Source organism: Oncorhynchus clarkii, chromosome 5 (genome assembly GCF_045791955.1).
Source record: "Oncorhynchus clarkii lewisi isolate Uvic-CL-2024 chromosome 5, UVic_Ocla_1.0, whole genome shotgun sequence".
Lineage (NCBI taxonomy): Eukaryota > Metazoa > Chordata > Actinopteri > Salmoniformes > Salmonidae > Oncorhynchus > Oncorhynchus clarkii.
Window position 1 is genome coordinate 81132629 of NC_092151.1, and position 56410 is coordinate 81189038.

General features: G+C 43.7%; 1 protein-coding gene across 1 annotated transcript; it reads right to left on the reverse strand.

The window, feature by feature from the left end:
- Positions 1 to 207: 207 nt before the first annotated feature.
- Positions 208 to 53567, reverse strand: LOC139409770 (pituitary adenylate cyclase-activating polypeptide type I receptor-like). The gene is made up of 13 exons (XM_071155149.1): positions 53388 to 53567; positions 45895 to 45994; positions 32171 to 32284; positions 29833 to 29942; positions 29551 to 29648; positions 26165 to 26297; positions 25094 to 25247; positions 24922 to 24982; positions 24489 to 24558; positions 24226 to 24317; positions 8964 to 9093; positions 8702 to 8743; positions 208 to 8571 (listed from the first exon to the last, which is right to left on the reverse strand). The coding sequence occupies exons 1-13, from the start codon at positions 53565 to 53567 to the stop codon at positions 7978 to 7980; spliced, it is 1878 nt and encodes a 625-aa protein (XP_071011250.1). The 3' UTR covers positions 208 to 7977.
- Positions 53568 to 56410: the final 2843 nt, after the last annotated feature.

Consider the following 56410-nt stretch of genomic DNA (forward strand, 5'->3'; position numbering starts at 1 on the left):
GCGGTGAAACAGAAGATGAAACATGAGTTTAAAAAGAGCCTGAAGCAGGCAGCGGTGAAACAGAAGAGAAAACATGAGTTTAAAAAGAGCCTGAAGCAGGCAGCGGTGAAACAGAAGATGAAACATGAGTTTAAAAAGAGCCTGAAGCAGGCAGCGGTGAAACAGAAGAGAAAACATGAGTTTAAAAAGAGCCTGAAGCAGGCAGCGGTGAAACAGAAGATGAAACATGAGTTTAAAAAGAGCCTGAAGCAGGCAGCGGTGAAACAGAAGAGAAAACATGAGTTTAAAAAGAGCCTGAAGCAGGCAGCGGTCAGGTCACCAGAATTATGGCAAATTACATTTCAATTCAAACTGAAATTCTTAATTCCATTTGTTTTTCATTAAAAAGCATTGAGAAAATGTTTTGTTTACTTCCGGCATTGACTGAATTGAAATGTAATTGAGCCCAACCCTTCAGACCACAGATACAACAGTTACATTACATTCAGCCATCACTGTACAGTACCTTTGTCCTGGGCTATGTTAGGTAGGCAAATGTGGAACGTTGCAGATAGAAATGTCATGAATAGAGCTGATGTGAGTCCTTACATTACTTAACATTTCAGAGTGACATGTTTGTTCTACATGATGTTCCACAACATGGTGCCCTGCTGAACACAGCCCTGTTGTCTCTTTTCCATCCAAAACAGAGCCAGCTTTCTAAATGTCATCTTGTGATGGTTGGAAACTATAAAAGGTATTGGCTATTTCTTTAGAAATGTAGTATGGCAATTACCCTCATGTCAAAGGACTCTAAAACGTATTAACATTCAAATGAAATTGAATGAACAGGGTGGTTCTGACTAGGCCCGATCATAAATGTTTTAAAATGCCCCTTCTTAATGACAATTGACCAGCAACTCTGTTGTCAAACAGAAAAATATTATTCACAGTTTAGTGGATGGCTTTCTAACCCTATGCCCCTTTCTGGTTAAATAGTTTAAAATAATTATTCTCTATTGAACACCATTGTATTTTCCTTCCTTGGAGCTGCTTTTTCCTTGACATTGCTGACTACATGATCAGAATGCAGTAAAACGGATGTCACACTTAGAATTCCCTCAGGATTCTGTGAACTGTTTAAGAACATGTCTATAAAAGGTTCCATCATCTCCCAGTAAGATTTCATCTGCAGAATAATCAACACAGCTTGGGGAAAAGGATCAAACCATCAAGAGATGCATGCATCAGTCTACAAGAGATTATAGGCAGCAATACAATATGCTTCATATTTGAACAATCACTATCACCAAAATAATACTAAAATGATAACAACCACGGAGCAAAATTCTAATGACTGCTAATATTCACTTTGCACCACGGACGACTCCATCTACGAGATACTGTCTTACACAATGACACGGCAGAATTCAGTTGACCATTTATAAGCCACAATGGTAGACTACACATATTTGTAAACCACAGTCTCCATCCCAAATGCTACCCAATTCCCTATTTAGTGCATAACTTTTTCCCTATGGGCCCTGGTCAAAAGTAGTACACTATTCAAGGATTAGAGAAAAGGGTGCAATTTGGGACACATCTAAACTACTGTACATGTATGTAGATAACTACTTCATTGTTCATTATAACAACAGATTTAATAAACAATATACTGTATTCTCAGAATGATTACATCTCTAATTGACATCACATTGACCGGCGATATAAGGCTGTGTATTGTTTAATATTTCATAACATAAATACTCTTGAAAATGTATATTCATACTCTTAAAATTGGCTCATGACATGCTGAGACTGTCATTATGGTTTTAATAAGGAACTCCTGCTAAACATTCAACTTGGTGTGGGAACCAAAAGCAGATCATCTCTTTCTGATTGTCCAACCTGTTTCACAGTGAAACAGGGACACCTTTTGGCCATCTGTATTCGCACACGCATGGATGGACCCATATTAAAGGCCAGTGTAAAGCATCTCAAGAGTAGGACTGCTAAAGACAGGTCCAGACTGAAGAAAAACACAGCACATTACTGCTTTCTGTCTGCCCTCCTTGCCATTCTTCTTCATCTGAACCAGCCTCTATATGCTTCTTTAATGAACAACGGGAAACTATTCCTAACAGGAAGTTTTGTGTTTCTGATCAGATAGTACTGTTAAAGAGATGTGCTTTTTCAGGTGGGCTGGGGAGTTGTGGAGTCATCAACTGTTCATCAAGCGTTTGACACGCTAACACACTGTTTACAGATATGCATTGTTGCATTATCTATAGTTTATAGTATATAAATAAAATAATATGACAAAACGTTGTTTTTTTTCCGTTTCAGTTTGAGAATAAAGGCAATTATACGTGACCAAACCAAATTGAGAATATATATATATATGTATATATATATACATTTTTTTGTTTTTCTCTCCCGTTTAAAAGCACCGCATTTGCCTGCAGTCACAAACGGTGCACAGTAACTTAATTCAATCAACCAGTGTCCCATTATTTTGATATACAAAAAATATTATGAGTATAAAGGACTGAATGCTGCAAAATAGAACAGAGTCAATCATACCTATTATTGTGTAATGATATAGATAGACCATAGTAGATATTTACTCAAAATAAAAGTGGCTTATTTCAAAAGGTCATCGGTCGTAGGTTATAGGTCGTAGGTTAAAGTTCATAGGTTATGCCCATCTTAAACCAGAAATGAGCTCTAGGTACTTCAAAGGCCTCCAGGTTAATAAAATACTGATTCAGTGTAACATCATAAAAGCACTTTTGTTGACCACATGTTTTTACATACTTTGCAGTTTCGTTTAAAAAATAATGTCTAAAAACAATCTCTCAGATTAACAGAAATACTTGCCGTTTTGTGCATAAAGGCACTTTGGAGACTAAAGTATACTAGGAGAGATTAACATGGGATTAGGATTAACATGGGATTAGAATATAGAATAATAATAGTTAAATCAGACCAAAGGATCAAATCTGTAGTGACATCAGTTGCAAAGCTTTTACTCAGCCTTTGCAAATGTATACGGCCGTGAAACTCAAGTGTGGAGTCTAGTGTTCATCTTTGGAATGAGAGAAATACCCCAAAATAATACTTTTTTAAAAACACAATTCAGGAAGGTGTTTATCAAAACTCAACGTGGTAAAATACTTTCTGTCGGTCTAAGTTATCTATTTAGTTAAATATAGAAATTGAAGCTAGCTGAGAGACTGCTGAAGAAACTAGGGTAAAATCTAGATTGGACTGCATTGCCTTTTCAGCGTCAGGTACAGTAATAATCTCACAAAACAATTGTAAACAGATTCAAAAGAAGAAAGAAAAATACAATTCATGCAGACATTGTAACACAGTTATACATTGAACTCACGATACCCATTCATGAGTAAGTTGTCATTGACATTTTCTGTACTACCGGCTGTTTAAAACTAGTGGCACTATCAATCCTCTCCCGAAATGAACCAAGGCATCTTGTCATCCATCGTAAGCAATGCTAAGATTTAAAGAGGTTTGGTGTGTAATGGTCGTAGTTGGCAAATCTTAGCATTGTTCATCCTTCTAAAATAGATGACCATCTTACCTTAACGCAGGTTTGATTTTTGGCATTTCATTCCTCATTATTGAACTGTAGAAAATATACCTTTCACATAAATACTGGTTTTACCCATGTCATCTGTCTTCCTCAGAAGAACCCCACTGGGCACAGACGTCAATTCAACGTCTATTCCACTTTGGTTCAACATAATTTCATTGAAATTACATGGAAACAACATTGATTCAATGTGTGCCCAGTGGGAAGAATTCCTCTATCTCTAGTAACAGTGGTACATATAGCAAGGAGGAAGTGACATCATCATCTTCCTGTCACTCCACCAATTACAGCTTACACAGGTAAAGGTGACCCGTGCCATTGGCTGACACATAGCTGCTGACGTCATATACGGTCATACAAAGCACTATGATTGCTCTACTTCTGGTGGTGGTTGACTATTATCTTCATATTTTAAGAGACATTGTTTCTACTGTTGGTCCATTAATTATTTATTTTGCCTTGATCCTGGCTTGAGTCTCCAGGCCTGAATAGTATCCCATGATGCAGTGTGTTAGCCTCCATTTTGTGTCCTTTCACTGTTCATTATTTTACAGTAACCTCACATGATCATTCTCCCTCTACCATAGACTTAGATAGACAACACTAGTGCCCAAAAGTATTTTTTAGCATGGGCAGTGCCATTGAGGACTCACCATTTTTAAGTAGTCAACTGGGTGGAACTTCCTATGGGTTAAGAAAGGATCCCATAATTCTATCCAGGTCATCAGGAGGGATCAGCCAATTAATTATTCTTGTGAGCAAACATTCCAGAACTGCAGGTGGCAGTAAATAGGCAACATTTATACCTGTTCAAATAATAGTCCAGACCACAGTATGCACCTTTTTAGTTTGTTTGCCAACTCATAGAAGTAGTAAATTAATAAAGTGACTACTTCAAACTGGACATGGTCTCAATGGTGTTGCCTTTTCTCTCACAGATGCCATAGTGGGACAGATACAAAGATGCAATGTCTATCTAAATCTATGCCCTCTACAAACAGGCACACACTTGCAACCTGATTGGTCAGCTGATAAATATTTACATTAGGTCAGTCTGTCTCGATTGGCCGGTTTGTTGCTTCTCCTGTACAGGACGTGTAAAGCTTATTTCAGAGTCAAACAGACTCAGTGACGCGATAGTCCGGCCACAGACTTAGTAACGTGATAGTCCGGCATCTCGTTGTGACATACAGTAGCTACATGGCTCTGAGACCACAATTCGCATGGGAATGGTCAGCCGAACGCGCACCTTGCCAAAATTCCCAACCAACGTGCTCTGCTGAGAATTCAAAAAGTATGAAAGCCAACGGTCCAATATTCTAGAACACTGCTGTGCGTACACATGCACATTTTGGACTCTGATAGAGGGTTTATGGTTTTGTTACTGCTCCGTAATTGAGTTGCCATAACAACAACAATACCCAGAACAACAAAACACAGTCTTAACTTGAGTCTGCAACAAGCTGAAAGACAGACTGAGGAAAGAGAGGAGGAGGAGTTGTTAAATACGTATTGTCATTCTTCAGACATGATGATATGATTGCAATGACCGGTGGTATTACATGGATGTTCCAGCAGCACTGAAGTGGTCCAGCTCTTCTGCTCTACGTGATAAACGGGGGAGGCTTTTTGACATAACACCATGATGATATGTACAGACCATTAACCATGCTTTTCCTTCATAGCCTTCTGCCTTCCTTATAAAGATCCTTGTCTGATGGTTTCTGAATGGGGATTGACATTCACTGCTAGGCCACTACCACTGACGGTGGTTTGCTCCATGATGGAGACACTGCAGTTTAAAGGTGGATTCACCTACAACTGCTCGTGAACAGGTGCTGCTGGTGAGGTGTTAGGTGTTCTGTTCCTGTCTGGTAGAGTTGGGTTTTAATGTTGGGGTAGGTTAAGTCAGGGTTGGCTGGGATAGTTTACATAGTGATAGGCTGGTTTGGATAGAAATAGGAGTCAGGTTAGTTTAGGTATGGATGAGTTGGATTGCTAGGACTAGGTGTTGGGTTAGGTTGGATAGTGGTGGGTTGGGGTTTGGTTAGGAATAGGAATAGGTGTTGGGTTAGGTTGGATAGTGGTGGGTTGGGATTTGGTTAGGAATAGGATTAGGTGTTGGGTTAGGTTGGATAGGGCTAGGGGTTGGGTTAGTTTGGATAGGGCTAGGATTTGGGTTAGTTTGGATTGTATTGGGTTGGGTTAGTTTGAATAGGGCTAGGGGTTGGGTTAGTTTGGATAGGGCTAGGGGTTGGGTTAGTTTGGAGTGTACCGGGTTGCTTAGTTTGAATAGGGCTAGGGGTTGGGTTAGTTTGGATTGTATTGGATAGGTTGGTTTGGATGGGGCTAGGGGTTGGGTTAGTTTGGATTGTATTGGGTTGGGTTAGTTTGTATAGGGCTAGTGGTTGGGTTAGTTTGGATTGGGCTAGGGGCTGGGTTAGTTTGGATAGGGGTTGGGTTAGTTTGAATAGGGTTAGGGGTTGGGTTAGTTTGGATTGGGCTAGGGGTTGGGTTAGTTTGAATAGGGTTAGGGGTTGGGTTAGTTTGTATTGGGCTAGGGGTTGGGTTAGTTTGGATAGGGCTAGGGGTTGGGTTCGTTTGAATATGGTTAGGGGTTGGGTTAGTTTGGATTGTATTGGGTAGGTTAGTTTGAATAGGGCTAGGGGTTGGGTTAGTTTGGATTGTATTTGGGTAGGTTAGTTTGGATAGGGCTAGGGGTTGGGTTAGTTTGGATTGTATTGGGTTGGTTAGTTTAGATAGGGCTAGGGGTTGGGTTAGTTTGGATAGGGCTAGGGGTTGGGTTAGTTTGGATTGTATTGGGTTGGTTAGTTTGGATAGGGCTAGGGGTTGGGTTAGTTTGGATTGTATTGGGTTGGCTAGTTTAGATAGGGCTAGGGGTTGGGTTAGTTTGGATAGGGCTAGGGGTTGGGTTAGTTTGGATTGTATTGGGTTGGGTTAGTTTGAATATGGCTAGGGGTTGGGTTAGTTTGGAGTGTATCGGGTTGCTTAGTTTGAATAGGGCTAGGGGTTGGGTTAGTTTGGATTGTATTGGATAGGTTGGTTTGAATGTGGCTAGGGGTTGGGTTAGTTTGGATTGTATTGGGTTGGGTTAGTTTGTATAGGGCTAGTGGTTGGGTTAGTTTGGATTGGGCTAGGGGCTGGGTTAGTTTGGATAGGGCTATGGGTTGGGTTAGTTTGAATAGGGTTAGCGGTTGGGTTAGTTTGGGTTGGGTTAGTTTGAATTGTATTGGGTTGGGTTAGTTTGGATAGGGCTAGGGCTTGGGTTAGTTTGGATTTGTATTTGGTTGGTTGGTTTGGATAGGGCTAGGGGTTGGGTTGGTTTGGATAGGGCTAGGGGTTGGGGTTGGGTTAGTTTGGAAAGGGCTAGGGGTTGGGTTAGTTTGGATAGGGCTTGGGTTGGGTTAGTTTGAATTGTATTGGATTAGTTTGGTTAGGGCTAGGGCTTGGGTTAGTTTGGATTTGTATTGGGTTGGTTGATTTAGATTGGGCTAAGGGTTGGGTTAGTTTGGATAGGGCTAGGGGTTGGGTTAGTTTGGATAGGGCTAGGGGTTTGTTAAGTTTGGATTGTATTGGGTTGGTTAGTTTGGTTGGGGTTAGGGGTTGGGTTAGTTTAGATAGGGCTAGGGGTTGAGTTAGTTTGGATAGGTCTAGGGGTTGGGTGAGTTTGTATATGGTTAGGGGTTGGGTTAGTTTGGATTGTATTGGGTAGGTTAGTTTGAATAGGGTTCGGGGTTGGGTTCGTTTAGATTGTATTGGTTAGGTTAGTTTGGATAGGGCTAGGGTTTGGGTTAGTTTGGATAGGGCTAGGTGTTGGGTTAGTTTGTATTGTATTGGGTAGGTTAGTTTGGATGGGGTTGGGTTAGTTTGGATAGGGCTAGGGGTTGGGTTAGTTTGGATTGTATTGGGTAGGTTAGTTTGAATAGGGCTAGGGGTTGGGTTAGTTTGAATAGTGTTAGGGTTTGGGTTAGTTTGGATAGGGTTTAGGGTTGGGTTCGTTTGAATTGTATTTGGTAGGTTTTTTATAGGGCTAGGGGTTGGGTTAGTTTGGATAGGGCTAGGGGTTGGGTTAGTTTGTATTGTATTGGGTACGTTAGTTTGGATAGGGTTAGGGGTTGGGTTAGTTTGGATAGGGCTAGGGTTTGGGTTAGTTTGGATTGTATTGGGTAGGTTAGTTTGAATAGGGCTTGGGGTTGGGTTAGTTTGGATTGTATTGGGTAGGTTAGTTTGAATAGGGCTAGGGGTTGGGTTAGTTTGGATTGTATTAGGTTGGTTAGTTTGGATAGGGCTAGGGATTGGGCTTGTTTAGGTGTGATTGATTCGGCATGGCTTTATTAGGGTTGAGTTGTTGATCCAGTTCGTTATATGAAGGGCTCAGTTGGGCTTTTGGGTGCAGTGCAGTTAGGAGGGTCCGGGATGCGTTCTCCAGAGTCCAGGATCAGGGTTGTGTCAGGGTACGGGTTGGTTGTCTCTGGGTATGGGTTGGTGGTGTCTGGATATGGGTTGGGGAAAGGGTATGGGTTGGTGAGGCTGGTCACTGGTAGTGGTCCGTGGTTGGGTGTGGGTATAGGGGTGAGGTTGGGTGTAGGGGTGAGGTTGGTCATAGTATCAGGTCCAGTGTGGAAGTGGCTGATGGGTCTTGGTGTAGGGGTGATAGAAGTAGTAGTAGTAGTAGTAGTAGTAGTAGTAGTAGTAGTAGTGGTGGTCTCTCCCTGGCTCTGGTCCTGGGCTTCACCGTTGAAGTTCAGGTGGCTTAGGTGGCTGGCGACTCGACCTGTAGGCTGGACATGCGGATCTGAGAGCTGCTCTTGCTGAGGATGGAGAGCTGCGTTCCCCCGTTCACCCCACTGCTGGCCAACGAAGGGTGCCGGTGCTTCAGGTCCACAGCAAAGTACCTGTTCACCGTCCAGCTGCGCCATTTCCTCTTGATCTCCGACTGCACCTTCAGGGAGATACTTCACAAGGTCATTATTAATGGACCTCGCTGGAAAGACTCAGCATGCCTCTCTCTCTCGATCTCCATATAGAGATGCTGTATTTATCAGTGCCTAAAGCAACAAGTGGTTGGTTTAAAAGAGAGCTTACCTCTCCATTCAGAAAGCAGTAGAGGACAGCCACAACGAAGCCCTACATGGACACAAAGAACACAAGCAGAGAAAACTGTCTTTCAGGTATGCACAGGAATGTACATTGTCACACATCAGAAAGCACACACACACACACACACACACACACACACACACACACACACACACACACACACACACACACACACACACACACACACACACACACACACACACACACATACACACATACACACACACACACACACACACACACACACCTGGAAGGAACCTAGGCCTAGCTCAAACACCAGCCTCTCCCTCTTGCTGACGTCTTCGGGTGAGAAGGCGAACACAGTATAGTGGATCCCAAACAGAGGGATCAAGAGCAGGGTGGAACGCGCCAGACGCCTGCCAATCAAACAACACAACACATATTACAGTGGACCAACATACTCATGACATCATCAACAGTGGGTCACTAGATTCAGACATCATCAAAGTGGACCAATATACTCATGCCATCATTAACAGTGGACCAACATTTTCATGACTAGGAATTAACATGGGTAACCGGGATCCCGGGACTGTCCCAGGAACACTCCTCACATTTTCCCCAAAAAGTAAATGATAAGCCTCGGGAAATTACAACATTTTCCCCCAATGTGGCACTAATGCAGGCCCTACAGTTAACCCCCAACAACAACTGCTCCCCAGGTGCCTATGACGTGGACATCAATTAAGGCAGAGGGGTTGGGTTCAGAAGGGTTGGGTTAAATGAGGAACACACATTTCGGTTGACGCCATTCAGTTGTACAACTGACTAGGTGTCCTTTCCCTTTCATGTGCAGCATCAGATTAGCAAAACATTTAATAGCACACTATCCAAACAGGTTATATCATGGAAGCCTTGAGCCTAGATTATGTACTTCACACAAAGTCGTCATAAATTCAAAGCGCACGTATGATTGACACTGCCGGGCTGCACACGCAACCCGAATCTAGTCAATAAACCCTACAGGAAACCCCTACAGTAGACCTACAGGCTAGGCGAGCTGTCATTGTGAATCTTCAGACAGTCACACATTTGATAGGCCTATGCACAATTCACTACATAGACATCTCTGTCACAGACATGACGTTGTTAACAATTCAGAGGCATTAGGGAAAATTCTAGCCTAGGCTATTTTCCTATCCAGTCCCAATCCCACTGAAACCCAAAATCCTGTCTCGCATGACAGTTCCTCATTTTATTCTGTAATCCATAGGTCGCACAATAAAATCATGTCTCTTGCCAATGCATGTCGAAATAGCGATATAACATTTAGGGATGCACGATATATCGGTGAACATATCGGAATTGGCTGATATCATCTAAAAATGCCAACATCGGTATAGGACCGATGTGTAGTTTAACGCCGATGTGAAAAACCCATGTCAAAGCTGACGTGCATACTTATATAAGTAGGGACATGACATAATGACGCCACATAAAATGATGCGCTACACGTGCAACACAGCATTCCTAACCCACAATGTCTGCTGTGTGGATCGAGCAGTCAACAAGTTGAGCAGTCATTTGAAAGAGCAAGAACATTTTAGTTTAGACAAGTCAAAGGCGAAATCCATTAAAGCCAAGATAATGGAATTCATTGCCCTTGACAATCAACTGTTCTCTTTAGTGGGTGATGTTGGTTTCGCGATTGGTCGAGCACCGGTACACACTAACGTTACCAAGTGCGCTATTGTTCAGATGTTGCCCTACTGGAGCTACACATTAATAGCTTCACTGCTATTAGCTTCACGACATTCTATGGAACGCATGACATTGTCACACTCTGACCATTATTTGCGTTTTTTGTTTCTATGTTTTGTTTGGTCAGGGTGTGATATGAGTGGGCATTCTATGTTGCATGTCTAGTTAGTCTGTTTCTATGTGTTTTGGCCTGATATGGTTCTCAATCAGTGGCAGGTGTTTGTCGTTGTCTCTGATTGGGAACCATATTTAGGTAGCCTGTTTTGCATTGTGGTTCGTGGGTTATTGTCTATGTGATGTTGCATGTTTGCACTCAGTTTCTATCGAAGTCACGTTTGTCTGGTTAGTTTGTTTTGTTTGTTTAGTGTACTTCGTGTTTTTTTAATCTATAATTAAAAGTATGTATTCACACCACGCTGCACTTTGGTCTCCTCAATACGACGATCGTGACAGACATTTTATGGAACGCATGACATTCTATGGTCTTTGCGTGTCAAAAAAGATACACATCAAATAACAGTGTTTGACAATAACACTATTTCACGCGTTAAATAAGCTTTTAATTTGACACGTCAAATAACACAGTTCTATTATAGAATGTTGTGTGTTCTGAATTTGCACGTGCAAGCCAAGCGCCACCACTACTATCAGTAGCACTGTCAAAGCTGTACAAAAAAAGTCTGGAAACAAGCAAACACCGAACGATTACAATACAGTGTTGGTAATAAAGCATTATTGGTTCAACTGCAACTTCTGGGGTAGCTAACTAGCTTTAGCTTGGTCCCTAGCTAGCACCAATACAACCAGCCTGAAAACAATGACCAGTAGAAACTGCAGTCATTTTCACTATTCTTAGCAATGATTTAGGAATCCTTGTGGGTAAGTATTAGCTAGGTTGCCACTTGTTTTTCTCCTATTGAAATTGAACTTCAGTTCATGAAAATAAATAGCTAGCCAGCTACTTAACCCTGTTGCCCAAAGCTAACATTATAAGCAGCCAGCTAGCTTCATCTGGCTAGTGAAGCTCGACCTGACCGGGTTATGTGTTGTGAAGCTAGCCACGATAAGGATTAGGCACAATAGTGGAATTTGCGGTTTGCCTTCAAAATAAAATTCCCTCTTTGAAAGTGATGCAGAAGGTTACAATTGGTGGAATCATGCCATATTTAGACTAGATAATGTAAAGCAAAGTTGGAATGTGAAGCAATGAAATGAGGTATCAGTCTACTCGGTGACACCCACAGAACACAACTGTGAAGAGTTTACGCAGATATTAGCATTGTAGCTCTTATTGCAGGTACTGTGACTGTGTGAAATCACCTCCCTAGTCAGCCATTTGTGTGTATTGACATTCATATTGCACTGTACAGCTTTACCTAAGGATTGGGGATCAATGAAATGGGGTAACAGTCTACTCAATACCCAATATAATTTTTTCCCAACGTCCTCCTCAGAGTTATCAGACTCCAAAGCATGTTCAATACACATAGGTTGACAATAAATGTCTCAATTCACAGCTGTTTCAGAGTCCCGCAATAAGCACCACAATGCTAATGTTCTCTGGGTGTCACTGAGTAGACTGATACCCCATGTCATTGATCCACATTCCATAGGTAAAGCTGTACAGTGAAATAAGTATGCCCCCAATGCAATTCTAAAGTATAATACATCCAGTGTGATTTCAACATATTTTTGTCAAAATAACAAATCATTGTCTTTTCTTGATTTTATATAACAACATTCCAACCTCATTTAGCATGATCTATTCAATTATTGCATAATTCTACTTTTTGTATTCATTTGCATCACTGTCAATTACATATTTTATTTTGAAGGCTAACCGCATAGTCTACTATTGTGGCTAATCCTCATTGTGGCTAGCTTCACGTAGATGGGTCCGACCACCATTAATCAAATAAGAACTGTATTATAAATTAGGGTTATTTTAGATGATGACACCTAGCGAGATAGTGAGCTAGCTAACGATAGCTACTGAAACATATTATGTTGTTTTGCTTTGTTTTTGGGGAAGAACATTGTTTGCATCCATGAGCTAGCTAGCTTTTTTTATGACCATCACTGTACGTGCGCAAGACAACTTTACCAGCATCATAGCATACGTATCGATGAATCGTTGTGACATATGAAATACGAGTGTAATCAATGTGTAATAACTACGTAAAACAAATTATGAAAGCGTTAAATTATTATGTGACATGCAGTCATATTCAGGTCCTGATTGGTCAACAAGCTTATTTGACACTTCAAATAGTGTTATTTAACGTGTATCTTTTTTGACACGCAAAGACCCAAACGGCGTTTCATAGAAATCTTGGGTGAGAATGAAATGACTGAGCAAATGAACAAGAAACAGCACAGCAAGTAAGTGAAATAAATAGGTTTTGATTAGGTTTTACTGGTAATGGGGACATACGTAAATGCCCCCCAAAAAACCTTTTGGTGAGTGTGGTGTGTGTGTGTGTGTGTGTGTGTGTGCGTGCGTGCGTGCGTGTGTGTGTGTGTGTGTGTGTGTGTGTGTGTGTGTGTGTGTGTGTGTGTGTGTGTGTGTGTGTGTGTGTAACCTTTATTTAACTAGGCAAGTCAGTTAATTAAGAACAAATTCTTATTTACAAAGACGGCCTACCCCAGCCAAACCTGGACGACGTTGGGACAATTGTGCGCCGCCCTATGGGACTCCCAATCACGGCCGGATGTGATACAGCCTGGATTCGAAACAGGGACTGTAGTGACGCCTCTTGCACCTAGATGCAGTGCCTTAGACTGCTGCGTCCATCTGTGTGAGATAACTATTTAACTGTACTAGAATACTTAAAAAGCCACAACATTTTTAAATAACGGTTATTGGTATCGGGTTATTTGGCAAGGAAAATATTGGATATCGGTATCGGCAAAAACGGTCATATTGGTGCATCACTAATAACATTTCCCCAATTCTCTGCGCTGTCTCGTACTTGCTGCCCATATGAGAGCTGGGCTGCCCATATGAGAGCTTCGCTGTCTCGTACTTGCTGCCCATATGAGAGCTGCGCTGTCTCGTACAAGCTGCCCATTTGAGAGCTGGGCTGTCTCATCCTTGCTGCCCATATGAGAGCTTCGCTGTCTCATACTTGCTGCCCATATGAGAGCTTCGCTGTCTCGTACTTGCTGCCCATATTAGAGCTGGGCTGTCTCATACTTTCTGCCCACATGAGAGCTTCGCTGTCTCGTACTTGCTGCCCATATGAGAGCTTCGCTGTCTCGTACTTGCTGCCCATATGAGAGCTGCGCTGTCTCTTACTTGCTGCCCATATGAGAGCTTCGCTGTGTCATACTTGCTGCCCACATGAGAGCTGCGCTGTCTCATACTTGCTGCCCATATGAGAGCTGGGCTGTCTCTTACAAGCTGCCCATATGAGAGCTGGGCTGTCTCTTACAAGCTGCCCATATGAGAGCTGCGCTGTCTCGTACTTGCTGCCCATATGAGAGCTTCGCTATCTCGTACTTGCTGCCCATCTGAGAGCTTCTCTGTCTCATAATTGCTGCCCATTTGAGAGCTGCGCTGTCTCATAGTTGCTGCCCATATGAGAGCTGCGCTGTTTCTTACTTGCTGCCCATATGAGAGCTTCGCTGCCTCGTACTTGCTGCCCACATGAGAGATGCGCTATCTCGTACTTGCTGCCCACATGAGAGCTTTGCTGTCTCATACTTGCTGCCCACATGAGAGCTGCACTGTCTCATACTTGCTGCCCACATGAAAGCTGCGCTATCTCGTACCTGCTGCCCATATGAGAGCTTCTCTGTCTCGTACTTGCTGCCCACATGAGATTCTCTGTCTCGTACTTGCTGCCCACATGAGAGCTTCACTGCCTCGTACTTGCTGCCCACATGAGGGATGCGCTATCTCGTACTTGCTGCCCACATGAGAGCTTCGCTGTCTCATACTTGCTGCCCACATGAGAGCTGCGCTGTCTCATACTTGCTGCCCACATGAAAGCTGCGCTATCTCATACTTGCTGCCCATATGAGAGCTTCTCTGTCTCGTACTTGCTGCCCACATGAGATTCTCTGTCTCGTACTTGCTGCCCACATGAGAGCTTCTCTGTCTCATACTTGCTGCCCACATGAGAGCTTCTCTGTCTCATACTTGCTGCCCACATTAGAGCTTCACTGTCTCGTACTTGCTGCCCATATGAGAGCTTCTCTGTCTCATACTTTCTGCTCACATGAGAGCTGCGCTATCTCGTACTTGCTGCCCATATGAGAGCTTCTCTGTCTCATACTTGCTGCCCACATGAGAGATGCGCTATCTCGTACTTGCTGCCCATATGAGAGCTTCTCTGTCTCATAATTGCTGCCCACATGAGAGCTGCGCTGTCTCATACTTTCTGCCCATATGAGAGCTGCGCTAACTCGTACTTGCTGCCCATATGAGAGCTTCTCTGTCTCGTACTTGCTGCCCACATGAGAGCTGCGCTGTCTCGTACTTGCTGCCCATTTGAGAGCTTCGCTGCCTCGTACTTGATGCCAATATGAGAGCTTCGCTGTCTCGTACTTGATGCCAATATGAGAGCTTCGCTGTCTCATACTTGATGCCAATATGAGAGCTTAGCTGCCTCGTACTTGCTGCCCATATGAGAGCTTCGCTGCCTCGTACTTGATGCCAATATGAGACCTTCCTTGTCTCGTACTTGCTGCCCATATGAGAGCTGCGCTGTTTCTTACTTGCTGCCCATATGAGAGCTTCTCTGTCTCGTACTTGCTGCCCACATGAGAGCTGCGCTGTCTCGTACTTGCTGCCCATTTGAGAGCTTCGCTGCCTCGTACTTGATGCCAATATGAGAGCTTCGCTGTCTCGTACTTGATGCCAATATGAGAGCTTCGCTGTCTCATACTTGATGCCAATATGAGAGCTTAGCTGCCTCGTACTTGCTGCCCATATGAGAGCTTCGCTGCCTCGTACTTGATGCCAATATGAGACCTTCCTTGTCTCGTACTTGCTGCCCATATGAGAGCTGCGCTGTTTCTTACTTGCTGCCCATATGAGAGCTTCTCTGTCTCGTACTTGCTGCCCACATGAGAGCTGCGCTGTCTCGTACTTGCTGCCCATTTGAGAGCTTCGCTGCCTCGTACTTGATGCCAATATGAGAGCTTCGCTGTCTCGTACTTGATGCCAATATGAGAGCTTCGCTGTCTCATACTTGATGCCAATATGAGAGCTTAGCTGCCTCGTACTTGCTGCCCATATGAGAGCTTCGCTGCCTCGTACTTGATGCCAATATGAGACCTTCCTTGTCTCGTACTTGCTGCCCATATGAGAGCTGCGCTGTTTCTTACTTGCTGCCCATATGAGAGCTTCGCTGCCTCGTACTTGCTGCCCACATGAGAGCTTCGCTGTCTCGTACTTGCTGCCCATATGAGAGCTTCTCTGTCTCATAATTGCTGCCCACATGAGAGCTGCGCTGTCTCATACTTTCTGCCCATATGAGAGCTGCGCTAACTCGTACTTGCTGCCCATATGAGAGCTTCTCTGTCTCGTACTTGCTGCCCACATGAGAGCTGCGCTGTCTCGTACTTGCTGCCCATTTGAGAGCTTCGCTGCCTCGTACTTGATGCCAATATGAGAGCTTCGCTGTCTCGTACTTGATGCCAATATGAGAGCTTCGCTGTCTCATACTTGATGCCAATATGAGAGCTTAGCTGCCTCGTACTTGCTGCCCATATGAGAGCTTCGCAGCCTCGTACTTGATGCCAATATGAGACCTTCCTTGTCTCATACTTGCTGCCCATATGAGAGCTGCGCTGTTTCTTACTTGCTGCCCATATGAGAGCTTCTCTGTCTCGTACTTGCTGCCCACATGAGAGCTGCGCTGTCTCGTACTTGCTGCCCATTTGAGAGCTTCGCTGCCTCGTACTTGATGCCAATATGAGAGCTTCGCTGTCTCGTACTTGATGCCAATATGAGAGCTTCGCTGTCTCATACTTGATGCCAATATGAGAGCTTAGCTGCCTCGTACTTGCTGCCCATATGAGAGCTTCGCTGCCTCGTACTTGATGCCAATATGAGACCTTCCTTGTCTCGTACTTGCTGCCCATATGAGAGCTGCGCTGTTTCTTACTTGCTGCCCATATGAGAGCTTCGCTGCCTCGTACTTGCTGCCCACATGAGAGCTTCGCTGTCTCGTACTTGCTGCCCATATGAGAGCTTCTCTGTCTCATAATTGCTGCCCACATGAGAGCTGCGCTGTCTCATACTTGCTGCCCATATGAGAGCTGCGCTAACTCGTACTTGCTGTCCATATGAGAGCTTCTCTGTCTCATACTTGCTGCCCACGTGAGAGCTTCTCTGTTTCATACTTGCTGCCCACATGAGAGCTTCTCTGTCTCATACTTGCTGCCCACATGAGAGCTTCTCTGTCTCGTACTTGCTGCCCATATGAGAGCTTCTCTGTCTCATACTTTCTGCTCACATGAGAGCTGCGCTATCTCGTACTTGCTGCCCATATGAGAGCTTCTCTGTCTCATAATTGCTGCCCACATGAGAGCTGCGCTGTCTCATACTTGCTGCCCACATGAGAGATGCGCTATCTCGTACTTGCTGCCCATATGAGAGCTTCTCTGTCTCATAATTGCTGCCCACATGAGAGCTGCGCTGTTTCATACTTGCTGCCCATATGAGAGCTGCGCTAACTCGTACTTGCTGCCCATATGAGAGCTTCTCTGTCTCGTACTTGCTGCCCACATGAGAGCTGCGCTGTCTCGTACTTGCTGCCCATTTGAGAGCTGCACTGTCTCGTACTTGCTGCCCATATGAGAGCTTCGCTGTCTCGTACTTGCTGCCCATATGAGAGCTGCACTATCTCGTACTTGCTGCCCATATGAGAGCTGCGCTGTCTCGTACTTGCTGCCCATTTGAGAGCTGCGCTGTCTCGTAGTTGCTGCCCATATGAGAGCTGCGCTGTCTCGTACTTGCTGCCCATATGAGAGCTTCGCTGCCTCGTACTTGATGCCAATATGAGAGCTTCGCTGTCTCGTATTTGATGCCAATATGAGAGCTTCGCTGTCTCGTACTTGATGCCAATATGAGAGCTTCGCTGTCTTGTACTTGCTGCCCATATGAGAGCTTCGCTGCCTCGTACTTGATGCCAATATGAGACCTTCCTTGTCTCGTACTTGCTGCCCATATGAGAGCTGCGCTGTTTCTTACTTGCTGCCCATATGAGAGCTTCGCTGCCTCGTACTTGATGCCCATATGAGAGCTGTGCTGTCTCATACTTGCTGCCCATATGAGAGCTTTGGTAGAGAATATATGATTGATAAACGGTATGAGAGCAGATATGGATATTTTTAAACAGAGTTGGTCCCAATTAAGATATCTTGATATTTCAACTATTTCCACTCTTCAATGCTTGTATTTCTAGCTCCAATAGTGCAATAATATCTAACAATAATAATAAAAAATTATAAAAATACACACAATTCAGAAAAATAAGAAAATAAGTTATATACTGTAGGAGGCGCCATGACTAAAATCCAGTATACACATATAAAGTGGGTGAAACAGTATGTACATTTTATTAAAGTGACCAGTGTTCAATGACTATGTACATAGGGCAGCAGTCTCTAAGGTGCAGGATAGAGTACCGGGTGGTAGCCTGTTAGTAACAGTGACTAAGGTTCAGGGCAGGGTACTGGGCACAGGCCGGCTAGTGGTGACTGTTTAGCAGTCTGATTGGCCTGGAGATAGAAGCTCTTTCTCAGACTCTCGGTCCCAGCTTTGATGCACCTGTACTGTTTCCCCCATTCTAGATGGTAGCGGAATGAACAGGCCATTGCTCAGGTGGCTGAGGTCCTTGATGATATTTTTGGCCTTCCTGTGACACTGGGTGCTGTAGATGTCGTGGAGGGCAGGCAGTGTGCCCCCGGTGATGTGTTGGGCTAACCACACCACCCTCTGGAGAGACCTGCGGTTGCAGATGGTGCAATTCAGGGTCTTTGGGGTCTTTGGGGCGAAGCCGCGCTGTTGCGCCTTCTTCACCATGCTGTCTGTGTGAAGGGACTATTTCAGGTTGTCCTTGATGTGCATGCAGAGGAACTTGAAGCTTTTGACCCTCTCCAATGTTGTCCCGTCGATGTGGATAGGGGCGTGCTCTCTCTGCTGTCTCCTGTAGTCCATGATCAGCTCCTTTGTTTTGTTGACATTGAGGGAAAGGTTATTTTCCTGGCACCACTCCACCAGGGCTCACACCTCCTCCTTGTAGGCTGTCTCATCAATGTTGGTAATCCTTCTTCCAAGATGGCGTAGCAGTGCAGACGTGGTTTGTCGTCCTCTCGTTTACTTTTTGTATTTCTCATCTTTTTTGTATATATTGTATATATTCCAATTTATTTTTCAATCTCTTTTTCCATTTTTAAATCAAATATACCTTCCGGTAACCAGCCTCACACAATGTGACACGGATCCGCAATTTTTTTTAGACCTTGTAGCCAAAACTCATCAGAAGATAGCCAGCTAATTAGCTACTAGCTATTTAGTCGTTGTTAGCCACTGCTAGTGGCCTTTACCCTCTGCTCAGGCACCAGCCGTTTTTTAGTCTGGATAATACCTGCCAGCCTCAGACGGTTTTTCTCCACTACATTGCCAGATTCCTGCCGTAAACCCTGGACCATTGATCATCCCAGATAGCTAGCTGCCACTGAGAGACCCAGCCCCGAAGCTAGCCCTGAGCCAGGCGCATCTCCCAGCTAGCAAACGAAATTACCCTGGCCCGGTCCCTTCGTCGACACGGCACCTCGCCGTACCACCACGACTGGTCCTCAGACGTAATTCCATCAGCTGTGCCTTCAATCGGCCTTTGCCAGACGTACATGCCTTAGATACCTCCTTTGTCCCACCTCATCACATGCAGAGACCTCACCCAGTATAACCAGCGTGTCCAGAGATGCAACCTCTCTTATCATCACTCAGTGCCTGGGCTTACCTCCAATGTACACGCACCCCACCATACCCCTGTCTGCACATTATGACCTGAATCTATTCTACCACGCCCAGAAATTTGCTCCTTTTATTCTCTGTCCAAAACGCACTAGACAACCAGTTTTGCTAGCCTACAGCCGTACCCTCATCCTTCTCCTCCTCTGTTCCTTGGGTGATGTGGAGGATAACCCAGGCCCTGCGTGTCCCCAGGCACTCTCATTTGTTGACTTCTGTAATCGAAAAAGCCTTGGTTTCATGCATGTTAACATCAGAAGCTTCCTCCCTAAGTTTGTTTTACTCACTGCTTTAGCACACTCCGCCAAACCTGATGTCCAAGCCATGTCTGAATCCTGGTTTAGGAAGGCCACCAAAAATTCTGAGATTTCCATACCCAACTACAACATTTTCCATCAAGATATAACTGCCAAAGGGGGAGGAGTTGCAATCTACTGCAGAGAAAGCTTGCAAAGATCAGTCAGACTTTCCAGGTCTATGCCCACACAGTTCAAACTTCTAATTTAAAAAAAATAATCTCTCCAGAAATAAGTCTCTCACTGTTGCCGCCTGTTATAGATCCCCCTCAGCTGCCAGCTATGCCCTGGACACCATATGTGAATTGATTGCCCCACATCTATCTTCAGAGTTCGTTCTGTTAGGTGACCTAAACTGGGATATGCTTAACACCCCAGCAGTCCAACAATCTAAGCTTGATGCCCTCAATCTCACACAAATAATCAAGGAAACCACCAGGTACAACCCTAAATCCGTAAACATGGGCACCCTCATAGATATTATCCTGACCAACTTGCCCTCCAAATACACCTCTGCTGTTTTCAATCAGGATCTCAGCGATCACTGCCTCATTGCCTGCATCCGCTATTGGTACACGGTCAAACGATCACCCCTCATCACTAAAGATTGGAAAGCTGCCGCGGGCACCCCCCTCTTCAAAAGGGGGTGACACTCTAAAGTCTTTGAAAGCCAAGTTAATAAACAGATCACTGACCATTTCGAATCCCACCGTACCTTCTCCGCTGTGCAATCCGGTTTCCGAGCTGGTCACGGGTGCACCTCAGCCACGCTCAAGGTACTAAACAATATCATAACCGCCATCGATAAAAGACAATACTGTGCAGCCGTCTTCAACGACCTGGCCAAGGCTCTCGACTCTGTCAATCACTGTATTCTTATCGACAGACTCAATAGCCTTGGTTTCTCAAATGACTGCCTCGCCTGGTTCACCAACTACTTCGCAGGCAGAGTTTAGTGTGTCAAATCAGAGGGCCTGTTGTCCAGACCTCTGGCAGTCTCTATGGGGGTACCACAGGGTTCAATTCTCGGGCCGACTCTTTTCTCTGTATATATCAACGATGTCGTTCTTGCTGCGGGTGATTCCGTGATCCACCTCTACGCAGACAACACCATTCTGTACATCTGGCCCTTCTTTGGACACTGTGGTAACTAACCTCCAAACGAGCTTCAATGCCATACAACACTCCTTCTGTGGCCTCCAACTGCTCTTAAACGCTAGTAAAACCAAATGCTTGCTTTTCAACCGTTCGCTGCCCACACCCGCCCGCCCGACTGGCATCACTTCTCTGGACGATTCTGACCTAGAATACGTGGACAACTACCAATACCTAGGTGTCTGGCTAGACTGTAAACTCTCCTTCCAGACTCATATCAAACATCTCCAATCCAAAATCAAATGTAGAATCGGCTTTCTATTTCGCAACAAAGCCTCCTTCACTCACGCCGCCAAACTTACCCTCGTAAAACTGACTATCCTACCAATCCTCGACTTCGGCGATGTCATCTACAAAATAGCTTCCAATACTCTACTCAGCAAATTGGATGTAGTCTATCACAGTGCCATCCGTTTTGTTACCAAAGCGCCTTATACCACCCACTACTGCGACCTGTATGCTCTAGTTGGCTGGCCCTCGCTACATATTTGTCGCCAGACCCACTGGCTCCAGGACATCTATAAGTCTATGCTAGGTAAAGCTCTGCCTTATCTCAGCTCACTGGTCACGGTAACAACACCCACCTGTAGCACGCGCTCCAGCAGATATATCTCACTGGTCATCCCCAAAGCCAACACCTCCTTTGGCCGCCTTTCCTTACAGTTCTCTGCTGCCAGTGACTGGAACGAATTGCAAAAATCGCTGAAGCTGGAGGGTTACATTTCCCTCACTAACTGTAAACATCAGCCATCTGAGCAGCTAACCGATCGCTGCAGCTGTACATAGCCCATCTGTAAATAGCCCACCCAATCTACCTACCTCATCCCCATATTGTTTATATTTACTTTGCTGCTCTTTTGCACACCAGTATCACTACTTACACACCATCATCTGCTCATCATCATCTGCTCATCTATCACTCTAGTGTTAATCTGCTAAATTGTAATTACTTTGCTACTATGGCCTATTTATTACCATACCTCCTCATGCCATTTGCACACACTGTATATAGACTTCATTTTTTTCCATTGTGTTATTGACTGTACGCTTGTTTTTTCCATTTGTAACTCGGTGTTGTTGTTTCTGTCACACTGCTTTGCTTTATCTTGGCCAGGTTGCAATTGTAAATGAGAACTTGTCCTCAACTAGCTTACCTGGATAAATAAAGGTGAAAAAAATTAAATCAGGCCTATCTCTGTTGTGTCATCAGGAAACTTGATGATTGAGTTTGAGATGTATGTGGCCACGCAGTCATGGGTGAACAGAGTACAGGAGGGGTCTGAGAACGCACCCCTGTGGGGCCCCTGTGTTGAATATTAGCTTGGCAGCGGTGTTGTTGCCTACCTTCACCACTTGGGGTCGGCCAGTCAGGAAGTCCAGGACCCAGTTGCATAGGGAGGGGTTCAGACCCGTGGCCCTGAGCTTAGTGATGAGCTTGGATGGCACTATGGTGTAGAAGGCTGAACTATTGTCAATAAAAATCATTCTTACATAGGTATTTCTCTTGTCCAGGTGGGATAGGGCAGTGTGCAGTGCAATGGCGATTGTGTCGTCCTTGGATTTGTTGGGGTGGTATGCAAATTGTAGTGTGTCTAGGGTGTCGGTTAAGGTGGAGGTGATATGGTCCTTAACTAGCCTATCAAAGCACTTAATGATTACAGAAGTGAGTAATGATAGTCATTTAGTTCAGTTACTTTCACTTTCTTGAGTTCAGGAACAATGGTTAGGATAAAAGGCTAGGATATGGAGAGATTGAATATATCCGTAAAAACTCCAGCCAACTGGTCTGCACATGCTCTGAGGACGCATCTTGGGATGTCGTCTGGGCCGGCAGCCTTGTGAGAGTTAACATGCTTAAATGACTCATGTCAGCCACGGAGAACGAGAGCGCACAGTCCTCATGAGCATCGTGGGCCCGCGTCGGTGGCTCCATGTTGTTTTCCTTGAAGTGGGCGTAAAAGGTGTTCGTTCAACTTATCTGGGAGCTGGGCATCAGTGTTGTCACGTTCTGACCTTTATTTCCTTTGTTTTGTATTTATTTTGTATGGTCAGGGCGTGAGTTGGGTGGGCAGTCTATGTTTGTTTTTCTATGATTTGGGTATTTCTATGTTTCGGCCTAGTATTGTTCTCAATCAGAGGCAGGTGTCATTAGTTGTCTCTGATTGAGAATCATACTTAGGTAGCCTGGGTTTCACTGTGTGTTTGTGGGTGATTGTTCCTGTCTCTGTGTTTGTACCAGATAGGACTGTTTTGGGTTTTCACGTTTCTTGTTTTTGTAGTCAGTTGTTCATGTGTACCTTTACGTATTAAAAGAACCATGGACACTTACCACGCCGCATATTGGTCCTCTGATCCTTTTCGCCTCTCCTCTTCGGAAGAAGAGATTTACATTTTTTTAACTTTAGTTTATTTAGTAAATATTACATTAACTTTCTTGAACTGCATTGTTGGTTAAGGACTTGTAACTAAGCATTTCACGGTAAGGTCTTCTACACCTGTTGTATTCGGCGCATGTGACATTTTATTTGATACATGGCAGGCTTTCCCTTTATAATCTATGATTGTCTGGAGTCCACGCCACATAAGTCGTTGAATTGTGACTCCACTTTGTCCCTGTACAGTAGTGTTGCCCCTTTTATTGCCATATGGAGGTTATAGCTGGTCTGTTTGTTCACATCCATGTTCCCAGTCACCTTGCCATGGTTAAATACAATGGTTTGCGCTTTCAGTTTTACGTGAATGCTGCCATCTATCCACGGTTTTTGGTTTGTATAAATTCTAATCATCACAGTGGGAACAACATTCTCTATGTTCTTCCTGATGAGTGTATACTGTATGTCAATACTATTCTCAGAGCCAACCCGGAACATTTCCCAGTGGAGGTTGTGTACTCTGGTCCACCCCTATCATATGTATAAACTGTATTTTTTACCATCTATTGCACCTTGCCTTTGCCGCTTGGCCATCGCTCATCCATATACTTACATGTACATATACTCATTCACCCCTTTAGATTTGTGTGTATTAGGTAGTTGTTGGGTAATTTTTAGATTACTTGTTAGATATTACTGTTCTGTCGGAACTAGAAGCACAAGCATTTCGCTACACTCGCATTAACATCTGCTAACCATGTGTATTTGACCAATAAAATGTGATTTGATTTGATAATATACTCATGATATCATCAACAGTGGACCAACATACTCATGACATAATCAATAGAGGACCAACATACAGAACCAACTGGTAGATAGAATAGCCAAAAACATATGACATGATGAACAATTGAAAGAGCCACTAATGTAGTAGATACAATTTCACACACAAGCATACTTCTTGTGACTTACAGGTAAATACTGGATTCGTTCCCACCGATGTCTGGTGACTGCAGTTTCTGGACAAGGATGATTATGATGCCGATGAAGAGGACAAAGTTGATCTGTAGAAAAATAAGATGTGTATTTACAGGACAAATGCCTATATTCACTCATCTGTCTTAGGTATTGAACAGCTATTAATTTGACTGAATTAGTTATTTTTAAATATTGAAATGTATTAATATTTATAGTAATCAATAAGTGATTGAATTGATAATTGATTAGTGCCTCACCATGATAGAGGCCAGCACAGGTCCCTTAATCACCCACCAGATACCAGCATTATCATTCATATCCCAACACCTGGAGACAGAGAGGGAGGGGGAGGGAGGGAATAGGGAGGGAGGGAAAGAGTGAAGGTGAGAGGGAATGAGGGAGGTAAGGAGGGAGGAGGTAGGGGTGGATGGATGGAGAAAGGGAGAGCAATAGGGAAGAAGGGAGGGAGATAGAGAGGGAGGGAGGGAAAGAGTGAAGGTGAGAGCGAATGAGGGAGGTGAGGAGGGAGGGATGGATGGAGAAAGGGAGAGCAATAGGGAAGAAGGGAGGGAGGGAGGGAGGGAGGGGAAAGGTTCAAATACAGAAATATTAAAGAATCATGTAGATTTACTATTGTCATCATTACCTTCATAATATAGTCAATTGAGTGTTATGGTAGTGGTAACTCACCCTATGTCATCAAAGTGCAGCCTGAGTACTGCCCATATCACCACACATATAGTGGGGGTCCCTGAATACACAAAAGACATGCACATAAACACACACACACACACACACTTTCACTTTCACTTGATGAATTCAGTTTGATTAGGTAAACAGTACATGATGATTGTTGTCTCACCCCAGCCAATGATGGTATACCAGTAGAAGTATCTTCTCTCAGGGAAGAATGTCTCTACTAACAGAGTGAAGAGGTACAGGCCCTCAATGAACAGCCAGAAGTAGTTAGATAGGACACAGTAGTGAAAGAACACCATCACCACCTTACACTCCACCTACAGACAAAAAGAGAGAGAGAGAGAGAGAGAGAGAGAGAGAGAGAGAGAGAGAGAGAGAGAGAGCAAGACAGACAGAGAGAGAGAGAGAAAGAGAGAGAGAGAGAGAGAGAGAGAGTGAGACAGAGAGAGAGAGAGCGAGACAGAGAGAGACAGGGAGAGAGAGAGCGAGACAGAGAGAGTGAGTGAGACAGAGAGAGAGAGAGCGAGAGAGAGTGAGACAGAGAGAGAGAGAGAGAGACAGAGAGAGATAGAGAGAGAGAGAGAGAGAGACAGAGGGGGAGAGACAGAGAGAGAGAGAGAGAGAGAGAGAGAGAGAGAGAGAGAGAGAGACAGAGAGAGAGACAGAGAGAGAGAGAGAGAGACAGAGAGAGAGACAGAGAGAGAGAGAGAGCGAGAGAGACAGAGAGAGAGAGAGAGAGAGGAAGAGCGAAAGAGAGACAGAAAAACAGACAGTTGGTTCAGGATGTGTGTGAGTGTGTGTACAGTATGTCTTTGTCTGTGTGTGACTAACGGTAGTAACGTTACTTTTGATACCGGCGCTCCGAGGCAGGTGTTGAAATCACTAAGCAGCACTAACTTTGAAGCAGTGTGCCGATGCTTGTATCCCTTCATCAGGAGCATGAGAGCAATAGCGGCCAAAGCTTTGTTTTGTCGAACAACCACCTGATTGGTTTGGTATTGGTTTCTGTAGAATGCAAAAAGGCTACACGTGCTACGGCATATGCGACGTCATCTATAATAATTTGGCTGCTCTAAATTCTTTTGACCAGTAGGTGCCACAAGTGTACAATGTGTTGATCATAGCCTCGAGTAATGAACCTATTTTCGACACAATAGGCTAGAAATGCTCAATGCTTCCGAAAGCTTAGTTCCCCATCACTAACTAACAGTGTGTGTGTGGTATGCCTACTCACAGTGTGTAAGAAGCAGTGGTTGCTGTCCTCCTCTGCGTACAGGACCCCGTCCTTGATGAAGACAGAGATGGCTCTCAGAATGAATGACACAAACAGGTTCATGTGGATGAAGTTCCTGGTGCAATGCAGCTTCCTGTGAACACAGCCAATCACAGCTCAGACAACAACAACCACAGCCAATCACAGCTCAGACAACAACATCCACAAAACCTGGGTCAACCAATCTCTAAACAAGCAATCCCACCTACTGTATAGTCTGTTACACTAAAGCACCATGTCTTGACTTTTATATTATATTGTCTTATATTATCTGATATGTTGTATGTTCTGTTATTAATTTACATAATAATAATAATAATCTTACAAGCCATCTAGTCCTGCTGTATGTAAAATAATTAGAAGAAAGCTCCCGAACATCTCTGTGTTCCTCTTGATCTAGCTAGAAACACAGGTACCTATATGACATTTACGTGAAGAGAAGACGGAGAAAAAGAGGATGGAGGTCGGGCTGCCTTCTGAAAATTCGTAGTCGAGCGAGTAAAACCCCACTGCCATACTTTCTATTGGCAAACATAAAATCATTTGAAAAGAAAATCGATGACCTACGAGCAAGATTAAACTACCAATGGGAAATTAAAAACTGTAATATCTTATGTTTCACTGAGTCGTGGCTGAACGACGACATGAATAACATACAGCTGGCGGGTTTTACACTGTATCGGCAGAATAGAACAGTAGCCTCTGGTAAACAACAGCTGGTGCACGATATCTAAGGAAGTCTCGAGGTTTTGCTCACCTGAGGTAGAGTATCTCATGATAAGCTGTAGACCACACTATCTACCTAGAGAGTTTTCATCTGTCTACATACCACCACAGACCGATGCTGGCACTAAGACCACACTCAATGAGCTGTATACCGCCATAAGCAAACAGGAAAAGGCTCATCCAGGTGGTGCTCCTAGTGGACGAGGACTTTAATGCAGGGAAATTAAATCAGTTTTACCAAAAAACTCTCGACCACCTTTACTCCACACACAGAGACTGACCATACTTTTTTCATCCTGATTCCTGCTTACAAGCTAAATTTAAAGCAGGAGGCACCAGTGACTCAGCAACTGCTAAGCTACAGGACTGTTTTGCTAGCACAGACTCAAATATGTTCCGGGATTCTTCTGATGGCATTTAGGAGTGTACCACATCAGTCACTGGCTTCATCAAAAAGTGCATCAATGATGTCATCCCCACAGTGACTGTACGTACATACCCCAACTAGAAGCCATGGATTACAGGCAACATTCACTCTGAGCTAAAGGGTAGAGCTGCCGCTTTCAAGGAGCGGGACTCTAACCGGGAAGCTTATAAGATATCCCGCTATGCCCTCCGACAAACCATCAAACAGGCAAAGCATCAACACAGGACTAAGATCGAATCATACAACACCGGCTCCGACACTCATCGGATGTGGCAGAGCTTGAAAACTATTACAGACTACAAAGTGAAACACATCCGAGAGCTGCCCAGTGACAAGAGCCTACCAGATGAGCTAAATTACTTCTATGCTCGCTTCGAGGCAAGTAACACTGAAACATGCTTGAGAGCATCAGCTGTTCCAGACGACTGTGTGATCATGCTCTCCACAGCCGATGTAAGACCTTTAAACAGGTCAACATTCACAGACGGATTACCAGGACGTGTAGGATGCGCTGACCAACTTGCAAGTGTCTTCACTGACATTTTCAACCTCAGTCTAATACCAACATGTTTCAAGCAGACCAAACATACTCCCTGTGATCAAGAACACTAAGGTAACCTGTCTAAATGACTACTGACCCCTAGCACTCATGTCTGTGGCCAAGAAGAGCTTTGAAAGACTGGTCATAGCTTACATCAACACCATTATCCCAGAAACCCTAGACCCACTCCAATTTGCATACCGCCCTAACAGATCCACAGATTATGCAATCTCTATTGCACTCTACACTGCCCTTTCCAACCTGGACAAAAGGAAACATCTATGTGAGAATGCTATTCATTGATTACAGCTCAGCGTTTAACACCATAGTGCCCTCGAAGCTCATCACTAAGCTAAGGACCCTGGGACTAAACACCTCCCTCTGCAACTGGATCCTGGACTTCCTGACGGGCCGCCACCAAGTGGTAAGGGTAGGTAACAACACATCTACCACGCTGATCCTCAACATGGGGGCCCCTTAGGGGTGCGGGCTCAGAGCCCTCCTGTACTCCCTGTTCACTCATGACTGCACGGCCAGGCACGAATGCAACACCATCATTAAGTTTGCTGATGACACAACAGTGGTATCCCTGATCACCGACAACGATGAGACAGCCTATAGGAAGGAGGTCACAGACCTGGCCATATGGTGCCAGGACAACAACCTTTCCTTCATAGTGATCAAGACAAAGGAGATGATTGTGGACTACAAGAAAAGGAGGACCGAGCACGCCCCCATTCTCATCGACGGGGCTGCAGTGGAGCAGGTTGAGAGCTTAAAGTTCCTTGGTGTCCACATGACCAACAAACTAACATGGTCCAAGCACAGCAAGACAGTTGTGAAGAGGGCACGACAAAACCTATTCCCCCTCAGGAGACTGAAAAGATTTGGCATGAGTCCTCAGATCCTCAAAAGGTTATACAGCTGCACCATCGAGAGCATCCTGACTGGTTGCATCACTGTCTGGTACGGCAACTGCTCGTCCTCCGACCGCAAGGCACTACAGAAGGTAGTGCGTACGGCCCAGTACATCACTGTGGCCAGGCTTCCTGTCATCCAGGACCTCTATACCAGACGGTGTCAGAGGAAGGCCTTAAATTGTAAAAGACTCCAGCCACCCTAGTCATTGTTCTCTCTGCTACTGCATGGTAAGCAGTACCGGAGCTCCAAGTCTAGGTCCAAGAGGCTTCTAAACAGCTTCTACCCCCAAGCCATAAGACTCCTGAACATCGAATCAAATGGCTACCCAGACTATTTGCATTGCCCCCCCCCTCCCCCCTCTTTTACACTGTTGCTATTCTGTTATTATCTATGCATAGTCACTTTAATAACTCTACCTACATGTATTAACTCAATTACCTCGACTAACCGGTGCCCCCGCACATTGACTCTGTACCGGTACCCCCTATATAAAGCCTCACGATTGATATTTTACTGCTGCTCTTTAATTATTTGTTACTTTTATTTCTTATTCTTATTTTTTTAAAGGTATTTTTTGTTTTAGTTAATTTTTAAATGGCATTGTTGGTTAGGGCTTGTAAGTAAGCATTTCACCGTAAGGTCTACAACTGTTGTATTCGGCGCATGTGACAAATAAAATTTGATTTGACCTGAGTGGGATTTGGGATTTTGACCTCTGGTGACCTTTCTCACCTGAACCTGCAAAGGATGACCATGGCTGTACAGAGAGAAACCAGAGAGGTGCTGTACCCCACCGTGTACAGAGCCTTCACCGACACGTAGTACATGTCCTGCAGTAAACAACAACAGTAAATCAAGAACACATATTCATCAGGGATATTAGCACAGACTGATGCATATACCCATATGTTTGGCATGACCATAAGGAGTTGGCAAGAGAGCAGAAACAGACTGTCCTCCAGGCTAAGGATTATGGGCAATGAGAGTGAGGGTAAGACAGTGTGGAGTGCTCACCGGATGCTCGTGGGTTCCGTTGGGTTTGTCGAACATGCAGGCATCCACATAGTGAGGGAAGGTCTCAGACCAGCCGTCCTCCGTACAGTTACGACTCACCTTCCCTAGCTCTACACACATAATAAACTATGTCAATGGTTAGCGCATACAGTAGATTCAACATTTCAAAACATATTCTATTCTTATTTACAATAAAATTGACTCCAAAATGACACAATACATGATTTACCATTAATTTCTATTGGGCACAATGTAATGTGAAACACAACCAAAACAAACAGCAAAGGCATGTAACAAATTTGTAGTCACAAGCTTCATGTAGTCATTTCATGCTATGAATAAGGGACCAAATACTTAACTTTTGACTACTTTAATACAAATGTAAGTGAATTAGTCCCAATACTTTGGTTCCCCTAAAATGGGGGGACTACAGTGCCTTGCGAAAGTATTCGGCCCCCTTGAACTTTGCGACCTTTTGCCACATTTCAGGCTTCAAACATAAAGATATAAAACTGTATTTTTTTGTGAAGAATCAACAACAAGTGGGACACAATCATGAAGTGAAACGACATTTATTGGATACTTCAAACTTTTTTAACAAATCAAAAACTGAAAAATTGGGCGTGCAAAATTATTCAGCCCCTTTACTTTCAGTGCAGCAAACTCTCTCCAGAAGTTCAGTGAGGATCTCTGAATGATCCAATGTTGACCTAAATGACTAATGATGATAAATACAATCCACCTGTGTGTAATCAAGTCTCCGTATAAATGCACCTGCACTGTGATAGTCTCAGAGGTCCGTCAAAAGCGCAGAGAGCATCATGAAGAACAAGGAACACACCAGGCAGGTCCGAGATACTGTTGTGAAGAAGTTTAAAGCCGGATTTGGATACAAAAAGATTTCCCAAGCTTTAAACATCCCAAGGACCACTGTGCAAGCGATAATATTGAAATGGAAGGAGTATGAGACCACTGCAAATCTACCAAGACCTGGCCGTCCCTCTAAACTTTCAGCTCATACAAGGAGAAGACTGATCAGAGATGCAGCCAAGAGGCCCATGATCAGTCTGGATGAACTGCAGAGATCAGTCGTATATTGCACAAATCTGGCCTTTATGGAAGAGTGGCAAGAAGAAAGCCATTTCTTAAAGATATCCATAAAAAGTGTTGTTTAAAGTTTGCCACAAGCCACCTGGGAGACACACCAAACATGTGGAAGAAGGTGCTCTGGTCAGATGAAACCAAAATTGAACTTTTTGGCAACAATGCAAAACGTTATGTTTGGCGTAAAAGCAACACAGCTCATCACCCTGAACACACCATCCCCACTGTCAAACATGGTGGTGGCAGCATCATGGTTTGGGCCTGCTTTTCTTCAGCAGGGACAGGGAAGATGGTTAAAATTGATGGGAAGATGGATGGAGCCAAATACAGGACCATTCTGGAAGAAAACCTGATGGAGTCTGCAAAAGACCTGAGACTGGGACGGAGATTTGTCTTCCAACAAGACAATGATCCAAAACATAAAGCAAAATGGAATGGTTCAAAAATAAACATATCCAGGTGTTAGAATGGCCAAGTCAAAGTCCAGACCTGAATCCAATCGAGAATCTGTGGAAAGAACCTAAAACTGCTGTCCACAAATGCTTTCCATCCAACCTCACTGAGCTCGAGCTGTTTTGCAAGGAGGAATGGGAAAAAATGTCAGTCTCTTGATGTGCAAAACTGATAGAGACATACCCCAAGCGACTTACAGCTGTAATCGCAGCAAAAGGTGGCGCTACAAAGTATTAACTTAAGGGGGCTGAATAATTTTGCACGCCCAATTTTTCAGTTCTTGATTTGTTAAAAAAGTTTGAAATATACAATAAATGTCGTTCCACTTCATGATTGTGTCCCACTTGTTGTTGATTCTTCACAAAATACAGTTTTATATCTTTATGTTTGAAGCCTGAAATGTGGCAAAAGGTCGCAAAGTTCAAGGGGGCCGAATACTTTCGCAAGGCACTGTATGTACATAAAGTGTTGTAATTTCTAAACGGTTTACCCAATATGCATGAAAATACCCTCAAATTATGGCTGGCAGGCTGTACTTTAGCCTCATAGTCATTCTATCATTTTGAATCCAAAGTACTGGAGTACAGAGACAAAAATAATAATAATTGTCACTGTCCCAATACTTTTGGAGCTCACTGTATTTACCAGATGATAAGACAAGAGGTGCAAATCAATGTTAGTTACAATAGATGTACAATGTGGATGTTAACATAAAACAAATAGACAGAGTCATGCCCAAAGTATTGAGATGATTGATGATTGACAGCTGTCAGTCACTGACCATCATCCTCCTCGCTCATGAACTGGATGAAGAGCTCTGGACAGCTGACCACAACCACCTCTCCCACCTGGGCAGGCTGCCAACACGTCAGGTTATCCCACAACCATGGGCACACTGGGGGCACAACACAACACAGAGATGGTGAGTACCATGATTCAATAAAAAGAGCACAACACTCACAACATTCTTCTGTGGTTGATGGAAAAACACCTTTGAAAGACAAAGATCTGATCTAATAGATTAGAAACAGGTATTGAACCGAAACCTGAGTTAGTTCTGTGGTCAGTGTAAATACTGTGGAAGTACCGATGTTATAATGGGGTATCCATGGGACAGCACAACCTCAATGCTAAGGAACCCTTTTTCGGCAAGGCCACATCTGGCCAGCAGATGGCACTAGAGGCCAAGAAAGATGCAACTGCTCAGTTTGTATAATGCAAACAATGGTAAATGGGTGTTTTCTGGTACTGCTCTAGTGTCTCTCTGTCTGCATCCAAAATTGCACTCTATTCCCTTAGTAATGAACTACTGACCAGAGGCTCTATCTCTAGGATGGTGTGTAGAGTGATGAGGTTTGTCAGGCTTGTCTGGAGGGCTGTGAGGAATACAAAAACACTCAGTATGTCATAGATGGTAGTGTGTGTGTGTTTGTGTGTGCGTGTGTACGTGTGTGAATGTGTGTATAGGGGTGAGTAGCTGTGTGGCAGTCTAATAACACTGACGGTGACTCTGCCAGACTCCCAGTCATTGATATTCACAACCATAGAGACCTCCCTCTTTCTATCACCCTCCCTCCCTCCCTCCATCTCCCATACTCCCTCTATCCCTCCCCTCCCTTCCTCACTCTATCCCTCTCTTTCTTTCCACCTCTGTCTCCCTCTCCCTCTATCCCTCTCTTTTTCCATCTCTCTCTCTCTCTCTCTCTCTCTGTAGGTGGAGAGTAAGGTGATGTCTAACTACTTCTGGCTGTTCCCATACTCACTCCCTCTGTCGCTCTCCCTCTATCCTTCCCTCTGTACCTCTCCCCCCCCCTCTCTCTCTCTCTCTCTCTCTCTCTCTCTCTCTCCCAGTTAAACATTCACATGGTCACAGTCATGCTCAGGTCACATAAGAAGAGAGACAACATTGAGTTCTTCTTTCTCTTTCCCTCTCTTCTTTTATGTAGAGAAAAGGGGTCAGTGTGTTTGGCCTTGTTTTAATTCCAGCCACATCGAGCCACAGTGAAAATAGCATCAGAGAGATGCAACCAAGAGAAACTGCATCTCTACTGAGACAGAGAGAGAGAAAGAGACAGAGGGAGAGAAAGAGAGAGAGGCAGACAGAGACAGTGCGAGTGAGAGAGAGTGAGAGAGAGAGAGAGAGAGAGAGAGAGAGAGAGAGAGAGAGAGAGAAAGAGAGAGAGAGAGAAAGAGAGAGAGGTATGGCATGGCACAGTGTTATATTAGCACACTAGGGGGGGGGGGGGGGGGGGGGGTGTTAACGAGGGGTGGAAACTCAGGATACTAGACAATGAGGACGCTAATATAAATCTCTATAAGTCTGGAACAGTATTGGTACAGGGCAACCCCAAACAGTTTCAGCTGGACTTTAACCTAATCAAAGAATTAGCCCAGCAGGAATAGCTCTCCCTTGAGAAAGATACCCCCACTCCGAGCTGGTCAGACCAGACCTTTTCATTATATAACCCCACAGAGGAGCAACCCCAAGTGGAAAGTCAAACCCTCAGCAGAGAGTACTATCCCCTCATTGAAATGAAGGATACATTTACCCAACTGGAGGTAAGGCAGGTGGAGATGGAACAGCAGGTGATTACACTTCAGTCAGCACAGACCCAGACAACAGCCCAGCACAACAACACCCCCTTAACCAGACCCGGAAAGCTGGAGGTGGAGAGAGACATATCTGCACTCTGGACTGTGGTGAGACAACTTCAACAATATAAAATGCAAGAGCAGGAGAAGAACAGAGCACTAGAGGAGAGGATAAGACTGCTGGAGGAGAGGGTGAGGGGGATGGCGTGTGACAGAGAGGTGGCCAACCCACTAGAGAGGTGGCCACCCCCGCAGAGAAGCCAGCTGAACAGCCCACACCAGACCCTGACCATAGCGTCGACATCACAGCAGAACAGACAAATGAAGAACCCCAAGCACAGGGGATCTCACCCCCTCTGACCACCCCCCCTGTCAGCCACCCAGATAGCCCTCCTGACAACCCCCCCACACCCACTGAGGACATAAACAAGACACAGATTGTACTCCTTATGGACTCAAATGGGAAATATACACACCACACACCCAGCGTGCCCTAGACCTTCTGTCTGAGGACCAACTAGGTTCACATAGCCACATAATAATACACACAGGCACAAACGACCTGAGAACACAGCAGGAAATGGTGGCCACAGCACTGAAGGGAGTGATTGAAAAAGCTTCTTCTACTTTCCAGAATGCACAAGTGGTTATAACTGCCCTGCTAACATTAAAATACTTCCACCCTGCTACCATACAGCAGGTAAACCAAGTATTTCCTGTGACTCTGCCTCAAAACCAAATGTTTTCCTGGCCCACCACTCCACCCTGGACTAGAACAGCCTCTATGACCAGGTCCACCTATACAAGGCAGGCAGCAGTGCCCACCACTCTCCCCTGGACTAGAACAGCGTCTATGACCAGGTCCATCTCTACAAGCCAGGCAGCAGTGCCCACCACTCCACCCTGGACTAGAACAGCCTCTATGACCAGGTCCATCTCTACAAGGCAGGCAGCAGTGCCCACCACTCCACCCTGGACTAGAACAGCCTCTATGACCAGGTCCACCTCTACAAGGCAGCAGTGCACACCACTCCACCCTGGACTAGAACAGCCTCTATGACCAGGTCAACCTCTACAAGGCAGGCAGCAGTGCCCACCACTCCACCCAGGACTTGAACAGACTCTATGACCAGGTCCATCTATACAAGGCAGCAGTGCTCACCACTCCACCCTGGACTAGAACAGTCTCTATGACCAGGTCCATCTATACAAGGCAGCAGTGCTCACCACTCCACCCTGGACTTGAACAGTCTCTATGACCAGGTCCATCTATACAAGGCAGCAGTGCTCACCACTCCACCCTGGACTTGAACAGTCTCTATGACCAGGTCCATCTATACAAGGCAGCAGTGCTCACCACTCCACCCTGGACTTGAACAGTCTCTATGACCAGGTCCATCTATACAAGGCAGCAGTGCTCACCACTCCACCCTGGACTTGAACAGTCTCTATGACCAGGTCCATCTATACAAGGCAGCAGTGCTCACCACTCCACCCTGGACTTGAACAGTCTCTATGACCAGGTCCATCTATACAAGGCAGCAGTGCTCACCACTCCACCCTGGACTTGAACAGTCTCTATGACCAGGTCCACCTGTACAAGGCAGCAGTGCCCACCACTCCACCTGGACTTGAACAGCCTCTATGACCAGGTCCACCTATACAAGGCAGCAGTGCCCACCACTCCACCCTGGACTAGAACAGCCTCTATGACCAGGTCCACCTATACAAGGCAGCAGTGCCCACCACTCCACCTGGACTTGAACAGCCTCTATGACCAGGTCCACCTATACAAGGCAGCAGTGCCCACCTTTCTCAAACCCAGCCCCAACACTTCACACAGAAGCAACAGATCAATAGACACCCCGCCCAGACCAGCGAGACACTCTCCCAGACCTGCGGGACCCCCCCTGGACCTACACATAGAGGACCCACGCCAAGAGGACCTACATCCAGACCACAACACCACCGGCCACATACACACCCCCACCCCAAACAATCAACACCCCCCCAAGTCAACCATGCCCACACCCCAATTAGGCCCCCTCAGATCAGACCTATCCTGTCCAAACCATGCACCCCACCCCTGCAAAGAGGGCCTCAACATGGAAGTCACACATATGCCCAGGCCATGAGCGGGCCAAAAGTCCCAACCCCCACTCTCACACTCGCCCAAGCCAATGGCATGTACCAGATGCTCAGCAGGCTCTGCTCACACTTACTGGCCTGAGGCCAAACCACGACCAACAACATTGGACACTTTATGGAACACAAAGCCTTCACTATCTCATCCTGGAATATCCAAGGCCTGAGGTCATCTGCCTTTAGCCTAAAGAGCTGGAACCTGAAATTGGAAATACAGACATTGTCATTTTTCAAGACACCTGGTATAGAGGAGATGGACCCACTGGTTGCCCTCTAGGTTACAGAGAGCTGGTAGTCCCATCCACCAAACTACCAGGTGTGAAACAGGGAAGGGACTCAGGGGGGTATGCTAATTTAGTATAGAGCAGACCTAACTCACTCCATTAAATTAATCAAAACAGGAACATTTTACATTTATTTAACTCAGCAAGTCAGTTAAGGTTTTACTGCTAACCTACAAAGCATTACATGGGCTTGCTCCTACCTTTCTCTCTGATTTTGTCCTGCCGTACATACCTACACGTATGCTATGGTCACAAGACGCAGGCCTCCTTATTGTCCCTAGAATTTCTAAGCAAACAGCTGGAGGCAGGGCTTTCTCCTATAGAGCTCCATTTTTATGGAATGGTCTCGCTACCCATGTGAGAGACGCAGACTCGGTCTCAACCTTTAAGTCTTTACTGAAGACTCATCTCTTCAGTGGGCCATATGATTGAGTGTAATCTGGCCCAGGAGTGTGAAGGTGAACGGAAAGGCTTGCTGTCTCTGCCTGGCCGGTTCCCCTCTTTCCACTGGGATTCTCTGCCTCTAACCCTCTTTCAGGGGCTGAGTCACTGGCTTACTGGTGCTCTTTCATGCCGTCCCTAGGAGGGGTGTGTCACTTGAGTGGGTTGAGTCACTGACGTGATCTTCCTGTCTGGGTTGACGCCCCCCCTTGGGTTGTGCCGTGGCGGAGATCTTTGTGGGCTATACTCGGCCCTGTCTCAGGATGGTTAGTTGGTGGTTGAAGATATCCCTCTAGTGGTGTGGGGGCTGTGCTTTGGCAAAGTGGGTGGGGTTATATCCTTCCTGTTTGGCCCTGTCCAGGGGGTATCATCGGATGGGGCCACAGTGTCTCCTGACCCCTCCTGTCTCAGCCTCTAGTATTTATGCTGCAGTAGTTTATGTGTCGGGGGGCTAGGGTCAGTTTGTTATATCTGGAGTACTTCTCCTGTCTTATCCGGTGTCCTGTGTGAATTTAAGTATGCTCTCTCTAATTCTCTCTTTCTTTCTCTCTCTCTGAGGACCTGAGCCCTAGGACCATGCCTCAGGACTACCTGGCATGATGACTCCTTGCTGTCCCCAGTCCACCTGGCCGTGCAGCTGCTCCAGTTTCAACTGTTCTGCCTGCAGCTATGGAATTCTGACCTGATCACCGGACGTGCTACCTGTCCCAGAACTGCTGTTTTCAACTCTCTAGATACAGCAGGCGTGGTAGAGATACTCTTAATGATCGGCTATGAAAAGCCAACTGACATTTACTCCTGAGGTGCTGACCTGTTGCACCCTCGACAACTACTGTGATTATTATTATTTGACCATGCTGGTCATTTATGAACATTTGAACATCTTGGCCATGTTCTGTTATAATCTCCACCCGGCACAGCCAGAAGAGGACTGGCCACCCTTCATAGCCTGGTTCCTCTCTAGGTTACTTCCTAGGTTTTGGCCTTTCTAGGGAGTTTTTCCTAGCCACCGTGCTTCTACACCTGCATTGCTTGCTGTTTGGGGTTTTAGGCTGGGATTCTGTACAGCACTTTCAATTATCAGCTGATGTACGAAGGGCTATATAAATACATTTGATTTGATTTGAGTTAAGAACAAATTCTTATTTACAATGACAGCCTAAGAACAGTGGGGCTGTCATTGCAGGGCTGTTGTTCAGGGGCAAAACAACAGATTTTTACCTTGTCAGCTCAGGGATTCGATCTAGCAAACTTTCAGGTTAATGGCCCAACTCTCTAACCACTAGGCTGCCTGCCTCCTCTGGCTAGAAGTTCAAAAGGAAATTATCTTAACAGAGAAAAATGTCCTCCTGTGTGCTACCTATATCCCCCCACTAGAATCCCCATACTTTAATGAAGACAGCTTCTCCATCCTGGAGGGGGAAATCAATCATTTCCAGACCCAGGGACATGTACATGTCTGTGGTGACCTAAATGCCAGAACCAGACAAGAACCTGACACCCTCAGCACACAGGGGAACAAACACCTGCCTGGAGGTGACAGCATTACCTCCCCCATATACCCCCCTAGGCACAACTACGACAACATTACCAACAAAAACAGGTCACAACTCCTTCAGCTCTGTCGCACGCTGGGTACATACATTGTCAATGGTAGGCTTCGAGGGGACTCCTATGGTAAGTACACCTATAGCTCATCTCTTGGCAGTAGTACTGTAGACTACTTTATCACTGACCTCAACCCAGAGTCTCTCAGAGTTCACAGTCAGCCCACTGAAACCCCTATTTGACCACAGCAAAATCACAGTCTACTTGAACAGAGCAATACTCAATTATGAGGCATCAAAGCCAAATGAACTGAGTAATATTAAGAAATGCTATAGATGGAGCGATTGTAGTTTGGAAACCTACCAAAAAACAATTAGGCAACAACAAATTAGACAACTTCCTGGACAAAACGTTATAAGGTAATGGTGAAGGTGATAACTTGGCAGTAGAAAATCTTAACAGTATATTTGACCTTTCAGCTTCCCTATCTAAAAATCTCAAAATCTCAAATAGAAAACCGAAGAAAATGAACAACAATGACAAATGGTTTGATGAAGAATGCAAAAATCTAAGAAAGAAATTGAGAAACCTGTCCAACCAAAAACATAGAGACACGGAAAACCTGAGTCTATGCCTTCACTATGGTGAATCACTGAAACACTACAGAAATACACTACTGAAAAAGAAGGAACAGTCAGAAATCAGCTCAATGTAATTGAAGAATCCATAGACTCTAACCTCTTCTGGGAAAATCGGAAAACACTAAACAAACAACAACACAAAGAATTATATATCCAAAATGGAGATGGATAAACCATGGATAAACCACTTCTCCAATCTTTTTGGCTCTATAACAAAGAACAAACAGCAAAACATATACATGATTAAATACAAATCTTATAATTAACTATTAAAGACTACCAGAACACAGTGGATTCTCCAATTACCTTGAATTAACCTGTTGCGACTCTAGGGGCAGTATTTTCATTTTTGGAAAAAAACGTTCCTGTTTTAAACAGGATATTTTGTTAGGACAAGATGCTAGAATATGCATATAATTGACAGCTTAGGAAAGAAAACACTCTAACGTTTCCAAAACTGTAAAGATATTGTCTGTGAGTATAACAGAACTGATGTTGCAGGCGAAAGCCTGAGAAAAATCCAATCCGGAAGTGCCCCATATTTTGAAAGCGCTGCGTTCCAATGAGTCCCTATTGAGCTGTGAATGTGCTATCAACCAGCTTACGCTTTCTACGTATTCCCCAAGGTGTCTACAGCATTGTGACGTAGTTTTACGCATTTATGTTGAAGAATAGCCGTAGGCGGCTACATTGCGTAAGTGGTCACCTGATGGCTCCCAGGGTGACTCTCGCGTAAAATACAGAGGTAGCCATTACTCCAATCAGTCCTACTGAAAAACGAATTGTCCCGACGAATATATTATCGAATAGATATTTGAAAAACACCTTGAGGATTGATTATAAACAACGTTTGCCATGTTTCTGTTGATATTATGGAGCTAATTTGGAGAAAAAAAATCGCAGTTTTCGTGACTGCAATTTCCGGCAATTTCTCAGCCAAACGTGAAGAACAAACGGAGATATTTCACCTACAAAAATAATATTTTGGGAAAAAAGGAACATTGGCTAGCTAACTGGGAGTCTCATGAGTGAAAACATCCGAAGCTCATCAAAGGTAAAATATTTAATTTGATTGCTTTTCTGATTTCCGTGACCAAGTTACCTGCTGCTAGCTGGACAAAATGCTATGCTAGGCTATCGATAAACTTACTCAAATGCTTGTCTAGCTTTGGCTGTAAAGCATATTTTGAAAATCTGAGAAGACAGGGTGATTAACAAAAGGCTAAGCTGTGTCTCAATATATTTCATTTGTGATTTTCATGAATATGAATATTTTCTAGGGATATTTATGTCCATTGCGTTATGCTAATTAGTGTCAAGCGATGATTACGATCCCGCATGCGGGATGGGGAGTCAGTAGAGGTTTTAACTACAGGACAAAATAAAAACCCTCAAACCCAAAAAGGCATGTGGTGTTGATGGTATCCTCAATGAAATGATCAAATATACAGACAACAAATTCCAATTGGCTGTACTAAAACTCTTTAACCTTTTGAAGCTAGGGGGCACTATTTTTATGTTTGGAAAAATAACGTCCCAAAGTAAACGGCCTATTTCTCAGGACCAGATGCTAGAATATGCATATAATTGACAGATTAGGATAGAAAACACTCTAAAGTTTCCAAAACTGTCAAAATATTGTCTATATATATTATAACAGAACTGATATTGCAGGCGAAACCCTGAGGAAAATCCAATCAGGAAGTGCCTCTTATTTTGAAACCCTTCTGTTCCTATGCATGCCTATCCTCCATTTAAAGGGATATCAACCATATTCCTTTCTCTATGGCTTCCCTAAGGTGTCAACAGTCTTTAGACATAGTTTCAGGCTTTTATTTTGAAAAATGAGCATGACAGATCACATTGCGTAAGTGGATAGGTGGGGGCTCCCAGAGTGAGTTTTTGCGCAACTGAGTAAAGCCGCCATTGTTCCTCCCGCTATTATTGAAAAAGCTACACACTCTGTTGATATATTATCGAATACATATTTTAAAAACTACCTGAGGAATGATTATAAAAAACGGTTGACATGTTTCTGTGGACATTATGGAGACTATTTGGAATTTCCGTCTGCGTTGTCGTGACCGCTCTTTCCTGTGGATTTCTGAACATAAACGCGACAAACAAACAGAGGTATTTTGGGTATAAAAATAATCTTTATGGAACAAAAGGAACATTTGCTGTGTAACTGGGAGTCTCGTGACTGAAAACATCCGAAGATCATCAAAGGTAAACGGTTAATTTGATTGCTTTTCTGATTTTCGTGACCAAGCTTCCTGATGCTAAGTGTACATAATGCTATGCTAGGCTATCGATAAACTTACACAAATGCTTGGAATGCTTTCGCTGTAAAGCATAATTTCAAAATCTGAGACGACAGGTGGATTAATATAAGGCTAAGCATTGTTTTGCAATATTGCACTTGTGATTTCATGAATATGAATATTTTTTTGTAATATTATTTGACTGTTGCGCTATGCTATTCAGCGGTTGCTGACGAAAATGATCCCACGACAGGGATGGGTAGCGTCAAGAAGTTAACATCATCCTTAGCCCTGGCATCTTCCCCAATAGTTGGAACAAAGGACTGATCACCCCAATCCACAAAAGTGGAGACAAATTTGACCCCAATAACTACCATGGGAAACGTGTTAACAGGAACCTTGGGAAAATCCTCTGCATTATCATTAACAGCAGACTCATACATTTCCTCAGTGAAAACAATGTACTGAGCAAATGTCAAATGGGCTTTTTACCAAATTATCATACGACAGACCACGTATTCACCCTGCACACCCTAATTGAAAAACAAACAAACCAAAACAAAGGCAAAGTCTTCTCATGCTTCGTTGATTTCAAAAAAGCCTTCAACTGAATTTGGCATGAGAGTCTGCTATATGAATTGACGGAAAGTGGTGTTGGGGGAGAAATAAACAACATTACAAAATCCATTTACACAAATAACAAGTGGGCGGTTAAAATAGGTTAAAAAATACACACATTTCTTCCCATAGGGCCATGAGGTGAGACAGGGATGCAGCTTAAGCCCCACCCTCTCCAATATATATATAAATAAACGAATTGCAGAGGGCACTAGAAAAGTCTGCAGCACCCGGCCTCACCCTACTAGAATCTGAAGTCAAATGTCTACTGTTTGCTAATGATCTGGTGCTTCAGTCACCAACCAAGGAGAATCTACAACAGCACCTAGATCTTCTGCACAGATTCTGCCAGACCTGGGCCCCGAGAGTAAATCTCAGTAAGACCAAAATAATGGTGTTCCAAAAAAGGTCCAGTCGCCAGGACCACAAATACAAATTCCTTCTAGACACCGTTGCCCTAGAGCACACAAAAAACGATACATACCTTGGCCTAAACATCAGCGCCACAGGTAACTTCCACAAATCTGTGAATGATCTGAGAGACAAGGCAAGAAGGGCATTCTATGCCATCAAAAGGAACATTCAACATACCAATTAGGATTTGGCTAAAAATACTTGAATCAGGTGTAGAACCCATTGCCTTTTATGGTTGTGAGGTCTGTGGTCCGCTCACCAACCAAGACTTCACAAAATGGGACAAACACCAAATTGAGACTCTGCATGCAGAATTCTGCAAAAATATCCTCCGTGTACAACGTAGAACACCAAATAATGCATGCATAGCAGAATTAGGCCGATACCCGCTAATGATCAAAATCCAGAAAAGAGCCATTCAATTCTACAACCACCTAAAAGGAAGCGATTCCCAAACCTTCCTTAACAAAGCCATCACCTACAGAGAGATGAACCTGGAGAAGAGTCCCCTAAGCGAGCTAGTCCTGGGGCTCTCTTCACAAACACAAACACACCCCACAGAGCCCCAGGACAGCAACTCAATTAGACCCAACCGAATCAGGAGAAAACAAAAAGATCATTACTTGACACATTGGAAAGAATTAACAAAAAAAACTCAGCAAACTAGAATGCTATTTGGTCCTAAACAAAGAGTACACAGTGGCAGAATACCTGACCCCTGTGACTGACCCAAACTTAAGGAAAGCTTTGACTATGTACAGACTCAGTGAGCATAGCCTTGCTATTGAGAAAGGCCGTCGTAGGCAGACCTGGCTCTCAAGAGGAGACAGGCTATGTGCACACTGCCCAGAAAATGAGGTGGAAACTGAGCTGCACTTCCTAACCTCCTGCCCAATTTATGACCATATTAGAGATACATATTTCCCTCAGATTACACAGATCCACAAAGAATTTGAAAACAATCCCGATTTTGATAAACTTCCATATCTACTGGGTGAAATACCACAGTGTGCCATCACAGCAGTAAGATTTGTGACCTGTTACCACAAGAAAAGGTCAACCAGTGAAGACCAAACTTCATTTTAAATACAACCTGTCACACCCTGACCTTAGAGATCCTTTATTCTCTATTTTGGGTTAGGTCGGGGTGTGACTAGGGTGGGCATTCTAGTTTTGTTATTTCTATGTTGGCCTGGTATTGTTTCCCAATCAGAGGCAGCTGTATATCGTTGTCTCTGATTGATCATATTCCCACCTGTTTGTTGTGGGACCTTGTTTGTGTGTAGTGGCCTGTGAGCACTCCATGACTTCATGTTTCGTTTTGCTCTTTATTGTTTTTGTGAGTTTCATTTCAATTAAACATGTGGAACTCTACATGCGCTGCACCTTGGTCCATTTATTCCAACGAACGTGACACAACCCATATTTATGCTTATTTATTTTCCCTTTTGTACTTTAACCATTTGTACATCGTTACAACACTGTATATATACATAATATGACATTTGTAATGTTTTTATTCTTTTGGAACTTCTGTGAGTGTAATGTTTACTGTTAATTTGTATTGTTTATTTCACTTTTGTATATTATCTACTTCACTTGCTTTGGCAATGTTAACATATGTGTCCCATGCCAATAAAGCACCTTAAATTGAGAGAGAGAGAGAGACTCTGACAGAGAGATATTCAGTCTGACAGCCTAGCATCTGCTCTCCATGGTTTATCTCTGCTTCAGCTCAAACAACATCAGTATCAAGGACCAGCCCTACAACTAGCCCTACAACTAGCCTACAACTAGCCGTAACATTCCCCTAATGATCTTCTAACAACATAACATAATTTTACCTTACATAATATAATGTAACATAACATTATCATCATACCTCTAAAATGTGCCTACAAAACAACCCCTAACAATTCCATTCTGTTCAAGAGACAGACAATTTTATATAGCACAGCCATATTTATCATGCGAATCAATCTGTCATATGTGTGTCTATCACCAATCTCTCTGCTGGTTTAGCTCCTTAACCAAGCCTCCCTCCTTCTATTTCACCCTCCCTCTCCCATACTCCATCTATTCCTCCCTTCCTCCATCTCCCACCCTCTCTTTATCCCTTCCTCTCTCTCTCTCTCTCTCTCTCTCTCTCTCTCTCTCTCTCTCTCTCTCTCTCTCTCTCTCTCTCTCTCTCTCTCCCTCCCTCACTCTCCCTCTATCTCCAATCTCTCTGCTGGTTTAGCTTGAGTGCTCTTCAACCAAGCCTCCATCTTGACAGTCTGGACACACACACACACACACACACAAGCTCTCATTCCCCCAACACCCCCCTCTCCACACACACATCCTCTGCCTCGCTCCCCCAACTGCTTTCTACAAATTTGTTTTGACAGCTGGTGTGTTCATACTCTCAGAACAAACCACACAGGAGAGGTTTTCTCTGTGAAATTACTCAGGGGAGGCTGCATGTATACTGTATGTAGTAACATCCTGAGCTGTACTGAGATCTGTGTTACAGGGTCCGTCGGGGAGAGGAGGGTAAGGCTGTGGGGCCTGGAGACTGTCTCAATGTACTGTGTGTAGAAGCAGCCTGACCTGTACTAGCTTTACTGGGTTGTCACAGGTTCTGTCGGGAAGAAGGGAGGAGGGTTGTGGGGCTGAGGAGCTTCGAGACTCTATGGTTTAATGTAATCTTCTCTTCACACATCATCTATCCTTCCTGTCACAGAGAGACGGCTGTCACTCACTGGCTGTCAGATCACATTATAGAATCAACACAGGGTCACTTTATGTTTGTTATTTGTTCTTACGTTCTCTATTTCTTCCTCTCTTTGTCTCACTTTCTCTTTCACGTCCTCTCTACCACGGTAGAACAACAACAGTGCCGATTATGACTTACATGATACTTGGTCAAGACTCATACATATAATGCTTCTCAGTATCCTTCTGTCTATCAGTCTCATACAACACACTGTAACTGTCATCTACCGCTGGGAACAGCTATGCACTGTATGTATGTCTACTGTGTGAATAATCATGAATATGTCAGAGCAAACCAAAAATCTAACCTTTAAAATGATATCTGTGGATTATGGAGACACAATGTACCCTGAAAAACATTAGAATCCCAAAAGATTGGCTGTATCTGAAATCCTGTTTTCCTAAATAGAGAAACTGAAAGGCAAATCGAGGAATACCTGAAACTGACAATAATTAATCTAACTGGCACACTAACATTGCAAAATTGAATTACAGAAATGGGGAGATCTGTATGTGTGTGTTGCTAGGTCTGTAAATGGTCCATATTCACACTTGTCACTTTAAACTTGTCAGATTACTGCCTAACTGCCACAGTTTAGCACAGCTGAATCAATGGTGCTAGGCTGCTAATGAAAATAAAGTGTTTCATCAATATTTAATCTCAAAATGTGTTACCTCGTCAATCTCTAACATATGAATAGAGGTATAAATACTGACACTACAAAACCCCACAAGAGGAGAAGCTGGAACATACTGTAAATACACCAAACAAATAGACATAGACACACATACGGAACCTACTAAACTCTAGGTCGTTTTCTGGGTCATCCTCTGCCATCCTCTCCATACATTTCTCGTGTTCTCTCTTGATGACACAGTCAAAGTGGTGGAGACTAGACACCTGCAACACAGAAACATGATCTCATTAGAATATATCAAAACAGTGGGATTTAACCATTCCATAACCTTAGCTGACATATTAGTTCTTAATCACATATGGTGACATACAGAACTATTTACATGGGTTAGAGGTCAGACTACAACAGATCATTATAGACCACCATGTTTAGACATACAGGCCCCAGACTACAACAGATCATTATAGACCACCATGTTTAGACATACAGGCCCCAGACTACAACAAACCATTACAGACCACCATGTTTAGACATACAGGTCCCAGACTACAACAAACCGTTACAGACCACCATGTTTAGACATACAGGCCCCAGACTACAACAAACCATTACAGGCCACCATGTTTAGACATACAGGTCCCAGACTAAAACAAATCATTACAGACCACCATGTTTAGACATACAGGTCCCAGACTACAACAGATCATTACAGACCACCATGTTTAGACATACAGGTCCCAGACTACAACAGATCATTATAGACCACCATGTTTAGACATACAGGTTCCAGACTACAACAGATCATTATAGACCACCATGTTTAGACATACAGGCCCCAGACTACAACAAATAATTACAGACCACAATGTTTAGACATACAGGCCCCAGACTACAACAAACCATTACAGGCCACCATGTTTAGACATACAGGTCCCAGACTAAAACAAACCATTACAGACCACCATGTTTAGACATACAGGTCCCAGACTACAACAAACCATTACAGACCACCATGTTTAGACATACAGGTCCCAGACTACAACAAACCGTTACAGACCACCATGTTTAGACATACAGGCCCCAGACTACAACAGATCATTATAGACCACCACGTTTAGACATACAGGTCCCAGACTACAACAAACCATTACAGACCACCATGTTTAGACATACAGGCCCCAGACTACAACAAACCATTACAGACCACCATGTTTAGACATACAGGCCCCAGACTACAACAAACCATTACAGACCACCATGTTTAGACATACAGGTCCCAGACTACAACAAACCATTACAGACCACCATGTTTAGACATACAGGTCCCAGACTACAACAGATCATTACAGACCACCATGTTTAGACATACAGATCCCAGACTACAACAGATCATTATAGACCACCATGTTTAGACATACAGGCCCCAGACTACAACAAACCATTACAGACCACCATGTTTAGACATACAGGTCCCAGACTACAACAGATCATTATAGACCACCATGTTTAGACATACAGGTCCCAGACTACAACAAACCATTACAGACCACAATGTTTAGACATACAGGTCCCAGACTACAACAAACCATTACAGACCACCATGTTTAGACATACAGGTCCCAGACTACAACAGATCATTATAGACCACCATGTTTAGACATACAGGCCCCAGACTACAACAAACCATTACAGACCATCATATTTAGACATACAGGTCCCAGACTACAACAAACCATTACAGACCACCATGTTTAGACATACAGGCCCCAGACTACAACAGATCATTAGGAGGATCTTCATTTGAGACAGTTTCCTACAGCAGGAAAATAATATTGCAGCAAAAGGAATTGTGAATTATTATGTGAATTATAATTATTGGACAGTTTATTTGGGGTTGATACATTTTTCGTAAGGGAAAATTAAGTCTGGAAGTGGAAATTACAAACTTCAGAAGCCTTTTTAAACCTCACACTAAAAGTTTTAAATATCCTGCAACAGGGTAAATCAAATGAAGATCCTACATCTGTACAAGCATTGACCACAGACCATTAGGAATACACAGAGGGACGCTGAACAGAAAACCACTTACACAGTTTAATTAGCTGTGTACATCCACCTGTTTGTGTTGCTTACACACCAGTGAGCAGTCACAAGACGTGCTATGCAGAATTAGCTCAGTTCTGCTTAATGTGCTATGTTCATTACTCATGAATATCAAAGATAAAGGCAAGAGTTAAGCCATCCAGGACACAGAGGGCATTTGCCACCAGAAACCAGAACACACACGGAACACCCCCAACATGACAACATGACAACACATAAAGATGAACCATAGATGAACAGAACAAACACTATCATCACTGTATTAAGACAAAACAGAGGCAAGCTCATAGCAACAGCCAGGAGCCTGGAGCCACGTACAGAGACATGGAGGTCAGGCCCTGAGAGACCCTCTCTGCCACCCCACGCAGCCTGCTGACGGATGCACAAAGCTGGGCTGCCTGTGGAGGGCAAGGGGGGTTGGAAAGGAGAGAGGGGACACTGCCCAGCCTTTGTGCTGGTGTCAGCCCTCAGTCCACGCACACTAGCCCTGGGAGACGTCGGTCCAGCCACGTCATCCTGGCTTTATGAACCTCAGCAGCTCCATGGGGGAGAAGGTTATTATATTATATCCATCACCACCATAGGAGGTGTGGGTTCTTATACTCAACAGAGTTACTGACGTCAGCAACACAACATGGGCGCATACACAGACTGGCTGGAACAACAGTTATTGGCTAGAACCAGTGTAGACATTGACTAAGTAACAAACATAGAAAAAAACAACTGTCTACAACTACTGATACTGTAAATAATGACAGTTTTGTGTCCAAAATGAAAGAAAAACACATCACTTGATAAAAAACTATTCCCATGTATCCACAGCTATTCACAATGAGGCATTAGAATTATAGGTCTTCACGGGTCCAACAGACTCGAAATTCTGAGATCCGACCTGTGACCCTAATGGGTCCGGACTGAGCTGGGTTGAGCCTGATATAATTGCCACGGGTCTTGGGTATTTGCAATTATAATTGATTTACCGAATGGACCCGATATGACCCATCCCCTGTTAATTTAATGTGTGTGTGAGCTCGTTATCTGTGGCAGCCAATTGCAACTCAATAAAACGTATAGCTTATGACCAGCTGAAACTGGGTCCTCGGGACAAGTTGTGATATTGTAGTAAAGATGAGAAAAATGTTGGCACGGCCAAATGGTGTGCAAGTCGCTATTCAGGCTTTCTAACATTTAAATATTGTATTATCTATTGTTTTTATCATTATTATTATTATTATATATCATTATTATAGGCCTATTTAAGAATCTAAAACAGTTCTTAAAATATGCAAAAAGTGTTTTGTTTCATTGTGTTGAGACATTTTCGTTGGCTAAAAGACAGTTCAAATGAAGTTTGGATTGTCTTTTTAATTTTGTGGTCCGTATTTAGTTTAAGATACAGTAGGTTAAAAGTAGGCCTGTTGTAAAATAAATAGCATTAGCCTATTGCTGTCATTTGTTGGCTAGGCCAACGATAGGCACTCGCCTTTGTTGGTCATTTCTGCAATATAGACATAGCCAGTGAAGCTTTAAACAATTTCTTTAAATATGCAACAAGTGTTTGTTTCATTCTGTTGAGCCATTTTCTTTGACCAAATTAAGTTCCAACTGTAATGTTGTGTTTGTCACAACATAATAGAATTACCAGCCTACTATAGGGCTACACTCACTAATGAAAAGGAAAAAAACAAAACTTTATTTAATACCGCAATATAATAATTACCTCTTCTTATTTTCCCTATAAACAATGCTTGAAGCTGTAAACAATGCTCCAGGTGGGAAAGAAAAGTGTGGAGTGCGATTGAGATTGCGTCATCTGTGGATCTGTTGGGGCGGTATGCCATTTGGAGTGGGTCTAGGGTTTCCGGCATGGTGGTGTTGATGTGAGCCATGACCAGCCTTTCAAAGCACTTCATGGCTACCGACGTGAGTACTACGGGGCGGTAATCATTTAGGCAGGTTACCTTCTCTTTCTTGGGCATAGGGACTATGGTGGTCTGTTTGAAACATGTAGGTATTACAGACTTGGTCAGGGAGAGGTGGACACTTTCCAGTTGGCCCCCACATATTTTGAGTACACATCCGTCTGATCCTGCGGCTTTGTGAATGTTGACCTGCTTAAAGGTCTTGCTCACATGGCTACGAAGAGCGTGATCACACAGTCGTCCAGAACAGCTGGTGCTCTCATGCATGCTTCAATGTTGCTTGCCTTGAAGCGAGCATAAAAGGCATTTAGCTCGTCTGGTAGGCTAGTGTCACTGGGCAGTTCGTGGCTGGGTTTCCCTTTGTAGTTCGTAATATTTTTCAAGCCCTGCCACATCTGACAAGCGTCAGAGCCTGTGTAGTAGGATTCAATCCTAGTCCTGTATTGAGGACTAAGCTACAAACAGAACGGAGTTAAATGATTCCAGTCTGCCGTGAAGCATTTATCCATGTATACGGGTAAGAATTTAGCTACATTTTCAGATATAAGTTTCTAATTTAGTCAGAAAGCCATTTTAATTGCAAGTTAAAGCGTTCTGTTAGTTAGCTAGCAAACGCTAGCTTGCTGGCTCGCAAGCTAACGTTACCTGTATGATCTGTGTAGTAATATTAAATGAATCAGAAATACATTTGCATTGCTAGTTATAGCCTAATGTTAGCTAGCTAACATTGAACCTAGTTTGTTAGCTTTAGCTACCTGCAGATTCATACTACAGCTATGACAATGTTTGTATTGGTAGTAGTATGAGTTGGGATTATGCCGGTTCATTGTTTAGCTACCTAGCTACCTACATGTCTAAACAAAAGACTCCATTTAGGCCGGATTATTATTATATTTTATAGGACATATATTATTTTTTGTTAACTTCTTTGGGGTAGAGGGCAGTATTGGGTAGCTTGGATGAAAAAAGTGCCCAAATTAAGCTGCCTGCTACTCAGCCGTAAAAGCTAGAATATGCATATAATTAGTACATTTGGATAGAAAACACTCTAAAGTTTCTAAAACTGTTTGAATGATGTCTGTGAGTATAACAGTACTCATATGGCAGGCAAAAACCTGAGAAAATATCCAACCAGGAAGTGGGAAATCTGAGGTTTGTAGTTTTTCAACTCAGTCCCCATTGAAGATACAGGGTGATATTAGTTATGTTTCACTTCCCAATGCTTCCACTAGATGTCAACAGTATTTAGAACCTGTTTTGAGGATTTTACTCTAAAGGAGGGGCAAATAAGAGCTCTTTGAGTGAGTGGTCTGGCAGAGTGCCACAGCCTCGGTCTGGCGCGCTCACGTGAAAGGTAGCTAGCTACGTTCCACTTCATTTATACAGACAAAGGAATTGTCCGGTTGGAACATTTAACAAAGTTTTATGTTAAAAACATCCTAAAGATTGATTCCATACTTAGGTTGGCATGTTTCTACGGGCTGTAACGGATTCCTGGTTTGTTTTCTCCGTAAAGTTGTTTTGAAATTTGACAGCGGTTGCATTAAGGATAAGATTATCTAAAGTTCCATGTATAATAGTCGTATCTTTATCAATGTTTATTATAAGTATTTCTGTAAATTGATGTGGCTCTCTGCAATATCACTGCATGTTTTAGAACTACTGAACGTTACGCGCCAATGTAAACTCAGACTTTTTTATATAAATATGAGCTTTATCAAACAAAACATACATGTATTGTGTAACATGAAGTCCTATGAGTGTCATCTGATGAAGATCATCAAAGGGTAGTGATTCATTTTATTTCTATTTTTGCTTTTTGTGACTCCTCTCTTTGGCTGGAAAAAATGGCTGTGTTTTTCTGTGGCTTGGTGGTGACCTAACATAATCGTTTGTGGTGCTTTCGCTGTAAATCCTTTTTTAAATCAGACACTGTGGCTAGATTAATGAGAATTTTATCTTTAAAATTATGTTAAATACTTGTATGCTTGAGGAATGTTAATTAGGAGATTTTTGTTGTTTTGAATTTGGCGCCCTGCACTTTCACTGGCTGGTGCGGGGGGGGGGGGGGGGGGGGGGGACCCCAGTCCTAGACAGGTTAACTAGTAAATAGTAGCCTACAGCAAAGTCTGTTTAAATCATTTGTAACTTGTTAACAATTTCTGCTAGTTAGTTTTTGCTACCATGTGGGTTTTAGCTTGCTTGAGCCTGCTACCTGAGAAGTGTTAATTCACCTGTTTCCAAACATGTTTCATTTTTAAATATTTATCTTACAAATTAGGTGTTTAATCTAACTTCTAAACTATTTATCTGCTCATGGAATTGTATTTTTTTTTACTCTGTTTTTTTTCCCATCTTAACAGGAAAATGCTACAGGCACTACCTGATGTGTGGAGACATTTCACTGCAGCTAATGTAGAAGTAAAAGCTGTGTACATTTGCAAATACTGTGCCAAATCATATGTGAAGAATGCAACAAAGATGCATAATCATCTGGCCATGTGCATAAAGTTCCCTCAGCGCTCACAACAAGCAACCTCTGACAAAAGTCCCTCTACTTCTATTTGAGGTGAAAATGATGAATCAGACACCTTATCGATAGCAACAGCTCATGGTCCTCCTGGAATCAAGTTTTTTGACTCAGTGGAGGAACGTAGTCAGAGAAATGCTGATGAATGTCTTGCTCGAGCTGTGTATGCAACTGGTTCACCTCTGATGCTCACAGGCATTGTGCATTGGAAGAGATTTCTGAGTGTTCTTCACCCAGCATACACCCCTCCAACCAGCCATGCTTTATCTACTAATTTGCTGGATACAGAGTTCAACAGAGTTCAAGTGAAGGTCAAGCAAATCATAGAGAAAGCAGACTGTATTGCAATCATCTCTGATGGGTGGTTGAATGTTTGTGGGCAAGGAATAATTAACTACATCATCTCCACCCCTCAACCAGTATTCTACAAGAGCACAGACACAAAGGACAACAGACATACCGGTCCCTACATTGCAGATGAGCTGAAGGCAGTCATCAGTGACCTTGGACCACAGAAGGTATTTGCACTGGTGACAGACAATGCTGCCAACATGAAGGCTGCTTGGTCTAAAGTGGAGGGGTCCTACTCTCACATCACACACATTGGCTGTGCTGCTCATGCATTGAATCTGCTCCTCAAGGACATCATGGCACTGAAAACAATTGAGCCAAGAAAAGGTTAGGTATGTGAAGGGTCATCAAGTGATAGCATCAATCTACCTCACCAAGAAAAGTGAGAAGAATAAGAGCACCACATTGAAGCTGCCCAGCAACACCCATTGGGGTGGTGTTGTCATCATGTTTGACAGTCTCCTGAAGGGGAAGGAGTCTCTCCAAGAAATGGACATATCACAGTCTGCCGATATGGACAGCTCCATCAAAAGCATCCTCACGGATGATGTATTTTGGGAGAGAGTGGTTAGGATTGAGGGAGACAATACCATCCTGTCTGATGTTCAGACTCTGCTTGCAGAGGTAACAGAAGAAATCCGTACTGCCCTGCCCACTTCACTGTTGCTCCAAGCAGAGGAAACTGCAGATCTGAAATACATCAAAAAGCGTGAAGACTTCTGCCTGAAGCCCATACATGCCGCAGCGTACATGTTGGACCTCAAGTATGCTGGCTAGAGCATCCTCTCTGGTGCAGAGATCAACAAGGCCTTTGGTGTCATCACTACCGTGTCTCGCCACCTTGGCCTGGATGAGGGCAAGGTTCTTGGCAGTCTGGCGAAGAACACTTCCAAGCAAGGGCTTTGGGATGGAGATGCAAATGGCAGTCATGCCAACATGTATCATCAGCCACCTGATGGGAGGGACTTTGTGGATCTGAGGCTCTTTCCCCTGTTGCCTCCATCATCCTCCAAATCCCACCAACGTCATCTGCCTCAAAGCACAACTGGTCCTTCTTTGGGAACACACACACCAAAGCACGCAACAGGCTGACCAATACAAGAGTTGAATTGGTGGCGATCCGGGCAAATTTGAGGCTTTTTGAGCCTGACAATGAGCCATCCTCAACGAGGTTGGAAAGTGAGGCCTCAGTCAGGGTGTTGAGTCTGTTGTTCAAGAGGTGGACATTGAGGAGGTCCAGGAAGAAGACATTGAAGCCTGAGAGGAAGACAACCAAAGCTTTAGTTTCTAGACTATCATTTTACAGATGTTGAATGTGTTTTTGGGAGATGCGATGGATCATTGGGGATCATTCAATATTCCCGTTATTTTGTTGTTCAGTGAAATCATTCCATGTGAAGAGTCAACTCATTTAATTAAAGTTAAATTCGTAACTAAATTGTTTTTTTTATTTATATTGGAAGGATTTAATAATTTGCAATTATGTCTACTTATGATAAGGTAAAAGGTTTATGTTTCTGTCTCCATATTATATGGTAAATATATCCAATACAAAAAACATCTACATTTAAATGGTATTAATATTAATTTGCATTTTTTTCCTTTAATTCCCATATATTCCCGTTAATTCCCATATATTCAAGTTAATTCCCAAGGAAAGTTTCCACCTCCGTGTATTCCCCAAAATGTGCAACCTTAGTTACAAGTTGATCAACTTTCAAAGCAGAATTACTTTCCCATTGTTCCTCAACTGCAGTGTATGATATACCAATTTATAGCTCTGAGTCTCTACTTTCATTCAATGTATAATTTTTTTTTTAAATATCAATTTTTGCTCCTTTAGACTGAATTGAGGTGGTCGGTCACATATCTGCCTGTGTGTGTGGTCTCTTGCGCTGTGTCCTCTCGCGCCTGGCTTTGTCAGGGTGATTTAAACGATCCCAGAGCAACCTTAACTGATCCAGAAAGTGTGCCGCCCTCCCACTGCATGGTTTGATAAGCTCATCATCGGCTAATTGGCCTGGATCAAGACTCGATCTCATCATCATCCTTATGTAGCGTATTGGCGTAGCGTTTCACTGTATTATCACGACACTATTAGACCATGGCTGTGTCCGCACACATTGTATTATCACGCCAGTCAATACAGGCGGTGTATCTTAATTTGATCATCTTGTTATTGTAGGAATTGTCCTGCGCAGCAGGAAATGCAAACGTGTAATCTATTCAAGGTTTAAAAAGGCTTCTGAAAAGATTGTAATTTCCATTTTAATATTTCAGACTTGATTTGTCCTACCGAAAAATGTATTTTTATTTATTTAACTTGGCAAGTCAGTTAAGAACAAATTCTTATTTACAATGACGGCCTACCCTGGCCAAACCCTAACCTGGACGATGCTGTGCGCCACCCTATGGGACTCCCAATCACGGCTGGTTGTGATACAGCCTGGAATTGAACCAGGGTCTGCAGTGATGCCTCTAGCACTGAGATGCAGTGCCTTAGAGCGCTGCACCACCCAGGAGCCCAGTATCAACCCCTACAAAAATTGTTCATTAATTATAATCCACATAACAATTCACATTTCCTGATCCTGAAGGATCATTCTCCTGCTGTATGAAACTGGCTCACATCTGTAGTTGTTACACCAGGTGACAATGCAGACACATTGTAGAGGTGGAGAATCAGTAATGCATCACTGGGGCCTAATCCTAGGCCATTACAATATGATGGAAGGATTATTCCACAGCCACAATTAGAGGTGGAGAATCACTAACGCATCACTAGGGACTAATCTTAGGCCATTACAATATGATGAAAGGATTATTCCACAGCCACAATTAGAGGTGGAGAATCACTAACGCATCACTAGGGACTAATCTTAGGCCATTACAATATGATGAAAGGATTATTCCACAGCCACAATTAGAGGTGGAGAATCACTAACGCATCACTAGGGACTAATCTTAGGCCATTACAATATGATGGTAGGATTATTCCACAGCCACAATTAGAGGTGGAGAATGCATTACTAGGGCCTAATCTTAGGCCATTACAATATGAGGGAAGGATTATTCCATAGCAACATGTTATCAAATGTATTTGCTCCATAATGGTTCTATCTCATCTGCTGATATGAATGAGTGAGATGACATCAGTTCGCCAAGATTAGGCTACTGATGTAGACCTATCCACAAGTTCAGGATATTTGTTCTGTTTCAGGAAAATCACCCACACACAGTTCTGCTTTAGTCCATTGGTCATGCGGAAAATGAATTGAAAGTATTTCTGATAAAAATGATCTTTCTAAATGCAATACATTGTGTGGAAGTGATGACGCGCACACACACACACACACACACACACACACACATTATACACCGTATACACAGAAACACTGACAGAATACACTTTAGTGGAGATGTATCATCGGTGCTAATTAGTATGGTGTTGCTAAGCAGCAGGTAGTCAGGCAGAGCGTATTGGAGTGGAGACAGAGGATGAGAGGAAAGCACCACACGACAGGAGAGCGAAAGCGAGAGAGAGTGGATGCATGTGCGCGAATGTGTGTGGCCTTTGTTATATGAGTTATGGTTCATAAACATGAGTTAGTCATGTTTATTGATGAGGGCCATGTCATCCTCCGACTCTGTAACCCAGGCAGGATTAGAGGCCTGATATGCATTATAAACAGACTCTCTGATTCACCTCATCACTCCATTCATCCCACTCTCTTTCCTCATCTCTCCCTCTCTCTCTATCTCTCTGATTCACC

Bases quoted from the DNA above. Each gene is read 5' to 3' on its own strand.
- LOC139409770 (XM_071155149.1), bottom strand. From the start codon at position 53,567: ATGACTGCCATTTGCATCTCCATCCCAAAGCCCTTGCTTGGAAGTGTT. The intron at 45,995-53,387 runs GTACGCTGCGGC...TCTGTGTTGCAG, and splicing joins GCATACTTGAGGTCCAACAT to GTGTCTAGTCTCCACCACTT. The intron at 8,744-8,963 runs GTGTGTGTGTGT...GTGTCCATGTAG, and splicing joins TAGGCCTAGGTTCCTTCCAG to GGCTTCGTTGTGGCTGTCCT.